Source organism: Lactuca serriola, chromosome 8 (assembly GCF_051521515.1).
Source record: "Lactuca serriola cultivar US96UC23 chromosome 8, Lser_US96UC23_V15, whole genome shotgun sequence".
Lineage (NCBI taxonomy): Eukaryota > Viridiplantae > Streptophyta > Magnoliopsida > Asterales > Asteraceae > Lactuca > Lactuca serriola.
In genome coordinates this window covers 174,668,268-174,740,356 of record NC_136415.1, presented here as the reverse complement: position 1 = coordinate 174,740,356, position 72,089 = coordinate 174,668,268, and positions in this window count along the sequence as shown.

Here is a 72,089-nt window from a genome sequence, read left to right as displayed (position 1 = left end):
CTATTGATCTCATGTTAATTTATTAATCACATAACAAAATAACAGATCAATTATTTATTTCCAATTAATATGTTAATCACATAATATATCAACAAATCATTTCTCTCTCTCTCTCTCTCTCTCTCTCTCTCTCTCTCTTTCTCTCTCTCTCTCTCTCATGGGTGCGCATAATATCAATTCCAGTTATTTATGGTTATAAGGGCAACCCAAAAAAGACTTTGCTTTTATCTGCAAGTTTATACCAATTTAGTTATGAGCTTAGATGCCTTAATCTAATAGTCTCCCACTTATATAAGTCTATAACAACAATTTCAAGTATAACCACACAGTAAAGAGTGCTTTCTAAAGCCACTGTCGAACTCTGATTCAAAGCAAACGTCGGCCCTAACACAAGTGATCAACTATTCCTTCATTATTCAAGATTTTGTATGAACAGATTCATGGATTAAATGATCAACCTCATGTTCATTTTTTCGGTTTCCTGTTTTCATGATTTGTGATCAAATTCAGACTACAAAGTTATACACATCAATTCAGTCCAAACCATGCCTGATTCTTATAGATCAACTCAAATGACCGAGGGGGGCCCAAAGATATCACATTTCCTTATTCGGGAAAAAGGAATAAATTACATTGACAACATAGTCATACCTTTTACTCACCAAATCGTACATGGAATAACCCTTCATAACATCCAGTTACAAGATGCGTTTGGGCAACGAACTGCCTAATAGATTCACAAACTATGAGTTACATATCTCTGCTTTAAGAATAGTAGATATTATCATCTTAGAATTACTTGTGATAAAATCCATGAAGTCATCTCTAAGCGTGATTTTATCTAATACTCAAAATCCTATTTTCTAAGTATTCATGAATATTGCAACAATCTTTATGTCTAGTCTCCATAGACAATCTACAAACAATTCATGACAATCATAATTTACTACTTACATGCAAAAGTATGAACAACTGTTGAAATTTGAACAATAAAATTATCCAGGAATAAACATGTAAAGTGAACTAACTAACTATGGTATCAATCCCTTTGAATATAATCAAATCTCTATTATTTAATCACCATAACAATTAGGAATTTATTCATTTTAGATTTTTTCGTGTAATATATTAACTACTTGAATTAAGTAACATCATTCATGCCATGTTCTAAACACATAAACAAACAACCGATTACAATTTTGATTTCTGTGTCCCCATTTCTACGCCGAAACTTTGAAAAACCATAACTTCCTCTTATGAACTCAGATTTGGACATTCTCTATATGCATGCTCTCGGTTTAACAACTACTATGAATTTGAATTAGATTAATTATCCTAAAATGATATTTATCAAAAACTCACTTTTTAGGATACACAGAACTGTGCCAGTTTAATCCCGATTCAAAGAAGCATAACTTCTTCATACGAAGTTGGATTTTAGCGTTCTTTATATGTACATAATTGTTGTCACATATACTATAACTATGGTTAAGATTATTTATCCTAAATAATCTTCTATCAAAAAGTCAGTTTTAACGCTTATTATATCTTAATTGACTAGCCCAAATTTGCGGGTGTCACAATTATCCCCCCTTAGGATGAGTATGTCCCAGAATCATCAACAAAATAGGGCTTGTATAATGACTATGTATGTTACCTTTCAATCCTAGGTAATAACAATCACTTTTATGTATTTTCTCTTAAGTTTCTAGCTCTTAGACTTCTTGACTATTGATGGTGCTCAATCTTTCACCTGCTATTCCTTCTAATTTTGATCATCATTGGACACTCCTACCCCTTATAGAATTAAAAGGTCTTTACTTTGACTATTGTAACAAACCGATGGTTTATGTCCTAATGACCTTCCTTTGCGTGATGTGATGACTAGAATCAGGTCTCTTTGAGTCATATTCTGTCACAAAAGATACCTTCCTTCATATTCTAATGTGATATAAACACATTCTAGCAATCAACACTTCTAGCTACAGGGTTCTTAATTTTTTTTTTCCAATCATGATACTGTTGGGTTTTGAGCAATCTAACACTTCCTAAGTGTGCATGCAACCCTAATAAACCTTGGATCTATGTTTGTCTAATACATGCAAAATAATAATTTTCCAAGGTTCATAACCTATCTAACATGGCATGGGGAACTTTTTAATCATAAAAGAGTAAGATGAGATTACATACCTTTTGATGAGATTGATTCCTTAGAGTTTGAGAGCCAAGCACCAATAGTGTGAATGCCTCAAATGGAAATCACAAATCACCACAAACACTTGGCAAACTTTAGAGAGTGTACACACACTTGTAATTTTCGGCCACACACAAGCACACACACTAGTGGCTATTTCATGCAACATAAGCATGCTTATATAGTGTACATGGTTAGGGTGAAACCCTAATAACCCATGACCTTTCCTTTTCCAAGGATCCATGGGTTAAAAGCTCCATGGATCATCCATGGACTTCCATCCAAGCCTAGCCCATTAACAAATGAGTGTTAGCCCACACCATATAAAATCAATAACCCATAATCTAATTAGTCTTCCTTTTAATCTCTAAATTAATTCATAATTAATTTAAGACTAAGACTAATTAAATAACATAACTTCATATTAATATATTATAACTTATAATATATTAATAAACATATGTGTATAACTCTCATAAAATTATCCATAAATAGTTCGGGTGAAGTGCAACCCAAATGGACCATGCCGGGTCGGGTCAAGTATATACCAAATAAGTTATGGACTTAGACACCTTATCCAACAGACTCCCTCTTGGATAAGTCTAATAACTGTATTTGCCTATATAACTTTAGGAACCAACCAGCAATCGTAGCTCTCGAAAACTCTGTTGAAATATGAAGCGCCATTTTAAGAGAAGTGATCATACAATCCTCTGTTCTCATGATATCAGCCGGACAAACACATGGAACTATATCTTGCTTATTGTCTGGCAGTTGTTTCTCGATTTCCGATTTGTTTGACAACAAAATTTACTGAACACATCAGTTTAGTTCTGACCGGGCCCGGTACATGGGTCAACACAAAATCATCGAGGGGCCCAGATATCGCTTCTATTTCTAGAAGGAACAGATAAACTTCGACTCATATGCTTGTTCTACTACTTGTTGAATTGTACACAAAGGCATGTTTTAGAACATCAAGTTACTGATGTGTTTACGTGCAATCAATGCACAACCAACTCATAGGTAACAACTCATATTTCTAGGTTTGAAGACGTATATGATATTATCGTCTCACGATCACTCGAGATAAATTCCATGAAGTGATACAAGTGAGCGTGGGTTTATACCAATACTCATAACTTATGATTACTCATGAACGTTGCAGCAACCATTGCCATGTATAAATACCTTTAGCCATCTACAATCCCAATTCATGACAATCTTGATTCATACCTACTTCCGACGTATGACCGATTGTGGAGGTTTGAATAAATTAATTATTCTGGAAGTCAAAACATGCAAAACTGAAACAATAGTAAATAATTGACAATGACAGTAACACTTTACTCATAAATAAATCACAAATTTTATTCATCATCAAATGTCGATTACATTTTACAAGTTTCAGGAAAACTATCTAATCTGTAAAACTAATATCTTCCCTCAGCCCGATGCGCCTCGCATGCTGAAAATGCTTAACCCTCGTCAGTCCCTTCGTAAGGGGATCTGCAGGATTCTCATCTGACGATACCCTCTTTGCCACGAGGAGTCCTTCTTCAATCTTGTGTCTTATGAAGTGATATTTTCAGTCAATGTGTCGGGATCTGCCATGATCTCTTGGTTCCTTGGCTAAGGCAACCGCAGTATTGCTGTCACAGAAAATCTCCATAGGTTCTTTAGTAGCTGGTACAACTCCAAGGTCTCTGATGAAGTTCTTCAGCCATATCGCCTCCTTCGCTGCTTCACTCGCTGCTATATACTCTGATTCACAAGTCGAATCAGCCACCGTCTCCTGCTTGGAACTCTTCCAAGAAATTGCCCCTCCATTTAAGGTAAAGACCCAGCCCGACTGAGAGCGGAAGTTATCCCTATCAGTCTGAAAACTAGCATCACTATACCCTAATACTCTCAAGTCATCACTCCTACCAAGGGTAAGGATCCAATCCTTAGTCCTCCGCAGGTACTTGAGAATGTTCTTTACCGCGGTCCAATGAGCCTGGCCAGGGTTCCCTTGATACCTGCTGACCATGCTCAAAGCAAAGGCCACATCAGGGCGGGTACAAGTCATAGCATACATGATCGAGCCAACAGCGGAAGCATACGATAATTGGCTCATCTCAGCTATCTCTGCCTCTGTACTCGGACTCTGAGTCTTACTCAGTTTGGCATTGCTTTGGATCGGTAAATCTCCTTTCTTAGAATTCTGCATGTTGAACCTTTTCAACACCTTATCCAAGTATGTACCCTGACTAAGTCCAATTAGTCTTTTACTCCTTTCTCTTAATATCCTTATCCCTAGGATATAGGCAGCCCCCCGTAGGTCCTTCATAGCAAAGCAGTTCCCAAGCCAGGAATTAACCTCCTGCAAGGTTGGGATGTCATTTCCTATAAGTAGTATGTCATCCACATACAGTACCAAGAAGCTAACTATACTCCCACTAGCTCTGACATACATGCAAGACTCATCTTCACTTCTCTAGAAGCCAAACTCTTTGACCTTCTCATCGAAACAAAGATTCCAGCTACGAGATGCTTGTTTTAATCCATAAATGGATTTCTCAAGCTTGCATACTCTATTAGGGTACTCCGCACTGACAAAACCCTCTGGCCGATTCATGTACACATCCTCAGCCAACTTTCTATTAAGAAAAGCGGTTTTGACATCCATTTGCCATATTTCATAATCATGAAATGCAGCAATGGCTAGCATAACCCTAATAGACTTAATCTTTGCTACCGGTGAGAAGGTTTCATCATGTTGAGTCTGAGTAAAACCCTTCGTAACCAGTCGAGCCTTATAAGTATGCACTTTTCCTTCCATGTCGGTCTTCTTTTTGAAGATCCATTTGCACCCGACTGTTTTACGGCCTGGTACATTATCAACTAAGTTCCAAACTTGATTGTCATACATGGACTGTATCTCGCTGTCCGTAGCCTCCTTCCATTTAGCAGACTCTGGGCTTGCCATGGCTTCCTTAACACTGCTAGGTTCATCCAAATTTACCAGTGTACTATCGTTGATAAACGTATCACCTTCCGTAGTAATATGAAAGCCATAATAAAACAAAGGTGTGTTCCTAACCCGTGTGGAACGCCTCGGAGGTACAGACTTGTCAGCTTGCTCAATAGGAGTTTCCTCCTCAGGATGATTGCTAGTGTTTGAGGTTCCTTCACCAATTGCTTCTTGAATTTCTTCAAGATCAATTTGCCTTCCACTGTCTCCTTGGCTTATAAATTCTCTCTCACGAAAGACCTCTCTTCTTGCTACAAAGACCACATTCTCACTGGGTCTGTAGAAGAGGTAACCGAAGGATTTCTGTGGGTAGCCGATGAAATTACACCTTTCACTTCGGGGTTCGAGCTTATCATGAGTCTCACGCCTCACGAAAGCTTCGCAACCCCAAATCTTGATGTGGTCTAAATTGGGAACCTTCCCAGTCCACATCTCATGAGGTGTTTTGGTAACCTTCTTTATAGGGACTAGATTAAGGATATGGGCGGCAGTCTCTAAGGCATACCCCCAAAAAGAGATTGGTAGCGAAGCTCGACTCATCATAGAGCGAACCATGTCTAACAAGGTTCGATTACGCCTCTCAGCTACACCATTTAGTTGTGGTGTCCTGGGAGGATTCAATTGTGAGACAATCCCACACTCCTTAAGATAGTCAAGGAACTCGGTGCTAAGATACTCACCACCTCGATCGGATTGAAGCATCTTAATGTTCCTGCCCAATTGATTTTCTACTTCCTGTTTGAATTCCTTAAAACTATCAAAGGTTTCTAACTTATGTTTGATTAAGTAGACATACCCATATCTACTAAAATCATCAATAAAAGTCACATAATACCGATTAGCATTGTGGCGGTTTTGAATGGCCCACATACATCAGTATGTATCAGATCCAACAAACCCTCACCCCTTTCACAAGTTCCAGTGAAGGGTGATTTTGTCATCTTTCCAAGTAGAAAAGATTCACAACTATCATCCGATTTAAGGTCGAATGACTCCAAGACTCCACTCTTTTGGAGTTGGCCTATGCGTTTCTTGTTTACATGTCCAAGACGACAATGCCACAATGATGCTTTATCTAGGCTAGTAGAAGAATCAATATACAACACATTATTTCCTATGTTGTCTACAATCGACAAAGTTTCATACACACCATCACAAGGTAATGCTTTAAAATAAAACACATTTTTAAAGAAAGCATTAATACCACCACATTCATTATCAAACGAAAAGGTAAAACCTTGTTTGTACAAAGCATGAAAAGAAATAATATTCCTCGCCATTTCAGACGAGTACACACATTTATTCAAATCTAATTTTAACCCATTATTAAGCAACAAAGTATAAACTCCAATCTTGGAAACAGGTGAAGCCTTCTTATTCCCCATGATCAAGTTTATTTTCCCGTGCTCCACATCCTCACTTCTTCTTAGGCCCTGTATATCAGAACATATGTGAATACCACATCCTGTATCAAGCACCCAAGAGTTAGAATATGGTGAGTAATTAGACAATATTATTTAAATAGCTGCATGGATGGGTTTCACTTTCCCATCCTTTAGATCCTGCAAGTACTTAGGGCAGTTTCGCTTCCAGTGCCCCTTATCCAGGCAATAGTAGCAATCAACATCCTTGGGAATGGCAGAAGGAGTGACAGAACCGCTCTTGGTCTTCGATGAGGAGCCTTCAAGAGACTTTCCCTTGGTACCCTTCGAAGGGTGCTTTCTCTTTTTCCCTTTGCCTTGCCCGATAGCCAAAACAGGGGTAGATGTTGGAGTAGGAGTAGTAGAGGTAACAACCGCCTAGCCCTTAAGACCAGTTTCAGCGGTCTTCAAGAGTCCTTGAAGCTTGCTGAGGGTAACTTCCTCCTTGTTCATATGATATGTCATACGAAAATGGTCATAACAAGAAGGTAAGGAGTGCAAAATGATGTCAATTGCCAACTCCTCAAGGAAGTTCACATTCAACTTCAGCAAACGGTCCACATACCATTGCATCTTTTGCATGTGGGCCGTGACGGATTCACCGTCCTTCATGCGGGTAGTTATTATGGAGGAGATTATTTCATACCGCTCCTGACGAGCACTCTGATGGTACCTTTCCATCAGGTTTTGGTGCATCTCAAAAGGGTAGAAGTCCTTATAGGACTTTTGGAGCTCGGCTGTCATCGTGGCCATCATGATGCATGCCACCTTAGTAGCATCTCTCTCATGTGTCCTGAATTCAGCGATCTCCTCAGGAGTAGCAGTAGACTCATCAAGCTCTTTTAACTCCTTATCGAGGACATATTCCCTGTCCTCACAACGAGTAACCATCCTGATGTTCCTAATCCAATCCATGAAGTTGGAACCATCAAAGATGACTCTCCCACAAAGATTCATGAGAGAGAAAGAACCAGCTGGGTTAGAGCCCGAAGCATTAGTGTTGGAAGACATCTGAAAGAAGAAAGCAAGTTTAGATTAGATATATAGAATCCTTAATAATACACCCAAATGTAATATTAAGGCTAGGATCCAATCACAATATATTATACTTAGAAGAGGGATGCCGTAATCTTAGTAATAATATATTTGAAAGGTAGGTGAATGACGATTCACCAATTTCCACCATGAAAAACAAAATGAATTATTAGGTTTTAATTGGATTTGAAATTCCTAGATTCTTTTGAGATTCATTGAACTTTTCAATGGCATGTTTCAATCTCGATTGTGCCCTTCAAGTTTTGTGACTGGGATGCCGAAGATCACAAAACAAGGTGTGAATAACCATGCTAATTCACTTGGTACCCTTAATATTATCACCTAATCAATGTGCCGGTTAACCACACACGCTCCATTGATCTATGACAAACATTAAGTCACCCTTCGTGATCCTTATTAGTCCAAGTTAGTGTGCCGGTTAACCACACACGCTCCACCAATGACTTGATAAGGTACAAAGTGTGAATTCCATGGACTAGCACCATGTTCACATTTTCCTAAAGTAACTAAGATTGGGAATTAAAAAATGTTTAGTTACTTTATATTAATCATTATACTTTTAATGAGGATTTAAAGTCATTGTCCTACCCGTTCGGCTAACGACCCTCCACCGATCAAGGAAGCGGTGGGTGAGAGTGGACACCCATTAAGCTGCCATTTTATAGGCAACAACCTTATACCCCCCTTATAGACCGACTTCGTGAATGAGGCCTACTAATGGTAGAACGACTTATTCTTATACATATATATATATATATATATATATATATATATATATATATATATATATATATATAATTAACCATTAATGTTATAAATAGTATAAGGGTTGAATTTTAACTATTAAAACTCTAAGGGTTGGAATTAAAGTTTATTAAAGTGTGTTTTACAAATTCCAAAACTTGAGGGCAAGTTTTGTAACTATCCAAAACTTTTCATTTCATAACTTATGAATTAAAGGTTCATAAAAATGAAAACTCTTCATTTTCATGTAACTTATGTGTTTAAATGTGTGTTAAAGAAAAGTGACCTTTGGATATCCATAACTCGAGGACAAATTATGGACTCCATTAAAACATATAAATGATCAAGAATTAATTCTAAACAATTCAGCAAATAATTCCTATCATCTTCTAAATTCATAAGAACATGAACATGATCATCAAAATTTCAAGAATTATATGAACACATAAAAATCATGGAATTTTGATATATGCTATTGTAAATGGATTAGAACAACCATTACACCAACTAAAACAAGTTTTAAAACACCAAAACAGTTTAGGGTAATGTTTCTAGTCCATTTCCAGCAGCAAAAGTCGAAATTCTACATTCTGATCATTCTAGTCGCCGAGTGCACGAACCTACTCAGCGAGTAGGATGAATTTTGCCTTCTACTCGGCGAGTCCCCCCATGGACTCGGCGAGTCCATCAGCCAGACAGCAACAATTTCAACTTTTTTCACTATTTTGCATAAGTATCAAACAAGCAAGCCTAGGCTCTAATACCACTGTTGGGTTTTGAGCAAGCTAACACTTCCTAAGTGTGCATGCAATCCTAATAAACCTTGGATGTATGTTTGTCTAATACATGCAAAATAATAATTTTCCAAGGTTCATAACCTATCTAACATGGCATGGGGAACTTTTTAATCATAAAAGAGTTAGATGAGATTACATACCTTTTGATGAGATTGATTCCTTGGAGTTTGAGAGCCAAGCACCAATAGTGTGAATGCCTCAAATGGAAATCACAAATCACCACAAACACTTGGAAAACTTTAGAGAGTGTACACACACTTGTAATTTTCGGCCACACACAAGCACACACACTAGTGGCTATTTCATGCAACATAAGCATGGTTATATAGTGTACATGGTTAGGGTGAAACCCTAATAACCCATGACCTTTCCTTTTCCAAGGATCCATGGGTTAAAAGCTCCATGGATCATCCATGGACTTCCATCCAAGCCCAACCCATTAACAAATGAGTGTTAGCCCACACCATATAAAATCAATAGCCCATAATCTAATTAGTCTTCGTTTTAATCTCTAAATTAATTCATAATTAATTTAAGACTAAGACTAATTAAATAACATAACTTCATATTAATATATTATAACTTATAATATATTAATAAACATATGTGTATAACTCTCATAAAATTATCCATAAATAGTTCGGGTGAAGTGCAACCCAAATGGACCATGCCGAGTCGGGTCAAATATATACCAAATAAGTTATGGACTTAGACACCTTATCCAACATATACTTCCATTGATCTCTTCTATTATCTTCTCCATCGATCTTTTGGACGCTATGTTGAACTTAATTCGTAGATTGGTCGGACTCGATTCGATATGATTACTAAGTTTACAATAATATTTATCTTCATGATAATTACTGAAACAAAGGTAATGTTGGAAATAAACAAGATAGCTCAATTACTAATATTTTAGCAACCTTGTGACTTTTCCTGATCCAAGTGCGAGTCATGTGTTTCTGGTAGTATAGGCCTCTACTACCTTTCACACCTACTCATACTCGTCCCATGTATTGTCTCGTAATTCACTAATGTAACATCCCGAAATATCAAGAGTAGAGTTGAAGGGCTAAAAGAGTAAATTGGGAAAGAGCGAATCGGTGAGTCCATGGGTGGACTCGGTGAGTAGAGTCGCGACTTGGTCGTGTGTTAAGTAGCCGACTCGGCGAGTCAGTAAGATGGACTCGGCGAGTAGGCGCTGAGTGGAGAAAACCCTAATTCTCGGGGTTGAGCCCTATATAAAGAGCATAACATCCATTCCCCCAGCCTCTTTACTCATCCTCAAGTCCAGAAACCCTAACCTTCGTATGTGAGTGGATCAAGTTGCATTTAGGAGCTTGGAGAAGCAATTGTTGAGGAAATCTTGAAGAAGAAGAGGCTTGGAGCAAGGGGCTTTGCTTGGATTCGAGTTCCATTGCAGTTGGGGCGTTATTTTGAGGTAATATCTCGTCCTTGGTCTGTTACTCTTATGGATTCATAATTTTGGGGTTTGTGGGGAGCTTATCTTGGTATGTTTTGGAGTTTGGAAGTTAGATCTAAGGTTGCTACCTCAGATCTGGAGTGGTGAAGGTCCTAATGTGCAAAATGCATAGATATCTTTGGATTCACGTAAAGTTTGCCACTTTATGTGATGGATGGGTTGTAGGAGGCTAGATCTATGTTTTGGATCAATTGCATGGCCTGGAATGCTTCTGTATGGATTCAGACCGGTGGTACTCGGCGAGTCACATGGGTGGACTCGACGAGTTGCTTGAAGATGAGCTGGAACTCGACGAGTTGGAAGAACAACTCGGCGAGTTGGATCAAGATGGCCTGGAACTCGGCGAGTTGTATGAACAACTCGGCGAGTAGGTTGAAGATAGCCTTAGACTCGGCGAGTCTGTTCTTGGACTCGGCGAGTCTTGTCGAAGAGTCCCAATATTTTCTGGTTGAGTCGAGAATCGGCGAGTCAAGAGATGACTCGGTGAGTAGAGTCAGTCAGGGGTTGACTTTGACGTTGTCCAAAGGTTGACCAGTTGTCTTTCAGGGGTATTTTGGTAATTAAGGGTATTTATTGAGTTGAGTGTGTTGGTGTTAAGTGGAGGAGTTCGTGTCGGAGCTTGGAGCAGCGGGATCTTATCCTTTCAGCCGGCAGTTTCGAGGTGAGTTATCCTCACTATATCAACAGGGTCTAAGGCACCAAGGCCGGCCCTTATCGGATTGAGATTCGGGTAGTTGTTGTTATGTTGTTGCTGTGATATGTTTGCATCCTGAGAGCTAGGATGGTATATGTTAGAGGCCTGATTGAGATCGGTATCCTGAGAGATAGGGAGATGCTATGCTAGTGACCTGTTAGGTCGGTATCCTGGTTAGGATGATGATATGTTATGTGATCTGTTTGATCTGCTTGTTGACTGTGAATTGCTATATGATTGTATGTATATCTGCACATGGTTGTTTGGACTGGAGTTGGGTTGAGGCGGGTCCTGCTTTGTGCTGTAGGCCAAGATACCTAGGGCGGACCGGTTGTTCTGAAGGCCCAGCGAGCATTCCGGATAGGCTGTAGGCCCCAAGAGGACGGACCAGACGTGCCGAGGCTCGGAGAGTGGACTAGGCTGACTGAAGGCCCGGTGTGGGCGGACCAGTCATACTGTAGACTTAGAGAGTGGACCAGGTGGATTGAAGGCCCGGTGCGGGCGGACCAATCACACTGCAGACTCGATGTATGTGGTTAGATTCGGAGAGTGGACTAGGTGGATTGAAGGCCCGGTGCAGGCGGACCAATCACACTGTAGACTCGAGGTTTATGGCTAGACTCAGAGGGTGGACCAGGTGGACTGTAGGCCGGTGCAGCGGACCAGTCACACAGTAGACCCGAAGTGCATGGTTGTTCTGTGATCAGATATGTTGTGGCATGTTATGCGTGTATGGTGTATGTGGTTGGTACTTTGGGGATATCTCACTAAGCTTTCGGGCTTACAATTGTGGTTTTATGTTTTTCAGGTTCTTCAGGAGACCGTGGCAAGGCGAAGGCGTGATCGTACCGCTCCTCACGATTTTGTAGTAATGTGATTCTGGGAATACGTTAAATGTTTTGTATTGAAAACCTTTTTGTAAAGTTTTAATGGGATCGAGCTGTTTTTGAAAAATTTAAAATTGGTTGTATTTTTCGGTCGTTACAATTAAGTTACCATAAAATAAAGTTATAGAACAACTTTACACATTGGATAATGTACGTAATTTGGGATTATATTACTTCTTGAAAACGGTTACACTATTATTCAAGTTCATCATACCTTTTACAATAGACTACATCCTACAAAACATTTTTATATGGGTTGATTAGTTTATATATTAGACATCCTGGATAAGAAACTTCCTCCTATTTTCCAAGTGAAGCTACTTCTATTTCCTCATTTACCGTCCAGAGAGTCATCCGAGAAGCTTGTGCAACTTCCTTCTTTCTTGGGTAGTCCTTTGCTACATTTCCTTCTTCTCTACATACCCTTCCAATGTAACTACATTCATTAGCATAATGACCAGTCTTCCAGTACTTGAAGCATGTCAATCCTTCAATGCATCCTACGAAGTGTTTACTTCTGCACTTGTCACAACACTTGGCTTTATTTTTATCCCCATACCTCTCATTGTTGGCGCCAGGTTTTGAAAACCTCATCTTTTTGTTGGATTCCGAGGATCCTTTATTAATCCTCTTCTCCCCAAAGCAGTCGTTTTTTATCCTCCATTTTTCTTTCTAGCATGGTTCACATCATTGCTTAAACGTCTGCCATTGTGATAGTTTCAAGTGCAAGTGCAACGGCTAGTGCATGACCTATCATAATGATGTTCTACCACCAAACTAGGTGTTCAGTGTATCGAGACGAGAATATAGATAGAAAAGGTTTAGACACGTAATTCTCTTTATCACTCTGAAAGGTTATATGCAAGTTCTAATACCGTAATTAAACGTTTAGAAACCTGGAAACATAAAATTTCCTAATCCTAGGTCGGCAACATACCTTAAACCTAATAATAGCAATTTAGATAGGCAACCTAAGGAACGCTATAATACAAACCATTTAGCACATAAAAGCAAATTAGGCTTCTTATCCTAAAGTGAGCTAGTGCTAGTGTTAATTCAAGTGTATTACCTAAATTATAATAGATGCTAATCTCACGGTCATCAGTTAACATTCTAATTTACGACCTTTTTAAATTTTTTTATTTATGCTTATTTTAAACTAATGCTCTGATACCAACCGTGACATCCCCAAATTTACAACCTTTTAAAAACTTTTTCTTTATGCTTATTTTAAATCAGAGTGGTCTTTTTAAATGCATAATTTTCCAGATAAAAGTATTTTCAATGAAATGTTTATCATTAATTATTAAAACTTGGGATGTCATAAATAATACAAAAACATAAGCATAAACATGCCTTACATCAATATTTTAACATCCTATGAGCTCCTTAAATCTCTCAACAGATAATTACATTATATATTAGTACCCGTCATATCTCTACCTGAGAAAAACCTAATCGAGCTATCTTCCATTGTGAGAGAGTGTGAAGCTAAGAGTGTGTGTTTTTGTGCATTATTTGAAGAACTTGAGGAGTAAAAGGCTTGGAACAAGAAGGAGTCTTTGGATCCGACATCCATTTAGTGTTAACGACCATTTGGAGGTAAAAATCCATTATCTTGATCACTTGTTTGTTAGATCTCTCAATTAGAGAGTTTATGGTCATTTTTAGTATTTTCTTGAGCCATTATTGGGTTTGAGCTTACTGTGAAGCTAAGACTTCAGATCTGGAGAATATTAGGCCCTTTAGGCCTAATGACTCAAGTATTATGAAGCTTTGGCCAGCTGACATGCCTTAAACCCTTTGTTGAGATTTGGTTTGGCAAAACTTAGCCCTAGATGTCATGCATGGACGTAAACCTTGCAGCTTTATGTGGTATTTCATCCTTAGAAGACTAGATCTAGAGTTTGGGGATTTATTCTAATGCGTCTGAATAAGAGAAAAGGCTAAAGGAACTCAACGAGTTAGTTAGCCAACTCGGCGAGTTGGTTAGGGTTTCCCAAATATTCTGAACGCTGTACAAACTCGACGAGTTAGTGAGACAACTCGGCGAGTTGAGTTCAATTTTCCCGATTTTTCTGAGAACAGAAGGAACTCAACAAGTCGCATAGATGCACTAGACGAGTTGGGTCAACATGGACTATTGACTTGAGCATTGACTTCTGCTGACTTTTAGGGTTTAGTCAAGTTGTGGATTTTGGAGACCATAGAGTGGTAAAATGGTCTTTCATCCTTTCTGAGAATTAATAAAGGAGTTAGCTTAACATCTTTGGAGTTGCTATTATAAATTGTTAACTAAGAATGATTATGATATATGTAGGCGGAGTCTACATCGACAGTTGAGTACGAGACATACTTGCTTTACCTACGGGGTGAGCCTTCTCAGTATACTTACCTGAGTGGTAATACTATGTGACCGAAGGGTCTCGCCTAAGTTAATGACCAGAGGGTCTTATGTGCTTATACTGAGTTATGTGATATAGTATGCATTCTTCCTTTGTGATTTATGTTGTATATTATTTTGTGCCTTAATGAGTTAGGACCAGAGGGTCCAAACTGAGCTGTGACACCGGAGGATCCTCACTGAGATACAGGACTGGAGGGTCCAAATCAAGATACAGGACTGGAGGGGCCAATCCATGTTGTGAGACCGGAGGGTCCTCACTGAGGCACATGACCGGAGGATCCTTATTGAGATATAGCCATGAGAGGCTAATTATTTGTGCATGGTATTTTGGGGAACTCACAAAACTTTGTGCTTACATTGTTGTGTGAAATGTGTTTCAAGTACATCTCAGGATCACGGGAAGGCACTATCATGATTCTACACACCAGCTTGTTGATTGTGTTTTTAAGGATTATGGGATATTTTCAAACAATTAATTCTTTTATGTTTGGAACAACTTATAAATTTGGGTTTGAGAAATGTTAAACTGTGTTTTTGTGTGGATTTAAAAATGAAAATTTGATTTCAAAATTTAGAGTGTTAAAAGTTGGTATCAGAGCCTTAGTTTGAGGGACTCGGATGTACCCTTGGGTATGTCTGGACTCAAACTGAGGATCTAAGGAATTTTTCTAAAAAGAAATGATTTTCTAAACATGTAAAAGTTTTTAAGAGGAAACTACATGAAGCAGTGTGTACAATCAGCCAAAACCCAAACGGTGATTTTCCTAAAATACCCTCACTTGGTTATATTATGAGATGAAATATTTATGAGATATTAGAGCTACATGCTAGATGATAGGCCAGATATTTCAGGAATTTAGAGCTAGAGTTTCCTGATTCATGATGACTTAGCCTAGGGGGATGTTATTGATTGACATTATCTGCTTTTTGCTGTATGTGTGTGCTGAGTAGGGGTGCATGGCATGAATCTTTTAGAGAGAGTTTTGAGTCAAGGAGTAATCTAGGAGAGACACCTAGATGTGAATTTGAGGAATCTACTGAGAGTGTAATTTGATATCCATGAGGGATAGAGTACTTGTGAATTAGGATCCTAAGAGGAGGACTCAGGGCGACTATGGGTTGGTGTGGAAGGTAGTATTTGGCCCGTACTACTGAAAGCACAGATTCTGTATGTGACCCAAGTAAGAACCTTAGGATACTAAGGATCATGTAGGGGTGGGTAATTGAGTGTGTGCTTTAGCCAGTCCTTGATAAATTTGTGTTGGTGTTTCAGAGAGACATTGGTGATTATCCGCAACAACCCCGGGGGTGGTGGTACTAGTGACAAGGAGATCTGCGTGATCATTTCTGAGGAGGTGGCCGCAATTATCAGGGAGGCCAATCCAGAGATGTTCGGGTCTATTCCGTCCACGTTGATTGAGACTTTTGACGAGAAATATGCTGCTGTCACAGAGGTCATTTCTGCTACAGCCATCACATCCCTTGCAGTTGCAAGGCCACATGGGATGATTCGTTGTTGTTTTGAGAGTTCAGCAACAAGAAGCCACTAGAGTTTGATGGGACCAAGGAGCCTATTTCTGATATGAGATGGATCTCTGACATTGAGGATGTTTCTATACTTGTTCATGCCTAGAGCACTTGAGAGTTCGGTTTGCACTGAACCAGCTTCGCTTAGGTGCAAAGAACTGGTGAAAGTTTGTGATGACTGATTTTACTCCTACATACCATGCTGCAGTGACTTGGGAGAGGTTTACCTAGTTATTCAGAGATGAGTACATTCCCCAGGTGGATAGGTAATGACTGGCCTAGGAGTTTCTGTCTCTCAAGCAGAAGACATAAATAGTGATAGAGATTACAAGGATGTTTCATGAAAGGGCGTTGTTTTGCCTAGAGCATGTGTCTACAAAGAAGGCACGTATGAGCTGATACTTCAACATTTTGAGGAGAGATATTCGGGAGTTCATGGAGAACTCATCATATTGGACATTGGCTAAGTTATAGATCAATTCCAGGAGGAGAGAGATTGAGTGTGAGATTCAGACCAGAGAGGAGGGATAGTCTCCGGAGAGAGATAGGAGACTAGTGCAGTTGCAGCCGGCGATGAAGCAGGCTAAGCCCGCTGATACGAAAGCAGGAGGCCAGAAGGGCCGCACTTGTGTCAAGTGCGGCAAGAGCCATGAGGGATCTGTTGGATTAATTTCTAATTCCATAACTATAATTAGTAAGACTTGACCTGGCCCGGCATGGTCCATTTGGGTTGCACGGCATCGTGACAATTGGATTGACAAGATGAGGAAAAAGGATACTAGTGATTTATATTAATATATTATAAGTTCTATTATATTAATATATAATCATATTATTTAATTAGTATTGATCAATAATTAATTTGTAATTAATTAAGTGATCAAAAGGAACTAATTAAATATGGACTCTTAGATATATGTGTGTGATAGGCCAAGTTCATTTAGGTTAGGCTAAGCTTTCATGGATATTCCATGGATTATTTAACCCATGGATCATATGAAATGAAAGGTCATGGGTATTAGGGTTTAACCCTAATCTCCACACTATATAAAGATGTCCTTGGTTGGTGAAATGATACTAGTGTGTGTACACAAAAACGGCAAGGCCGATTTCACTAGAGAGAACCAAAGTATGCTTATTCTCAAGGTTATTCCAAGTGTTCATGGTGTTGTGTGAACCATTTGAGGTGTCACACTTGCGGCACTAGGCACTCAAGTTTCATGAAAACAAGTTACAACAACAAGGTATGTATTCTAACTTTTTTTTATTACCTAAGTATCATAGATTGTATGCTAGATAGGGTGATACCTTGGAATATTCATGTTTGCATGTATAATAGAGAAAACATAGATCCAAGGTATTTACGGTTGCATGTACACTTAGGAGTGTTAGAATGCTCAAAACCCAACAGTGGTATCAGAGCCTAGGCTTGTTTTCTTGTTATACTTGCAAAATTGGCTGAAAAAATCGAAGTTTGCAAAAAGCATCCAACTCGTCGAGTTTGTTCATGAACTTGACGAGTTGAACCCCCAGACAGCATATCTTCGACTATTTTGGCTGGAATTAGACTAGGAACATTACCCTAATCTTTTTTTGACCTTATAAACTTGTTTTTGATGTGGTAATGTTCATGCAAATCCAATTTCAAAGATAATTGTCAATTGATTCATGTTTTGTATTAGTTTAAAAGTTATGCTAATTACATGAAAAAGTTTGATGTGAGTTATCTTTGTTCTTATGAGTTGCTTAAATTTATAGGAAAAGTTATATGAAATTGTTGTTTTCAATCCATTTAGTCTAAGAGTTGATTCTAAAATGTGTTTTTCTAATTTGTCCTCAAGTTACATGAAAAGTCACATTTAAGCTTCATAAAACTCATAAAGTCTTCCATAAGTTATGAATAAAGAAAAGTCATATTCTTATAATAGTTTAAAGTCTTCCATAACTTGTCCTCAAGTTATGGAACCTGAAGAGTTTTTTGAATTAAAACTACTTTAAACACATAAGTTATGGAACTGAAAAGTTTTTGAATAGTTCAAAACTTGCCCTCAAGTTTTGGAATTTGAAAATTTTTCACTTATGAATACTTTAATTCCAAGTTAAGCCCTTAGAATTTTAAAAGTTAAAATTCAACCCTTATACTTTAAAATATTATAAGTTAATTATATATATATATATATATATATATATATATATATATATATATATATATATATATATAAGAGTAAAGTCCTCTTACCATTAGTAGGCCTCATTCACGAAGCCGGTCTATAAGGGGGATATAAGGTTGTTGCCTATAAAATGGCAACTTAATAGGTGTCCACTCTCACCCACCGCTTCCTTGACTGGTGGAGGGTCGTTAGCCGAACGGGTTGGATAAGGACTATAATTCTCCCTTCATTAAAAGTATTAATGATAAATAGTAACTAACTAAACTCTTATTAATACCAATCTTAGTTACTTAGGAAAATGTGAATTTGGTGCTAACCCATGAAATTACACTTTGCACCTTGCTTAAGTCGGTTAGTGGAGCGTGTGTGGTTAACTAACACACCAGCTTGATTTAACAAAGTAAAGGGTAACTTAATGTTTATCATAGTATCGGTGGAGCGTGTGTGGTTAACCGACACATCGATTGAGGGGTAAATATTAAAGGTACCAAGTATATTTGCATGGTTATTCACACCTTGTTTTGTGATCCTTGGCATCCCAGTCACAAAACCTGAAGGGCACACTCGAGATTGAAACATGCCATTGAAAAGTTCAATGAATCTTAAAAGAATCTAGGAGTTTCAAAAACCAATTAAAACCTAATAATACATTTCGTTTATCTTGGTGGAAATCGGTGAATCGGCATTCACCTATCTTCAAATATTTTATTGCTTGGGTTACGACATCCCTCTTCCAAGTTATAAAATAGTTTGTTGGGTCCTAGCCTTAATATTTCATATTGGGTGTTATATTAAGGACTTTAGATCAACTATCTTGAACATCTCCCAAAATATGCTTGGTTCAGACATATATAATCCTCCCAAATCTCTTGGAACTTCACACTTCCTCCTCCACCTCTAATTATTCTCCGTAACCCACATGTTCAAAGTCACTCAAGCCCTATTGGCAAGACAAGGTCTAGGTGTGATCTCATCTAGGAGATGAAGTCACATATTGACAAGCCGAGAGAGTTGGGTGTCAAAGTCTTGATAAAGTTAATGGTGCAATCACTTTCTTAGTCACATAGTAAGTTCCTTTGGGACTACTATGAAACAGACTATGACAAGACCCTTAATGATCTTATCTATTTGCTTGGTGCTGTTGAATCAGAAATGATCTGAAACACTAGTAAAGCAAATTTGATTAGAAGACCAACTTCCCAAAACATTATGGACATTGACAATGATGACACTAGAAATCCAAAAAAAAAAAAGCATTCTCTACCTAATGGAAAGGGATCGGCCATTGTCAATTCGGTTGACCAAATGGTAAAGAGAAAGGCTAAGTCTGTGATAGTCCCATTACCAAAAAGTCCATATGTTTCTCTTGCCAAAGGAAGGGGCATTGATTGCGAAGCTGCTAAACTTACCTAAGGATGTTAAAGTCAATAAGTTTGACTCTACTTCAGGTAAAGTCCACCATCTAACTCTGTTATGTTTCTATTATGAGATTCTTGTTACATGATGTGACTGGGTCACATGTTGATGTTTTAAGAATCAAAGAAAAGTAAAGAAACTTGAAGGAAGAGTATGCTGAATCTGATTGCGAAGATGGATTTCTATCATTTGGTTGAAGATCGAATTATTGAGTTACTTCTTAGGAGTTATGATAGATTGCTAGGAAACATGTAATATCATAGTTTTCATTTCATGTCGCATTGTAAGGAAAAGTTTTTCCGTATTTTGATAAATAAATAAAAGTTTGTTTAACTTTATTTTATGTCTCCTTGCAATGGCAGTTATGAAAAACTTGATGTTTGTATGTTTCTAGCAACATTGGAAAATGGATTTGATTCTTTCATTTGTGGTAGTGTCTAAAAATTACAAAATAAGGAAAGTTTCTCATCACCCAAGTTTCAATTGGACCGAAACTTCGAATCATGCAAGTTGTATAGTATGATGAATGCGAACTTTCAAGCATTGGAAAATTAAGATTATTTACTTGTTCACATGGATGTGTGAGTCAAGTAAAGGACTAAGGGATCAAGTACGCAACCTTCTGCACTGGTCAGAGTCCACCACAAAATATGGGTAAGACTATTCGTCATGACTTACTAAGGTTTAGTAAATATGGTTATACTTACAAGCTTAAGTATAATTCCGAGACATTGGAAAAGTTCCAATGTATGGCAGAGCGAATAAGAAGAATCAAATTATGGCATAAAGATAAAAGTTTCTCAAATCTGAAAAGATGAGAGAGTACTTTAGTATCATGATATATGATCATCTTAATGATTAAGAGACCTTATCACAATTCATCCTCTAAGTGCATTCTGATAGTTAAGAAGAGGAGTTTTTAATTGTTGAAGCGGTTAAATCAAGAAGATGATTCATAGTTCATTCCAAAAACAATTCTTAGAGTTATACTCCAAGATTGTAATTTGAGTGACCCATCTTAAAGAAAGTTTATTAACACTAGTCAAATGTAAGACTAAAAGGTTTTCTACTCTTGTACATTTGAATTTGGTAAGTTGTGATGTTTTGGATAAAACAGAGACCAACTTAGGCCAATTGTGTGAAGTGTTAGTCATGATAAAGAATCTGCACTATCTCTTGAATGTTGGACAAGAGAGTCTTATATGTCAAGAGGACAGCGGGAGTCTTAAAGGTCTTGAAACTCTCAAGAACTAATCAAGAATAAAACCTGAAGTTCTTCACTAGCACACGACTTGAGGTTTATAACCTATCGTGTTGACATATTTTGTGCCCATTCGAGTTAGAGTTGGCTATACATTTAAAGTTCTGTATGTTCTCAATTGTTTGCATAACTACTTGGAAGCAATGGCAGGCCCTGTACTGCCAGGTGGCAAAAAGTTAAGATTGCATAAGTTCAGCCCATATGAGTTTGGATTTGTCACTAACCTAGTCTTTTGATTATGATTTTGACAAATTCATGTGGATAAGAACATATACACCATAAAATCTAAGGATTATAAGGTTTCTCTCCGATTTATGAAAATGATGGTGAGGAAACACTTCCAACAAGTAGATTTTAAGTAGATAGCAATCTTTGCATTCTTAAAGTCGTTAATAGAGCTTGTATGGTTAACCGGCACACTAACATGGACTTATGAGAAATAGCAAAGGTCTAAAAAGTCGAGACTATGATTACGACATCCGTTTTCATAGTTATGAAATTGTTTAGATACACTTGTGAGCTATCTAAGATAAGGTGTATGATTTTGATAAATATTATTAAAGCAATCTCGTATCAGAAATCTGAACTTTGGTAAGAAAGTCAATAAAGTATTGACTTCTAGAAGTCCAGTTGTATTATGGATACATGTCAAAGCTAGTGGGAGCATAAGTATTAAGCTAAGAATCATCATGTTAGTGGGAGCATGATAATTATGATAAGTATTGAAAGTTAGCAATGTTAATTATAGAAAAACAAAAGTTTCAATTCGTGAAGTTGCAGGGGTTGAAAAGTTATTTTGCTATAATTAAGAGAGAGGAGATTTTACTTCATTTCAATTCTAAAAGCTTATATTGAGGTTTTAATCATCTTAGTCAAGGATATATATATATATATATATATATATATATATATATATATATATATATATATATATATATATACGAATTTTGTGTTGAAATGGCTCAACATAAAGAAATTCTATATATAGGTCTATTATTTGCGTTCTAAAAATTCGATTATGATTACAGTATCCCTTTTCATAATCTGAATTATGAGAACTTGGCAAATAGAAATAGAAATAGAAATATTGTAGCAAAAGACTAATCTAGTATCATGTGTTTATGTGAGACATCATGAATCGTGTCCCATATGGTTCTGATATAGGATCGATTGCATATGCTATAATATTCATCTTTTCTAAGTTTTCCAAATGCTCAGGGCCTTAAGAGAGAAAAGTATAGAATTGGATATGACGAAAATGATTAAGCAATTGTCGAGGACAATCTAAGGGTTACCAAAGATTAGTTGCTCAGGGACAGTTGGAAGTGTAGTGTTAATTTTGGAAGGACCATATTGACATATTCTGAAATGAGGCAACTCTTGTTCAGGAGTGATAGTCAAAATGGGAATATGGAGTTGTCTCCATAGTTGGAAGTAATTCAATCTATGTAAGATTAGAAAACTTAATGCAAGAAGCATGTTCAAAGCGATGTACTTTGAATATGAGACTTTGTTTTCATGGAGTAGATCTTCATTGGAATACCCTGCAATGATTGTTGACAAGTCCTTGTGACTTTGTACACATTCATTACAAGAGGGTAGTGCATTTAAGTTTAAAATCTAACTGATTTCGATAAATGATAAGAATTTGGAATTCTTACATTTACGATAAGGATTTGGGAGTGTGAAATTAGAATCATTGAAATTATGTTCAATTGGTTTATTTTAGAAAGTAAGGATCATAGAAAAACATAGAGTGCATACTTGGTGTATGGAAAAACTACTGTTTAGAAAAAAAAAAACATTGTGTACATGCTTGGATCATGGGACAGCTAGGGTTTTTTTTTTTTTTTTTTTTTTTTTTTTAAATTCAAGAATAAAGTTGATAGCTAAAACAGTATACAATGAATAATGTGTAATCAATATAGTGATAACTAAAAGTTGTTTTATTTATATTCATAAGTTCTGAGACCATAGTTGATTCAGTTATTCTTGTGTTTCACTTTGCATGTTTTGACTTCCAGAATAACTAAGTCGCTCTTCTTGAATGACTAAGTTACTCAAACCATCCATAGTCGGTCATATGTTGGAAGTAGATATGAATCAAGACTGTCATGGTTTGATTGTAGAGGTCTAAGATATTGGACAAAGTGGTGCTACAACACTCATGAGTGCTCATAAGTTCTGAGTATTGGATTCAACCCACGCTCATTGGAATCACTTCATGAATTTTATCACGAGTGATCATGAGACGATAATATCCTATATACTTTAAACCTAAACATATGTAGTTGTTACTATGAGTTGTTTATACATTGATTGCACGAAAACGCATTAGTAACTCGATGTTATAAAACGTGCCTTTGTGTATGCTTCAATAAGTAGTAGAATAAGCCATATGAGTCGAAGTTTATCCATTCCTTTTACCTTCGGGATAAAAGTGATATCGGTTGGCCCCTCGTTGATTTAGTGATGACACATGTGAGTGCTTGGCCAAATCAGGACTGATTTGATTTGTTCAGTCAGTCAGTCATCATGAATCGGAAAATCGGGAAACAACAAATGGACTGAGAGAACGATTTATAATCCATGTCTCAGTCCATATAATATCTAGAATGGACGAATATATGATCCCTTATCTAATGGACAAGTTATTGACAAAGGTCAGAGTTCAACAAAAGCTTTTGAGAGATACGATTGCTAGTCGGGTTATGAAGTCATACTTGCAATAATAGTTTTAGACTTATCCAAGTGGGAGACTATTGGATTAATGTCTGAGTCCGTAACTATAATTGGTAAGACTTGACCCGACCCGGCATGGTCCATTTAGGTTGCATGGTATCAGGACAATTGGATTGACAAGATGAGGAAAAAGGATAGTAGTGATTTATATTAATATATTATAAGTTCTAATATATTAATAGATAATCCTATTATTTAATTAGTATTGATCAGGAATTAATTTGTAATTAATTAAGTGATCAAAAGGAACTAATTAAATATGGACTCTTAGATATATGTGTGTGATGGGCCAAGTTCATTTAGGTTGGGCTAAGCTTTCATGGATAGTCCATGGAGTATTTAACCCATGGATCATATGAAATGAAAGGTCATGGGTATTAGGGTTTAACCCCAATCTCCACACTATATAAAGATGTCCTTGGTTGGTGAAATGATACTAGTGTGTGTACACAAAAAGGGCAAGGCCGATTTCTCTAGAGAGAACCAAAGTATGCTTATTCTCAAGGTTATTCCAAGTGTTCATGGTGTTGTGTGAACCATTTGAGTTGTCACACTTGGGGCACTAGGCACTCAAGCTTCATGAAGACAAGTTACAACAACAAGGTATGTATTTTAACTTTTTTTATTACCCAAGTATCATAGATTGTATGCTAGATAGGGTAATCCATTGGAATATTCATATTTGCATGTATAATAGAGAAAACATAGATCCAAGGTATTTAGGGTTGCATGTACACTTAGGAGTTTTAGAATGCTCAAAACCCAATAGGATCTTGTCGAGCATGGATTTGCTAAAAATATGGCAAGGAGGGGCATATGGCGAAGGACTCCCTAAAGAATTTTCGGATTTCTTTCATTGCAACTAGACTGGCCACCGGAAGGTCGAGTGTCCTCAACATAGTCAAGGACTAGCCCAGGCTTCTGCTCTTGCTGCTCTGCGTATTACTAATGGCCGATCAGGGAAGGCTGAGGCTCCAAGAGCTCATGGGAGGGCATTCCGGCTGACTGCGGAGGAGGTCCGCATAGCACTTGACATTGTTGTCAGTACGTATCTCCTTATTCATGTTATTTTGAGATTTGTTTATGCTTATATTGTGTTTCATATAGGTACTTTTCTTGTGAATTTTGTGCCTGTCTTGGTGTTATTTGACTCGGGTGCGAGTCGATCTTTCGTGTCCTTATCTTTTAGTCATCACATTAGTGTTAGATGCGAGGAGTTCAGTCAATCGTTGAGGGTTTCAATAGCTGATGAGCATGCGGTTTTTGCCACTGATGTATTCCGGGGATGTGTTTTAGAGATTTTCGGTGTTGAGTTTCCGATAGATCTGGTGCCGATAGCGATGGGCGATGTTTGTGTCATTGTGGGCATGGATTGGTTAAGTCGGTTTGGAGCCATGATTAATTGTGAGCATCAGATTGTGACCATACAAGCACCTAGTGGGGGAGTACTTACTTTTTATGGCAAGGTAACTAGATTTGGATCAGCTTTCTGCTTTGCCGCCAGGGAAAGGCAGAGACTACAACAGGGATGCATGGGATTTTTAGCATATATGATGGATACGTGGGATGCCACTGAGAGGCCGATTTCTATTTTCGATGTTCCGGTAGTATGTGAGTTCCCGAATGTTTTCTCCGAGGAATTTTTGGGTGTCCCTCCTGAGAGACAGGTGGAGTTCCGGATCGATCTGCTTCCGGGGGCGGCGCCTATTGCCAAGACACCTTGTGCTACCCGAGATGTAGTAGTTATCCTCGTTAGTCCAGGAGCTGCTGGGGAAGCGTTTCATTAGACCGAGTAGCTCGCCGTGGCGAGAACTGATCCTTTTTGTCAAGAAAAAGGATGGTTCACACCAAATGTGCATCGACTATGAGGAGTTTAACAAGCTGACAGTCAAGAACCGTTATCCACTACCTAGGATCAACGATTTGTTTGATCAAATGCAGGGGGCGTCTTGGTTTTCGAAGATTGATTTGAGATATGGGTATCATAAAATGAGATTTTGCAAGGAGAAATCTAGAAGACAACCTTTCAAACTCGTTATAGGCATTACGAGTTTGGGGTGATGCCTTTCGGGCTCACCAATGCACCAATAGTATCCATGGACCTCATGAACCGGGTGTCCAGACCCATGTTGGATCGGTCGGTGATTATGTTCATTGATGACATTTTGGTGTACTCGAGGTCTAGGGAACAACACGAGGAGCATCTTCGGGAGATTCTTGGAGTGTTGAGAAGGGAGAGGCTTTATGCCAAATTCTCCAAGTATTATTTCTGGTCACGAGAGGTCTAGTTTTTGGGACACCTCGTTAACTGTGACAACCCTATATTTTCCAAAAGCATTGTAAACACTCGAAAGCTAAAAACAACGAAATTAACCTCGAAAATAAAGTGTTCAAGTATCTAAGTTGGGATGCATCAAATATTAGATATCATGCCAAGGTTTCCAAAAGCATAAAGAACGCTCAAAACCGGGTTATATTGAAGAAATTATAACCACTCGTATATTTACGACACGACGTTAAAACATTATTTGACGTAAAAAGTAAAATCTCAATAAAATGCATTTTAGCCTTAAGTATCTAAACAAAAGTCGTAGATCTCGTTGAAAGGTGAGCGTGCATAAAAAGATCGCCCAAATTGGACCTCGTATGAAGAAGTTACGAATTTTCAAAGTTTCGTAACAATAGTAGAGGGCTAAAAACTCGGATTGAAGATCGAGTGTTATTTAGCTATCGCCACCTAAACGGAAGTTGAAGATCTCCTCAGTGGTAATAAAACGATAAAAAGACAAACGAAAACCGACGTCGAATAAAGAACCTATGAATTTTTAACGAACTTTAGAAGGCCCGACCTATTGAAAATATATCATTAAAAATAAAGTCAAAACTAGCCGACGGAGTCTAAATGAAAGTTGTAGATCCTAATCTCACCTACGCGTGGATATAAAGAACACGAAAAACGGAGCTCGTACGCGAAAGTTACGGAATTTAGAAGAGGACAGGACGGATTACGCCCCGCGTTCTCTGGGAGTACGCCCCGCGTACTAGACCCAGAGTCGAGTCCCATCGGCCCGCCCAAGCTACGCTTAGCTAGCCAGGAGTCGTAAGCCATGACGCATTTTTACGCCCAGCGTAACGACGTACGCGCTGCGTATGTGAGTACGCCCCGCGTACTCACTCTCCCAGCACTATAAATAGAAGGCATCAGCAGCGACTTTAGGCACACATTCTCAAATCTCCACACACCCTTCCAAGCACCAGAGACCATTTCCTCACCTCGGTTTCCGCACTCGAGCCCCCAACGAAAGATTTACGCTGCAGAGATCCCCGAAGAGCCCGACGACGCAACCATCCGCGGTCGAAGTTCTGCTCAACCCTAGCCTCTCTCTTCAAACTTAACGAGTGAGTTCATACCCCTACTTTTCAATTCTTTTCACGTTTTAGGGGGGGAATACAAGTACATTACAAATCAAAGTATCATTTTTATAATATCGTTCTTATAGGGTTTTGATACAAAAATAACTTTATGTTTAAAGGGCTATTATATCACCAAGTTGTTATTACCAAATGGGAACATACTTTTGAGAAACTATAATGAGTGTAGTATTCAAGTGATTCATACATTTTACATATACATCTCGACAAATGAAATGCTTTCAAAAGAAGTAAAGTCTTTATTATCGTAAATCTGTTTATACCAACTAATGTGAGACATTTAAACTTCAACGTACTAGTATGTATGCATTTCAAGTCATGTATTATATACCATAATCTCTTGGAGAGAGAGCGTGATACTTGTGTATAGATCTATACGGGATTGACAATCCCGCACCTAAACTATTAGCTATAGTTAGACCGGCAGGTCTGGGGTGACAAATGTCATAACACTACAACACCTGAAGAATGTTGTTACAGGCCGTCAGTGTCAATAGTATGGTTATAAAACTCACATAAAAGTATAAAAACAAAGTTTGATTTATGAGATTCATATATGCATTTCAGTTTTCCATTTTATTGTTAACACAAATTTTATCACTATTATTCAAGCATGGAAAACACTAATGCACTCCAACACGGGAAACTTTTCAAATCATCTATAGAAAATATTGGATTTTCTGAAAACCTCGTTCATCGAGTTACTATCAAAAAGGACATACTTTTCAATGCAAAACACTTATGAACTCACCAACTTAATTGTTGACACTTTTTCAAAACCACTTGTATTTCTCAGGGAATCAGTAATACAGGTAACCACCAGCTTTTGGAGAAGGGAACACTAAGGATGTTTTATTATTGAACATTTATCATCTCATTGTAATATTCTTTTGCTAATATGTATAACGCAACAACATACGTTTTCATTATATATGTGATGGTTGTGTTACTTTCTTTACAATATTCAATGGTTGTGATACTACGTGAAGTCATCCACCCCCGAATGTTTCCGCCATTCTGGTTTGGGGGTGTGACAGATTGGTATCAGAGCATTGTTTATAGTGAGCTAAGTATATCGAACCACATACAATATACAAACTATAAATGCAAAGGGGACCAAAAACCCTCTGACAAAACATTTTCATGAACAAAATACTTTCTTTTAAAGATATACATTTTTACAAGCATGCATTAATCTCGTATCATAACAAGTTTTACTAAAAAGTATTAAGGCAAGTTATGACACTACGATTGAGCCCCGGGGTATGTAATCAGGTCGAGAATAAATATAGCCTGATCATCTATATTTATCCTGGATTTGACCAACGTACGTCGAGGAATGGTCGTAGTGGACAACAAGCCGAAAACTTACCAAATACAAAATTATTTTAGTTTCGCCAAATAGTATAGAAGTATTATTAAAAATAGTTGTACAATAAAAATTATAGTTAAAAATAATAAGTCGTTAAATAGAAATTTCTTTTCTTATAACGTTCTCATACATCTATCCTAGTACAGACAAATGGCCGGATTCCATTTACCAGGAGATCCCTACTACCCAAACCAAGGCAACGTCGGTTGGATAGAAGAAGACCCGGAGGAAATCGAAGAAGAGGTCGAGGAAGAACCCGAAGGGGTTATCGAGGAAGAATTTGAAGTCGAAGTCGGAGAGGAGTTCAAAGTCGACGAAGAGATCGTGGAGATTTCTAGCGGGACAGACTCCGAGCCAGAAGTGTACGACCCTCCCATCCCTCATCCTCCCGTAATCAGACCAGATCAACCGGGACCCATCCCCATCTGGGGAAGCCACCTCTACTACTGGAGCCGCCAGCAAGGTGTACGCCCTCCATTCGGCATGTGTCGGGATTTTTACAACGTCAGTGGGGGAGGCTCAGCTGATCGAGCACTTCCTATCGTCGTGAACGCTATAGCTAACCAGAACTACCAGGCGGACCAACAAGCAGCCAGAGTTCGCGAAATCAATGCTGCTACCCAAGGTAACGCCGCTGACATCCGCCGTTTGGAAGGACTACATGAGAATACCCAAATCTACACGGGGACACTTCAGAACCAAATGATAACGGCTCTGGCAGAAATAAGAGAGATGAAGGAACAACAAGCAGATCTCGAGAGGCGACTGATGGGAGTCAAACGGTCGGATGCCGAGTCTAGCTCCAAACGCCGCAAGTAGAGCTTGTTCGATGCCCAACAATTTTGTTATAGATTAGGATTTCGGATAAAAGTTTTTCCCTTATTTCCCTTTTGTATCTGCAATCGGAGACCTCTAGGAGGGTCAAATTTTCCTGAACAAGATATGCAATGTAACACACCTCAGGTGTGACCTATATGTATGAATATGAAGTATTTCTTATTATATACCTCTCAAAAATTACGAGTTTTAAATTTCCGTGCCTACCTTGAAACCATAAACTAAAGTCAAAACAAATTACAAGATACAACTAACACACGATTGTCAAAACATTAGAAACTTATAGTATTCATTCTTATTTTCTTTTTCTTCCAGAACATGCCTCCTCGTAGATCAACACGCAGAAACTCAACTTCAACACCACCTCCACCACCTCCTCCAATTATGGACACCGTTATGTTCCAGACTGCTGTAACCGTTGCTGTAACTGCAGCAATGGCACAAATGAGCAACAACGGATCGGGGGGAGGAACAAATAGTTTTACAAATGGCCAAGGTCAAAGCCGTTCAGGGGTATGCACTTACAAAGACTTCACCAACGGAAAACCTATTCCCTTTTACGGGACTGGGGGAGTATTGGCTCTATCTCAATGGATAGAGAAAACGGAAGCTGTATTCGAAATCTGTGCATGTCCTGAAGAAAGCAAAGTAAAGTTCGCCGCTTTTACTTTCTCTGAACGCGCCATGACATAGTGGAACGGCCACGTCCAAACACTAACCCTGGTGGTGGCAAACTCCATGGGTTGGGAAAACCTGAAAAGAATGCTCCTTCGAGAATACTGCCCAAGAAGCGAGATTCAGAAGCTTGAACAGGAACTGTGGAACCTTTCGATGGTAGGTTCAGACATAGCAGGTTACACCAACAGGTTCAGTGACTTAATAACACTTTGCCCAGGAATGTTAACTCTGGAGAGCCAAAAGGTCGAGAGATACATCTGGGGACTATCACCCCAACTTTGAGGAAGTGTATTAGCCTCCAAACCCTTGACTTTCGCCAGCGCCAAGGAACTAGCGTAATCTCTTGTTGATCATGGTGTCTGTCAAGGAGTCGCGGCTATTATGGCTGAACCAACCAAAGGGAACAGCAACAATGAAATCAATGCCAACAACAACAAGAAGAAGAAATTTTGGAACAAAAGGAAGGGGCAAACTTCGCAAGAACCCTCAAAGAAGCAAATGGTTGCAGTTCATGCTGCTACTACCCCCACCAGAACTCCTGCTACCTCTACACCAACAAAACCATATGCGGGGAATCTGCCCAAGTGCAGAAAGTGCAACTACCATCACCATGGTATTTGTCGCAAGATGCACTGCAAGAACTGTGACCGGAAAGGGCACACAGCCCGTTTCTGTAAAGCACCGGCACGACCAATCACTCAAGTTTCTGGCACTGGAGTAAGTCGGGCGTGTTATGGGTGCGGAGAGACTGGACACTTCAGGAGGGATTGTCCCAAGGAAAGGAATATTGGCGGTGTAGGGAGAGTGTTGGCAGTAGGACAGAATGAGGCAATAGCAGACCCGACGGTGGTTACGGGTACGTTCCTACTCAACAACACTTATGCATGCATACTTTTTGACTGCGGTGCGGAGAGAAGTTTTGTGAGTCATAAATTTAAACACCTACTTAATCAAAAACCCCAACCACTCAATAAAATATTCACTGTAGAAATGGCAAACAGTAAAACAGAACACGCAAACGATTTGTACGTAGGGTGCACACTAAATTTAAACGAGCGTTTGTTTCGAGTCGATCTTATGCCCATTTCCATAAGAAGTTTCGATGTCATCATCGGTATGGACTGGTTGAGCCTTCACCATGCCGATATCCTTTGCCACGAAAGGGTTGTTCTCCTAAATCTGCCAAACGGGGAAACTCTTGTTATTTATGGTGACAAACCTAGTTCAAGTTTACAAATCATTTCCTGTATTAAAGCACAAAAGTATCTTCGTAAGGAATATCATGCCTTTCTAGCTCACGTAGTAGATAAGAAGCGAGAATCGAAAAACATTAAAGACATTCTGGAAGTCTGCAAATTCCCAGATATTTTCCCAGAAGATCTTCCAGGAATCCCACCGGAACGTCAAGTCGAGTTCAGAATCGACTTAATCCCCGGAGCTACCCCTGTAGCAAAGTCACTGTACCGTTTAGCCCCAGCCGAGATGCAGGAACTATCCAGTCAATTAAACGAACTACTGAGCAAGGGGTTCATCAGACCGAGCTTCTCACCATGGGGAGCGCCAGTCCTATTCGTGAAAAAGAAGGACGGATCCTTTCGCATGTGCATCGATTATCGGGAACTGAACAAACTCACGATCAAGAACTGATATCCCTTATCGCGCATAGACGATCTATTCGACCAACTGCAGGGAGCAAGCTACTTCTGAAAGATCGATCTAAGATCTGGTTATCACCAACTGCGAGTACTAGAGGGAGACATCCCCAAAACGGCTTTCCGAACACGTTATGGTCACTACAAATTTGTAGTGATGCTCTTCGGATAGACGAATGCTCCAGCAGTGTTCATGGACTTGATGAACCGAGTATGTCGTCCCTTCCTGAATAAGTTCGTGATCGTGTTCATAGATGATATACTCATCTATTCAAGAAGCCAGGAAGAACACATCCAACATCTCCACCAAGTACTGGAAACACTAAGGGCAGAGAAACTTTACGCAAAATTTTCCAAATGTGAATTTTGGATTCGAGAAGTGGATTTCCTAGGACATGTTGTAAGCAAAGAAGGAATACATGTGGACCCTTCCAAGATAAAGGCAATAGATAATTGGACTACTCCAAGAACCCCTACAGAAATCCGACAATTTTTAGGACTCGCCGGGTATTACCGAAGATTCATACCGAACTTTTCAAAGATTGCCAAGCCACTTACCACCCTAACCCAGAAGAATGTGACCTTCGACTGGGGGGAAAAACAAGACAGCGCATTTCAGACACTAAAGCGAGCCTTATTTAGTGCGCCCATCCTAACCTTGCCAGAGGGAACGGAGGACTTCGTGGTCTATTGTGATGCATCAAACCAAGGACTTGGGTGTGTCTTAATGCAAAGAGGGAAGGTCATCGCCTACGCCTCAAGGCAACTAAAGACGCACGAAGTAAACTACACAACCCATGATCTTGAGCTAGGAGCAGTCGTCTTCGCTCTGAAGATATGGAGACACTATCTCTACGGCACAAAATGTTCCATCTTCACTGATCATAAAAGCCTCCAACATATCCTCAATCAGAAGGAACTCAACATGAGACAGAGACGATGGGTAGAACTACTAAGTGATTACGAGTGCGAAATTCGATGCCACCCTGGAAAGGCTAATGTAGTGGCTGATGCACTCAGTCGGAAGGAGTACTCAGGTCGCCGAGTGAAGTCCCTAACTTTGACGATCCATTCACACCTGTTCACGCAAATCAAGGAAGCCCAAATAGAAGCCTTGAAATCCGAAAATGTGACAGGAGAAGCCCTAAGGGGAATGGATAAGAACCTTGAGACCAAGAACAACGGAATTCGTTATTTCATGGATCGAATGTGGATACCGAGGTTTGGTGGATTTAGAGAAATCGTTATGGACGAAGCCCATAAAACACGATACTCCATCCATCCTGGCTCCGATAAGATGTATCTCGATCTCAAGAAGTTGTACTGGTGGCAAAACATGAAAGCCGAAATTGCTACCTACGTGAGCAAATACCTGACATGTGCCAAAGTCAAGGTGGAATACCAGAAGCCCTCGGGTTTATTACAACAACCAGAAATACCCGAATGGAAGTGGGAGCGGATAACCATGGATTTCATAACAAAATTACCCAAAACAGCAAGCGGACTCAACACCATTTGGGTAGTTGTCGACAGGTTAACTAAGGCAGCGCATTTCCTACCAATCAAAGAGACGGATAAATTGGAGAAGTTAACAAGGACATACCTCAGAGAAATTGTACGACTGCATGGTGTGCCCATATCCATTATCTCAGACCGAGATAGTAGATTCACCTCAAGGTTCTGGCAGTCGTTACAAAAAGCTTTGGAGACAAGACTAGACATGAGTACTGCTTATCACCCACAAACCGATGGCCAGAGCGAGAGAACTATACAAACCCTAGAAGACATGCTGAGAGCTTGCGTAATCGATTTTGGAAAAGCATGGGACACACATCTACCCTTGGTCGAGTTCTCGTACAACAATAGCTACCACACCAGTATCAAAGCTGCCCCGTTCGAAGCCCTCTATGGCCTCAAATGCAGGTCACCCTTGTGCTGGGCCGAAGTGGGGGACACACAACTAGCAAAAGGACAAGCAACTGACAACGCGCTCACTGGACCACAAATCATAAGGGAGACTACGGAGAAGATTGTTCAAATCCGAGAACGTCTAAAAGCATCAAGGGATAGACAAAAGAGTTACACAGATAAGAGACGCAAACCCTTGGAATTCCAAGTTGGAGACCATGTCCTACTCAAAGTCTCGCCTTGGAAAGGTTTAATACGCTTCGGAAAACATGGAAAACTGAACCCTAGATACATCAGACCATTCGAGATCCTTGCCAGGATCGGTCCAGTGGCTTACAAACTTAGACTACCTTAGGAGCTCCACAACGTACACCCTACCTTTCACGTATCGAATCTGAAGAAGTGCTTATCCGACGAGACCCTTGTCGTCCCTCTATACGAAATTGCAATAAATGAAAACCTCTAATTTATGGAGGAACTAGTAGAGATCATGGATCGGGAAATCAAAAGGACTAAACAAAGCCGCATACGCATTGTAAAGGTCCGCTGGAACGCCAAGCGAGGACCTGAATACACCTGGGAACGCGAGGATCAGATGAAACAAAAGTACCCGCATCCTTTTCCTAAAACTGTAAACTCTATCTTAGATTAAATTTCGGGACGAAATTCCCTTAACAGGGGGATGATGTGACAACCCTATATTTTCCAAAAGCATTGTAAGCACTCGAAAGCTAAAAACAACGAAATTAACCACGAAAATAAAGTGTTCAAGTATCTAAGTTGGGATGCATCAAATATTAGATATCATGCCAAGGTTTCCAAAAACATAAAGAACGCTCAAAACCGGGTTATATTGAAGAAATTATAACCACTCGTATATTTACGACACGACGTTAAAACATTATTTGACGTAAAAAGTAAAATCTCAATAAAATGCATTTTAGCCTTAAGTATCTAAACAAAAGTCGTAGATCTCGTTGAAAGGTGAGTGTGCATAAAAAGATCGCCCCGCGTTCTCTGGGAGTACGCCCCGCGTACTAGACCCAGAGTCGAGTCCCATCGGCCCGCCCAAGCTACACTTAGCTAGCCAGGAGTTGTAAGCCATGACGCATTTTTACGCCCAGCGTAACGACGTACGCGCTGCGTATGTGAGTACGCCCCGCGTACTCCAAAATTACGCCCCGCGTACTCACTCTCCCAGCACTATAAATAGAAGGCATCAGCTGCGACTTTAGGCACACATTCTCAAATCTCCAGATACTCTCACACCCTTCCAAGCACCAGAGACCATTCCCTCACCTCGGTTTCCGCACTCGAGCCCCCGACGAAAGATTTACGCTGCAGAGATCCCCGAAGAGCCCGACGACGCAACCATCCGCGGTCGAAGTTTTGCTCAACCCTAGCCTCTCTCTTCAAACTTAACGAGTGAGTTCATACCCCTACTTTTCAATTCTTTTCACGTTTTAGGGGGGGAATACAAGTACATTACAAATCAAAGTATCATTTTTATAATATCGTTCTTATAGGGTTTTGATACAAAAATAACTTTATGTTTAAAGGGCTATTATATCACCAAGTTGTTATTACCAAATGGGAACATACTTTTGAGAAACTATAATGAGTGTAGTATTCAAGTGATTCATACATTTTACATATACATCTCGACAAATGAAATGCTTTCAAAAGAAGTAGAGTCTTTATTATCGTAAATCTGTTTATACCAAGTAATGTGAGACATTTAAACTTCAACGTACTCGTATGTATGCATTTCAAGTCCTGTATTATATACCATAATCTCTTGGAGAGAGAGCGTGATACTTGTGTATAGATCTATACGGGATTGACAATCCCGCACCTAAACTATTAGCTATAGTTAGACCGGCAGGTCTGGAGTGACAAATGTCATAACACTACAACACCTGAAGAATGTTGTTACAGGCCGTCAGTGTCAATAGTATGGTTATAAAACTCACATAAAAGTATAAAAACAAAGTTTGATTTACGAGATTCATATATGCATTTCAGTTTTCCATTTTATTGTTAACACAAATTTTATCACTATTATTCAAGCTTGGAAAACACTAATGCACTCCAACACGGGAAACTTTTCAAATCATCTATAGAAAATATTGGATTTTCTGAAAACCTTGTTCATCGAGTTACTATAAAAAAGGACATACCTTTCAATGCAAAACACTTATGAACTCACCAACTTAATTGTTGACACTTTTTCGAAACCACTTGTATTTCTCAGGGAATCAGTAATACAGGTAACCACCAGCTTTTGGAGAAGGGAACACTAAGGATGTTTTATTATTGAACATTTATCATCTCATTGTAATATTCTTTTGCTAATATGTATAACGCAACAACATATGTTTTCATTATATATGTGATGGTTGTGTTACTTTCTTTACAATATTCAATGGTTGTGATACTACGTGAAGTCATCCACCCCCGAATGTTTCCGCCATTCTGGTTTGGGGGTGTGACATTAACTAGAATGAGATTTTGGTCATCTTGGATATGATTGAGGCAGTTATGCGATGGGAGGTGTCGAGATCCCCATCCGAGATCAGAAGTTTTCTGGGTCTAGCAGGCCACTATCAGAGGTTTATCAGAGATTTCTCCAAGATTGTTGTTCCTCTCATCAGATTGACCAGGAAGGGTATTATCTTTTCTTGGGGGCCTGAACAGCAGACATCATTCGAGACTCTTTGCTAGATATTGTGCGAAGCTCCAGTTTTAGCCCTTCCAGAAGGACTAGACGACTTCGTAGTCTACTACGATGCATCCATATCGGGTATGGGTGTCGTGTTGATGTAGAGGGGGCACGTGATTACATATATGTCTAGGAAGCTGAAGCCTCATGAGCCGAGATGTGTCACCCATGATTTGGAGTTGGGGGTGGTGGTATTCGCCCTCAAGACTTGGCGCCACTATCTTTTATGGTGTCCTATGTACCATATACATGGACCATAAGAGCCTGAAGTACCTTATAAATCAATCCAACCTAAATATAAGACAGAGGAGGTGGTTAGATGTATTGAAAGACTATAAGTATGAGATTTTGTATCACCCAGGCAAGGCTAATGTGGTAGCCAATGCCCTGAGTCATAGAGTAGTAAGTGCACCCATCCGAGACGTGTGTATGAGGATTACCATGATGACTCCAGTCTTAGATACCATCCTAGAGGCCCAAGCGGTGGCCATGAGGCCATAGAACCGTAAGAGAGAGCAGGTGATCCGGTAGATTTCTAAGTTTGAGACTGATAATCGGGGGCTTATGACCTTCCATCGGTAGATATGGGTGCCATATATGGGTGGGGCCTAACGAATTTTGATGGAAGAGGCCCATAGGTTAAGATTCTCGATCCATCCTGGGGCCACCAAGATGTATTTGGACTTAAAAAGGATTTTGTATGGCCCTATATGAAGAGAGATATGGCATGGGTAGTCCCTATGGTCAGTTACAGCCTTTGGAGATTCCCCTGTAGAAATGGGAAAATATATCCATGGATTTTATTACCAAGTTACCGAGAACTGCGAGGGGTGTCGATGGGATATGGGTGATTGTAGATCGGTTGAAGACGAGTTCTCACTTCCTGGCTACAAGCAAGAGCTCTTATGCCGAGAAATTAGCCGAGGTCTACGTTCTAGAGGTGGTGGCACGACATAGGGTGCCAACATCGATAGTGTCAGACCGTGACGTGCGCTTCACTTCTAGGTTCTAGAAGAAATTTCATGAGGATTTGGGTACCCTGCTACATTTCAGCATCGCATACCACCCACAGATAGACAGGCAGAGCGAGAGGACGATTCAGACGCTCAAGGATATGCTACATGCATTTATTATGGACTTCGGTGGAAGTTGGGAAACTAACCTACCGTTGGATGAATTTTCATACAACAGTAACCATCACTCCAGTATTGGGATGCCTCCTTTCGAGCTTTTGTATGGGAGGATTTGCCGGACTTCCATCTGTTGGGGAGAGGTCGGGCAGAAAGTCATGGGGAGCACTGAGATATTGCTCAATATGATAGAGCAATATAGCAGGTTAGAAAGAGATTGCTGACGGCCCAGAGTTGTCAGAAGAGTTACGCAGACCAAAGACGTTCCGACTTAGAGTTCCAGGTCGGTGATTTTGTCCTCCTGAAGGCATCCATATGGAAAGGGTTATTCGGTTTAGGAAGTGAGGCATGTTAGGCCCTAGATACATTGGTCCTTTCAGAGTGATTGCTCGAGTAGGTAAGGTAGCTTATCAGTTGTAGTTGTCTGCATAGTTGAGCCAGATTCATAACACTTTTCGTGTATCCCTACTAAGTAAGTGTGTAGCCGATGAGACGGAAGTGGTACCTTCATAGGACATTCAGGTTGATGATCGCCTGAACTACATGGAGAAGCTGGTGGCAATTTTGGATAAGAAGGTGAAGGTCTTGAGGAATAAGGAGATGCCCTTGGTTAAGGTTCAGTGGCAACATCAAGAGGGGATCCGAGTGGACTTAGAAGCTGGAGTCCAAGATGCATGAGCAGTACCTAGAGTTGTTTCCAGAGAATGACTTCAAAGGCGAAGTCTGATTCTAGTGAGGGAGAATTGTAACATCCCGACTGCCTGGTATAAATTTAAATTGTTTTATATTCATTTTGATAGGGAAACTCGATGGGTTGGAGGCCCCAACTCGTTGAGTATAGATTGAGATGGTCTATTTTAGAATCAACTCGACGAGTTGGAGGACCCAAACTGGACGAGTTGGAGCTGAGTGTGAAAACCTTAATTTTCAAGGTCAGCACCTTATTTAAAGGACCTTAAGTCCTTTATCCCGCCTCCCTCATCACCTTCTCACCCTAAGACAAACCCTAATCGAGCTATCTTCCATTGTGAGAGAGTGTTAGGCTAAGAGTGTGTGTTTTGGTGCACTCTTAAGGAACTTGAGGAGTAAAAGGCCTAGAACAAGAAGGACTGTTTGGATCTGGCATCAATTCAGTGTTAATGGCCGTTTAGAGGTAAAAAGCCGTTATTTTGATCACTTGTTTGTTAGATCTCTCCGTTAGAGAGTTCGTGGCCATTTTTAGCATTTTCTTGAGTCATTATTGGTTTTGAGCTTACCATGAAGCTAAGACTTCAGATCTGGTCATTATTAGGCCCCTTAGGCCTAAAGACTCAAGCTTTATCAATCTTTTGCCAACTTCCATGCGTTAAACCCTTTGTTGAGATTTGTTTTGGAAAATGTAGCCCTAGATGCCATGCATAGATGTAAAGCTTCGAGTTTTATGTCGTATTTTAGCCTTAGAATACTAGATCTAGAGTTTGGGGATTTAGTCTTGCTTGAAAGTGTCTGAATGAGAGAAAAGGCTAAAGAAACTCAACGAGTTGGTTAGCCAATTCGATGAGTTGGTTAGGGTTTCCAAGATATTTTGAACGATGTACAAACTCGATCAGTTGGTAAGACAACTCGGAGAGTTGAGTTGAATTTTCCCGATTTTTCTAAGAACAGAAGGAACTCAACAAGTCGCATAAACGCACTCGACGAGTTGGGTCAACATAGACTATTGACTTGAGCGTCGACTCCTGTTGAATTTTAGGATATAATCAAGTTGTGGACTCTGAAGACCATGGAGGGGTAAAATGGTCTTTCACCCTTTCTAAGAATTAGTAAAGGAGTTAGTTTAACATCTTTGAAGTTGTTATTATAAATTGTTAATTAGAGAGAATTATGATATATGTAGGCGGAGTCTAGACCGACCGTTGAGTACGAGACATACTTGCTTTACCTAAGAGGTGAGTCTTCTCACTATACTTACCTGAGTGGTAATACTGTGTGACCGGAGGGTCTTGCCTGAGTTATTGAACGGAGGGTCTTATGTGCTTATACTGAGTTATGCGATATAGTATGCATTCTTCCTTTGTGGTTTATGTTGTATATTATTTTGTGCCTTATTGAGTTAGGACTAGAGGGTCCAAACCGAGCTATGATACCGTAGGGTCCTCATTGAGATATTGAACTGGAGGATCCAAACCGAGATGTGAGACCAGAGGTTCTTTATTGAGATATAGGACTGGAGGTTCAACCCAAGTTGTGAGACTGGAGGGTCCTCACTGAGACACTTGACCAGAAGGACCTTATTGCGATATAGCCATGAGAGGATAATTATTTGTGTGTGGTATTTAAGGATACGTACTAAGTTTTGTGCTTACAATTTTGAGCGAAAATGTGTTTCAGGTACATCTCGGGATTGGGGGAAGGCACCGACATGATTGTACACACCAGCTAGTTGATTGGGTTTGAGAAATGTTAAACTGTGTTTTTGTGCGGATTTAAAAATAAAAATTCTATTTGAAAATTTAGAGTGTTAAAGCCTAGCTAAAATAATTATGGAAACTAGAAAAATTAGAATCAATAACTTGGTAGGTTTTCAGTGAGAAATGGATGGTTTTCTGTGAAGAAATGAGAGTTTTCGAGGGGGTATATACAGCCTCAGCAGGCGCACATGGTGCATGTCTGGTGTGTTGGCCCCTCTGGTTGTTTGAAACATGTCGCATGGAGATTTGGCCACCTCTTACCTTCTAGAAGACTGCTAAGTGTTTGATTGTTGTGGTGCCACTTGTCACGTCTACAACGTGTCATGTCGCCTTAACTCTTGGAGGAGTGGGCGACCAACTTTCCACGTGGCGCACTCTGGTGTTGCCGCCTCATTAGCGCAAGCGTTTTCATTCAGATCTTCGGGTGGTCATAATTTTTGCATATGAGCTCCGTTTTCTATGTTATTTATATCCCTTGAATAGTCTCGATTAGCTCTACAACTTTCATTAAGTTCTCAACATATAATTCTTACTCTAACAAAAACTCGTAATTAGACCGATTTAAACTATTAAAGTCCGTGCAAAATTCATAACTTATTCACATGAACTCCATTCTTGACCGTATTTATGTTCACGTGGTCATATTCATGAGATATTTAATTCTCGTTTGGATTGTTTCGGCTAACAATCAACAGATTACAATTTCGATTTCTGTTTCCGCACTACTACGCTGAAACTTAGAAAAATCATAACTTCTTCTTACAAAGTCAGATTTAGATGTTCTATATGTGCTCGCTCTTGGTTAAATGACTACTATGACTTTCATTTAGATTACATAGGCTAAAAAGAAATTTATCAAAAATTCACTTTTTATGATACATAAAGTCATGTCGATTTAATTGTGAAACCTTGAAGAAGCATAACTTCTTCATACAAAGTTAGATTTCAGAGTTCTTTATATGTGCATAATCCTTGTGACATATACTATAACATTGGTTAAGATTATTTATCCTAAATAATCTTCTATAAAAAGTCACTTTTAACGCTTATTAAATCTTATTGACTAGCCCGAATCTGTGGGGGTTACACCTTGGCCGATCCCTTTCCAATAGGAAGAGAATCTTTTTCTTGATTACCATTGTCAACTTTCAATGAATTCTTGGGATTAGATCCTTCAATTATTTCTACTTTAGTTGTACTCTTAAGCATTTCTGCTTCTATAGTTATCAACATCTCGATCTGATCAGTTAGTGTCACATCGAGATTCCTCATATAAATGTTTTCAACAAATTGACCATAATGATATAGGAAGCGAGATACGAAGCAAATCATTGGCTTTCTACTTCGGAAATTCGATACCAATTATTCCTAGTTTCTCAATGTACGATTTCATTTTCAGAACATGCGCACACAAAAAATTTCCATCTTTGTGTTTACGTGAAAATAGGGCTTGATTAGTTTCATATCTTTCAATTTGAGGAAAACATGATGTTTGGAGAGTCATAGGAGGAGGAGGTGGAAAATTTGAAGAGGGATGATGTCTAGTTCCACCAATACCTAAAGAAAGCAAGATAAGTTCACCTTTACTTGAATGTGAAACACCACCTTTAGAAGATTGAGGAAATCTATTTCCATAAGAACGAGGAAGACCATTTCTATCTTCATAAGACATCTAAAAGTGGGAAAAGAAAGAATTCAAGTTATTTGATTTTAATCCTTAATTATTAGCACAAAATTTGAATTAAGTCAAGGATCCATATTTTTGATTCGAACTTTGAAGAGGGATGTCGTAATCAAATTGCAAATCGATTTTAGGTAGGTAAGACTTTTACCAATTTCAATTTTATGAAACTCCTAGATCCTTTGAAATTAATTGAATCTTATCATTGACATTTTTAATCTCAGATTATGCTCTCACTTTTGTGACTGGGATGCCGAGGATCACAAATTAGATGTGAATAACCTTTCAAACCCGCTTGACAACCTAAAGGTAATTTATCATCTCACATTGATGTGTCGCTTAACCATGCATGCTCCATCAACAACAATAATTTCTTATTTGTGCCATCATTTCATATTTATAGTCCTACATTAGTGTATTGGTTAACCACACACGCTCCACTAACAAATCATAAAGAAACGGTGCGTGTTTTTTTGGATTAGCATATAATCTCACATTTTTCGTAAAGTAACTAGAGTTGGATTTTAAAAGAATGTTATATTAATTTATAGATTATACTTTAAATCTGATTATGTCCTATCAAACCCGTTAACTAACAACCCTCCACTACAAATGAGAGCGGTGGGTGTAAATGACACTCATTCAACAATCATCATATAGGTCGTTTCCTTATACCTTCTTTATAACATGGCTTCTTGAATGAGGTTTACCATTTGTTCAATTGAGTTTTCTTATACATATAGTATTAATGATATATATATATATATATATATATATATATATATATATATATAAGGTGTATTTTAAAACATTTCAAAATACAAGGTTTAAATATTAATTGTCTAAATTAAACTTTTAATTAATTAAATTTAAACTAATTATGATTTAATACTTATCTTTGAATTAAACAATTAATTAAAATAATTTAAATCATTTACGGATTAAATTATTATTTTCAATCAAACAATTAATAAAATAATTCAAAATTAATCTTAATCCAAAATCCTTCCAATTTTCAAAATTAGGGTTTAGGGTTATCAGGATTTAATTATTTAAATTTTAAGGTAGTTAAAATAATAATTAAGGGGCTAGGGATTCTAGAAACCCTATCAAAGTCGAAATCCTCAATGCAAAGGGTTTATTTTCGATAAACCCTAATTGATTTATTCATTTTATGCACGAACAATAAAAAAACAATTACTCTGATACCACTGAAGGGTTTTGTTTGTTATAGAAAACATGTAAAATGGAAAATCTTAACCCTTAAGTTCACATGCAACCTACTTTGGATCTATGTTTTCTTTAGTTGATAGCAATAAACAATGAACATCAAGAACCCTAACAAACCCTAGGTACTTTGAAAATACAAGAAGGATTAGGGTTTACGTACCTTATTTTTTATAGTAACTAAATCTTATTCCTTTCCTTGTTGGTCTTCATAAAGAAAGCACCAAAATTATGGATACCTCTAATGGCTCACACCTAAAACCCTAGAAACCCTAGAATGAAGATGAGAGAGGTTAGAGTGATAGAAATTATTTTCCTAAGTTTCTAGGTCAAGTTATGAACGGAATTTGTTGGTCTTGGGGTTTATTTATAGTTTACGTAACTTGCTGGTAAAAGTCAGATTTGAATTCATTAAATAATAGATGTAATCTTAATTCAAATTCTTTCCTGATCTGCATCCAGAAGGGTTCCAGAACCCTAGGAATCAAGTCAAAACTGTCCATACCATGGATGATTCTAGAATTTATTCTTTTATTTAACTACTAAACAATTATAATTCACCCATTGCACCTTTAATTAAGTCCAATTAATCCCAAATTAATTTTGGATTAATTCTGATTAATAGTTAATTAATTCTTATCGAGTTCTCATTAATTTATCAATCAATAAATTAATTATTTAACTATTGATCTCAAGTTAATTTATTCATCACATAACAAATTAACAGATCAATTATCTATTTTTGTTTAATATATTAATCACATAATATATCAACAACTCATCTCTCTCTCTCTCTCTCTCTCTCTCTCTCTCTCTCTCTCTCTCTCTCTCTCTCTCTCTCTCCTATTATCATTTCTAGCTATTTCTGATTATAAGGACAACTCAAAAAGAACTTTGCTTTTATTTGCAAGTTTATACCAATTTAGTTATGGGCTTAGCCATCTTAATCCAATAAATAAAAGATGTGATATCGAACCCAAGAGTCCTGTTTATCGTGGTCATCGGATCACCATTCCTAATATCATGTGTTAACTCTTTAAGAAATTGTTGCGTTTCAATTTTATGTTTTTTTTCGTTGAATCAACATCCGAAAAAATAGTCATTCAATGAGTAAAACAACCACAAGTTGATGTGCCGGCTCTATAAAATGCCATCATAATCGAGATGTTTGAATGGACGACCACCAAGAACAATCATCATGATTCCTTATTGATTGCCATAGGTCTTAAGTGATTTAAAATATAATTTTGCTAATAAATTTTCCTATGAATTTCCAATATATTTTAAAAATTACAAACGAAATTTACATTGCATGGGAAAAAATTAAATGACACAAAGTTCTCACAAAATAAATATTACATAACCCAAAATATCATAAACACGAGTCTAATGTAGGCAATGTGTACTCAGATACATGCTTAATAAAATTTCACTTTATACAAAGTGTTGCATTAGATAAACAACAGTTAATTAAAAGTGTTTTATCATATATGTGCATCCTTTGTGTGAAGGTTGCATTAGGTGTGCCAGAAAGGTTACATGTGTCAATTTTAATCATCTAATCAATGCAACCTTTTAAAAACCTTTTTGAAAAGGATGTGTTAGTTGTGCTAGAGAGTTAGCATTTAATTTATATTATCTTTTCGAAATATTGTGATTAAGATTTGTAAACATACAACAAACAAAACCAATTCATGATAATATGTTATTAGGTTAAATAAATCCAGTGGAATAAATATACAAACAACTACATAAAATACCAGTATGATTTTCATGCCAAAATCGTCAAAGTAAATTAATTAGGGAAAAACATTAAACAAATTCAAACTCGTTGAATATTTATAAAATCAACTTTGTCCCTTTGTTTTTACTTATTTATTAAAATCTAAGTATTAGTCTACATATCACATATACAATATCCATTTTTTGTGTACAAAATATGGATGAGAATAATGTTATGATTGATAAGTCAATGACCCTTTATACGAAGTTTGTTAAATCTTTATTGGGGTTGCTCGATTTTCTTGGTTAAAGGATCAAGAAAAAATTTGATTTGCTTGACGAGTGCATGAAGGACTAAAATATGAGATAGATTTTTTTTAGATTTTTGCAATGTTTTTTTATATGTTAATGTGTTTCAAATTCAGAAGTATAAACTTAAATAATTGTGTTCAAAAAAAATATTCACACCGAACATATTATATTACTACTTAACATATTTTTTGTTTTTTTTGTTTTTTTTGTTTTTTTTTTTTTTTTTTGCATGATCTTCTCAAGTAATGATATATTAAAACTAAATCAACGTTCAAGCACAATCAAAACCTTCTCCAAAGTTGTTTGCAGATGTATGTCTCTCTTCATTACTTCAACAAGGTATAGTCGTGGCATACCTTGCTTACATAATTAGAGGAAGTAGAGACATGTGAGAGTATTACTATTTTCTATCGTAAACTACATTTATGACGTCTCATGTATCTTGTACCTTTTTCATACTTTCACGATGAATCTCCAAAGCATGATGAATTTGTAACATCCGGATTTCCAGTAGCATATTTAAATTGTTTATTCTGAGTTATGAGGAGGGACTCGACGAGTTGACGCCAGGACTCGTCGAGTAGGATCGCGATTTGCAGACTGGATTAATGAACGGACTCGACGAGTCGATGGGTGGACTCGACGAGTCCGCGTTGTGGACAGAAATCCTAAATCCTCGGGCATGTGCCCTATTTAAAGGACTTTATGGTCCTCATTTGTGGCCACCTTCACCCTTGAGAGCACCAGAGCACCTGAGAGTGTTGTGAGAGAGAGAAGAAGCCATTTTCATCATTCTAAGTGTGATTTAGCAAGAAATAAGGAAGGAGGGAAAGCTAGGAGGCTTGAGGAGCTCAAATCTACCACCATTTAGTCAGAAGAGGCTGCTAGAGATATGAATATGTGCTCAATCTCATGCATTTGGTGATTTACTTGAATCTAGGGTTTTTTTATGCCATCTCTAGCTTGGATTCGAAGTATATGAGGTCCCAAGGTGGAGTTCTTCTTAGATCTGGACCTTAAGAGGTCCAGAGAGTCCTATCTACCCTGCTTTATGATATCCCATTAGAGATATGAACCTAGGTTGCCATTTTAGAGGCTATTTTACCAAAAGAAGCATTATGGACGTTGCATGAGTGTAAAGGTCGGACCTTTATGTGATTATTGAGTATGGTAAGGTTAGATCTATAGGTTAGAGAAACAGATTTGACCTCAGAAGGTCATTTGAGTGTTGCCATGGAAGGAACTCGTCGAGTCCATAAGGGGACTCGACGAGTCGAGTCGGGTTGCCCCGTGATTCGTGACCAGTGGTAACCCATAGAGTGAAATGTTAACTCGATGAGTCGAGTGAGGATTTGTGAGGATTAAAAGGACACCCATGGACTCGCCGAGTCACACGAGTGCACTCGATGAGTCTGGTCAAAGTTTGATAGTTGACTTTCGTTGACTTTTAGAGTTCGGTCAACACCTGGACTTTTGGACCATTAGATGGGTAAAATGGTATTTTAGCATATTGAGAGAACATTGGAAGGGACTAGTCTAGCCTGGAGAGCCGTTATTGATTTTAGATGAGTGCTTATGTGCTTAGGCGGGGCTAGGTCATTGTTACGAGGTTCAGGGATACCGAGCAAGTGAGTTACTAGACAGCATACGAGGTGAGTCTTCTCACTATACCTTACCTAAAGTGGTAATTATGTGTGAACGGAAGGTCTTATGTGCTATAAGGAGTATATGATATATGTTTCTATGTGATATGTATGTGTTATGATATGTTATGAGTAATTTGGTATGGACCGGAAGGTCATCATGATATGGAACGGAAGGTAAACAGTGTATAGACCAGATGGTCAAAAGGGTATGGACCGGAAGGTCATTATGTGGAGGACCGGAAGGTCTACCGGGGTTGGGATGGAAGTCCCCTGAGATACATGGACCGGAAGGTCCCATAGAGCTATGGCCTTGAGTGGCGTATGTGTTATATGTGGTATTGTGGGGTACTCACTAAGCATTCATGCTTGCCGTGTTGTGTGATATCTGTTTCAGGTACCAGTGATGATCGTGGGAAGGCACTGGCATGATCTGTACACATTGGCAGATGATTTATTTTATGATATTGGGATATGTTTTTATCATGATGACATTTGTGAACATGAGATTTGAGAATATTGAATGAGTTTTATGTTGTTTGAAAAAATGAAAAATTGTTTTAATTTTTACGTTGTTACAAATTGGTATCAGAGCCTTGGTTTGAGGGATTCGGATACACCTTTGAGTGTATTTGAACTCAAACTGAGGATATGAGAATGCTTTTCATAAAAGAAACAATTTTATTAAAAAGTAAAGGAATTTGAGGAAAACGGAAAGAAGCTGTGTGTACAATCAGCCAGCGCCCGAACGATGATTTCCTAAAATACCCTCACATTATGTGCTATGAGATATGATATGATTTAATATGCATGCTATAGTAGTCTAGGTATTCATATTAGGACTAGAGTGACATGATTTGTGATTCCTTAGCCTAGTAGATTACTGCTGCTATGAGATGCTTCGAGAGTGAGTAAGTAGCAGTCAGGAGCTTATGAGAAGTCTACCAAAGGGTAGCCTATGTCTAGCGAGATGTAGAGTACTTGTGATCTAGGATCCTAGGAGGCGGACTTGGAATGAATGCTGATGCGGTGTGGAAGGTAGTATAGGGCCCGTACTACTGAAAACACCGGATCAGTGCGCAGTCCAAGTAAGAATCCTTATGGTACTAGGGAGCTAGTATGGTTGAGTTATCGAGTGTGAGTATGCTCGAGCGAGTCTCTGATATTTTTATGTTTTATTTTAGAGACATCATGGTTGTGACATGCCACATACTAGAGACCAGTGGCGTGAGTGACGAGGAGCTTCGTCAGATGATCCACGATGAGGTGGCTGCGGCTATCCACGCAGAGATACCGAAGATGATTGGGTCTATCAATACCACTTTGATTCAGACGTTTGACGATAGAAACACATCAGTTATTAAGGCTGTGGCTGCTGCTAGACCTTAGCGGGGGTGACTCGTTGCTGTTCCGGGAGTTCAGCAACATGAAGCCACCGGAGTTTGATGGGACGCAGGATCCGATTGCTGCAATGAGATGGATTTCTGATATCGAGGGATTCTTCTACAACTGTTCGTGTTCGGAGCATCTGAGGGTACGGTTCGCGCTGGACCAGCTTTGCTTGGGAGCAAAGGATTGGTGGAAGTTTGTGAAGGAAAACTTCATTCTTATATAAATCTCGTAGGTGACCTAGGAGAGGTTCACTACCATGTTTAGAGACGAGTATGTTCCCCTGGTGGAGAGGGAATGGTTGGCATAAGAGTTTTTGTCCCTCAAGCAGGGAACCAAGTCTGTGACGGCGATCACGCGGATGTTCCACAAGAGTGCGTTGTTTTGTCGTGAGCACGTGTCGTCTGAGCAGGCACGCATGAGCCGGTATTTGAGCATTCTGAAGAGGGACATTCGGGAGTTCATGGCGAACTCGACTTACCAGATATTTTCTGAGCTCCAGGAAAATGTCCGGAAAAGGGAGATTGAGCTGGAGACTCAGGCAGGGAGCAGGCCGAGTCTCAGGGGAAGGATAGGCGGCCGGGTACAGTCTCAGCCGGCAGCCAAGCGGGCTAAGCCCACCGATTCGAGATCCGAAGGCAAGAAGGGTCACATTTGTGGGAAGTGCGGCAAGTGACATGATGGAATCAGTCGGTCAGGTGCTTGCTACAAATGTGGCAAGGAGGGGCATAGAGCCAAGGACTGCCCCAAGGGATTTATGGTTTGCTTTCATTGCAACCAGAAGGGCCATCGGAAGGCCGAGTGCGCGCATCTGTTACAGGGATTAGTGCAGGGATCTGCCCCTGCTATTGCACGAGCTACCGAGGGTCGGCCAATGAAGGCCGAGGCACCAAAGGCTCGCGGGAGAGCCTTCCAGTTGACAGCGGAGGAGGTCCACGCAGCGCCCGATGTCGTGGCTGGTATGTATTCTTTCATTTGTTTATGCTGAGTTGAGATATTGTGCTTATTTTATGATAAGTGTAGGCACTTTTCTTGTGAATTTTGTACCTGCTTTGGTCTTATTTGACCCGGGTGCGAGTTGATCATTTGTGTGTTAGTGTTTAGTCAGCACATCAGTATTCGACTTGAGGCGTTGAGTCGACCTCTAGAGGTTTCCATAGCCAACAAGCGAGTGGTGCATGCTACTGATGTTATTCGAGGATGTATGCTTGAGATCTTCGGCGTTGAGTTCCCGATAGATCTGGTCCCGATTGCGATGGGGGACGTTTGCGTTATAGTGGGCATGGATTGGTTGAGCCGATTTGGGGCGGTTATAGACTGCGAGCAGCATATAGTGACGATACGAGACCCTAGTGGGGGAGTGCTGACTGTGTATGGCGAGGGTACCCGATATGGGTCAGCATTTTGTTCGGCTGCTAGAGCGAGACAGAGTTTACAGCAGGGTTGTAGCGGGTTTGTAGCGGGTTTGTAGCGTATGTGATGGATACACGAGTGGCTGTGGAGAGGCCGAGTTCGATTGATGATGTTCCGATACTGCATGAGTTCCCGGATGTTTTCCCTGAGGAGTTTCGAGTGTGCCTCTCGAGAGGCAGGTGGAGTTCCGCATTGATTTGGTTCTGGGGGCAGTGCCTATCGCCTAGGCGCCTTATCGCCTTGCGCCGCCACAGATGCAGGAGTTATCCTCGCAGCTTCAGAAGCTGGTGTGGAAGGGTTTATTAGACCGAGTAGCTCGCCGTGGGGAGCGCTGATCTTTTTTGTCAAGAAAAAGGATGGTTCACACCGGATGTGCATTGATTACCGGGAGTTGAACAAGTTGACGGTCAAGAACCGTTACCCCTTACCGAGGATCGATGACCTGTTTGATCAGTTGCAGGGAGCGTCTTGGTTCTCCAAGATAGATTTGAGGTCTGGGTACCATCATATGAGAGTGCGGAATGAAGATATCCGGAAGACGACATTTAGGACTCCTTATGGGCATTACGAGTTCTTGGTGATGCTTTTCGGGCTCACCAATGCACCGGCAGCGTTCATGGATCTCATGAACAGGGTGTGCAGGCCGATGTTGGATCGGTCGATAATTGTGTTCATCGACGATATTCTGGTGTATTCGAGATCCCGAGAGCAGCATGAGGAGAATTTGAGGGAGGTTCTCGGAGTATTGAGGTTAGAAAGGCTTTACGCCAAATTCTCCAAGTGCGATTTCTGGTTACGAGAGGTCCAGTTCTTAGGGCACCTCGTCAACCAGAATGGGATATTGGTCGATCCGACAATGATTGAGGCAGTGATGAGATGGGAGGTGCCGAGATCCCCCACCGAGATCAGGAGTTTTTAGAGATTGGCCGGCTACTATCGTAGATTTATCAAGGATTTCTCCAAGATTACCATTCCTCTCACTAGTTGTCCCGGAAGGGCATGACTTTTAGTTGGGGTCCAGAGCAGCAGGCCTCCTTTGCGATGCTTCGCCATAGATTATGCGAAGCCCCGATATTAGCCCTCCCAAAAGAGATGGAGGATTTTTTGGTGTATTGTGACGCATCGATATCGGGGTTGGGTGCAATGCTTATGCAGAGAGGGAACGTGATAGCGTACGCATCGAGGCAGCTAAAGCCTCACGAGGTGAGGTATCCCACCCACAATTTGGAGTTGGGGGCTATGGTGTTTGCCCTCAAGATATGGTGTAATTATTTGTATGGGGTTCGGTGTATCATATATACGGACCACAAGAGTTTGAAGTACTTGATGGATCAGCCCAACCTGAATATGCACCAGAGGAGGTGGTTGGATGTGGTAAAGGATTATGATTGCAAGATCCTGTACCACCCGGGCAAGGCTAACGTTGTAGCCCATGCCCTGAGCTTTAGGGCGGAGAGTGCCCTAATACGAGATATTTGTATGAGGATGACGGTGATGACTCTGGTTTAGATACCATCCGAGGGGCCCAGGCAGAGGCCGTGAGACCGGAGAACCGCAAGAGAGAGTGGGTGATTGGGTAGGTATCGGAGTTTGTTACCGATAGCCGAGGGCTTATGAACTTTCAAGGTCGGATTTAGGTGCCATTTACGGGCGAGGAACGTGCCATACTAATGGAGGAGGCGCACAAATCGAGTTTCTTGATCCATCCCAGGGCCACTAAGATGTATTTGGACCAGAAGAGAAAGTATTGGTGGCCCTGTATGAAGAGGGATGTTGCATGGTTTGTTGAAAGGTGCTTGACCTGTCGCAAGGTTAAGGCCAAGCACCAGCATCTGCATGGCAAGTTGCAGCCACTTGAGGTTCCCCAGTGGAAGTGGGAACAGATATCTATGGATTTCATCACCAAAAACTACTAGAAAAATAACCTTTTATGACGCTCATTGTGCGTCGTAAAACGCTCAAACGACGCGCAAATGCGCGTCAAGGAAGGCCCTGTCATAAAGAGAGACGACGCGCATTTATGACGCGCATGTACGATGCGCGGTTATGACACACAATGCGTATCAAGGAAGACCCTGTAATAAAGGAAGACGACACGCATTTGCGTGTCGTAATCTTACGAGGCGCGTGTTTATGACACGCAATGCGTATCAAGGAAGCCCATGTCAAGAGAGGCCATGTCATAAATAAAGACGACACACATTTTTGCGTATCGTAATTTTAATTTTTTTTTTTTAAAAATTATTTATAGATATACTAATTTTCAAATTAAATTTGCCTTTTCATAATAAAAAAATAAAATAGCATATACAAAAAATACAATACATTGCACAAAATTTAATGTCATACAAATAATCATTCCAATAGTAGACAAATGTAACATTTCAACATTTTTTATATAATTAACTAAATTATTAGCCAAATTTCCTAAAATACCAACATACTTTTCTATGAAGAGCATTAACACTATTCTTTTCCATCAAAAACTTCAAAACCTGCATAATTAAATGAATGTGTAATCAGCTACAAAAATTTATGTGAGCATATGGCAATAGAAAGAGAAGACGATAATCAGAAACGGAAATTTTTGGCATTGCAAACCATCAAAATTATTGGAAGTATATGTATACTTCACGTTGGAGGGGTTGACTTTCTGTCATTTTATAGCAATTTGTCTACTTAATATATAAAGACTCCAACAATAAATAGATATGTTATGTTACCTTGACGCATCTCTGCTGTCCAAAAGTATCCTCAAGTAAGAGCTTTCTTCATATTTGGAAGCCTCTCTGTTCCCCAAATCAATCAATCCACACACAACACAAGTGAAGTGGAGAAAGAACTACATTAAAACTTAACAGTTTCAATCTCTTCAAGATTCAAAATTCAAGAAACTCTGAAGTGTGATTGCACTCATTACATAAGATCCAAACCTGTAATTTTCACATTTATCCATTCACTTCTACTGTTTCAATCTCTTCAAGATTCAAAATTTAAGAAACTCATAATATAATACCTTCTTTTGTCTGTAATTTTCAGGCATCACAGTAGCTTCAATCTGAGAATTACAAAACAAACCAACTTATAGAAACGAAAGATGATCAAGAATTTGTTGTTTAAAATTAAATTTTCATAGTCACAGATTCAATAGTTGCACCTCTTCATCTAGTCTCTCCACATCATAGACATATCCATTACTGATTTTGAGCATATGGGACAAGAGTATCTGTAATAATATCCATTGAAATTTAGCTAAAATTTCACAAGATTTGGAAATGAACTAATCCAAGACAAGTTTAGATTGACTTACTTATTACGCTTAATCATCTCGTGATAGCATTCTGAGTGCATTGTGTGCCCAAATTTCATCACAGTTGTGTCTTTTAGCAAGTAAAATAAGAAAATGTATTACATCATCATCATACCAGTTGATGTAATTAGAAGATTTGATGGTCGACTAGTTGAGAGCATCGTGCCTGTATCAGGGGAAATTGTGGAACATAACGTAAGACTATTTGGTTGGTTAAACCCATCAAACCATGAACCCTAAAATCCATTCCAATAAGCTTTCCATTTAGCTCTGGCAACACCTTTCCCACAGCCTATTTTTTTTATAAAATATAAAAAGATTTATAAAAAATAATATAAAAATTTATAATTTCATTTTATATAAGAGTAATTTATACCTTGGCAGCAAATGACAAGAAAAAAGATTTATAAAAAAAGATTTATAAATAATTTTTTATAAAAAGAGTTATAAAAAAAAGACATAAATGCCCTCCTTATCCTTATCATCAAATGCTAACACAAACAATCTTCCAGAAATTGGGGACACATTTGCTACATCCCAATTTGAAGTTATATAATATTGAAAAAAATAAAAATAATAATTTAAGATGCTAAACTCACCAACAACTACCTTTGTCAAACCAGGAAGATCGACCAGGGTTAAGTTCACAACTGTCAACATCATACATTATTAAGTGAGTTAACTGTTAATAAGTAAAGAACTTAAAGTTAATAATACTATCTTTAAGTAAAAGGTTAAATATCTCATGATTAGGAGAATAGATACTGAGATATATATGAACTGATGAAATCTGTTTGCTTCGTCCTGTCTCACGATCAGTCTCATCAGAGATTTCCTTCCTCACAGTAGTTGCACAAGAAAAACGATGAAGATATGTTTATTGATTATACGAATCTTCAAACTATGAAATTTGGTGGTTCCTGAAAGAATACAGAAAGATAAGATGTATAAAATGAAAATGAAAGAATAATTCATATTTGGGGGTGGGGGAGGGGGGCTGGCTTACATCATGATAATGTTGAGATAATACTAAAAGAAGCAGCATTATTCATCCATAATCAGAAAGTCTACATTTTTCATGTTTTACTTTTCTTGTATGTTAGACCAAAACCCCCCAATGTCTCTGATACAAGATGCTATAACTTACAGGATGTTTAGAGTTACTTTGAATTAATTCATTGGGGCTTAGTTTCAAAAAGACAAAAGATGTAACGAAATTAGTTTTTGTTGTATGTAAGATAGATTGTGTGATTTTGGTTGTTTGTTATGATTGGTCTGCAAGTATGAATGCTTGAAGGAGGCTCTGAGCAGATTGGGTTTCATTGGGAGTACCCGAAATAACCACAATGTGATCACTTGTTCCTGAACGCGGCTCATGCACAACCACTTTTGCACCCAAAATCTGCTTTTACAGAAAACCAAAATGCTTATTTATTTATAGCAATCAACAAAACAATTCTCAATGCTATAATAGAAAAGTATATTGAAGTAGAATTCCAATTCTAATTACCTGTCTTAAACGAGTGAGGTTGCTTCCGTTCTCCCCATAAACCAAAGCAATGACAGTTTAGGGTACTAGAATTTCCACACTCATGTTACTCACTATAGCAGCAGATCTATCTACAGAAGTTGACCCTGTGCTAATATCCTATCCCATCTGCAATAAATAAAGAAACAATTCAATTCTCAAACATCAAAAATAGAAGAAGAAAAAAGAAAAAAGAATAATACCGGAATGTGCCAGTTTCCAGGTGTCATAGGACGATCTATGCTACTACTTGAGAGTTTGAGATTATCCATAGCTTGAGTTAAATTAGTATTATGCTGATTAGGATAATGTGACATGGCAACAGAAGATTGATGGTGTGTATATGTACCCTTTTTGTTCCAGTTCCAGTTTCATGGCTATTTGACATTTTATTTGAGAATAAGTTGTTTCTTAGTCTTCCAGTAACACTGTATAAAGCATCTCTTACATTTATCATCTCTCCTATCACATTTTTTTAAAAATAAAAATAAAATTATAACAGATAATTTGTATGTACAGTAAGTTGGTTAAATGCAAGAAATGGTGCTCACCAACACTACTTGATCAGTTTCAGGTGCACACTTAGGAACTTGATGATCACCAACTATCTTTATAAAAGCACCAGTCATCTTTCTCATATCTTCAACTATGGACCCACCTTTACCCAACAGACAACCCATTTGGTTTTGTGAAATCACAAGTCTGGCAGAAACCTGGGCCCCACTTGATGACGCCATATCCATCCCCTTTTGAAACCCAGACTCCACAGGCCTATTGAATATAAGAATCGCTACATTTTGTGAAGCCGGATTTCGTGACTCTACTGCACTCTTCTTACAGTTAAAAAAAGGAAACAACACCTTGATCTTACCTACAATTGTAGCTGCTTCAGAAAACCAAGATTGTCTTTGAAGAACTCAACACTTTGATCATAGGAAGCAAGCATGCCTATGTTCAATGCCATTGCCCTAACCACAGTGGGACGAACACCTTTCCAGAGAGCTAAAACTCCTTCATCTGCAGTGATTCTGTAGAGGGTATGGAATGGGTTTGTGTAGTTACTACGTTGGGCTGGCATCAGCTTGCATACGGATGAGTGCCAGCTCAGCAGGGCTTCCTACACAGGCTCTGATAGCACCAGCTGTTAGCCCGCAGAAAGATTTTTGATATAAAGGTAATGGCTTTCCATCGTTGGCTTCAAGTGCCTTGTTTCTCAGAATCCTATCAAGTAATTAAAGAGTCACATAAACAACCAAAAAACAATAAATCTTTTTTTTTTGTTAACGAACCATTAATGGTGTACCTGAATGTACCAATTCTGGTTGTTGTGTATGTAGCTTCTCTAAGTAATCCATCAGAAAGAACCTGTTCAAAACAAATTGCTTCACAGATCAGTAGAAGAACAATGATGAATGTAGTACTAAGGTATGATAAAGAAATCAGAACTAGGGAAGGGGTTATGAAGAATCAGAGTAAGATCAACCTTACAAATCTATAGAGATGCACATTTTAGTACCCTACAAAACATATTCTTTTCCAGTCACTCAAAACTCAGACAACTAATTTAGTTGAGAGCTGACCAAAGTCGGTGGGGCATACAACAAAAATCGCTGAGAAGAGTTAAGGACTGAGGAACAAGGGAAAAACCCTACGTAACCTCAAATTAATCGGTTTTTACTGAAAAAAGGCAGAAATCAAGAGAGAGTTGGAGTTTACTTGTATAGGCGCTTGGTATGGTACCGCTGATCCACCTTCTTCTTCTACCACCAGTGTTAGTAACCAGAACGTCGAGAAAGCATCGATACAGTAGAGCTGTAGCCGATGGGGAAGAAAAATTATGAATTGATTAAGGAGGTGTAATAGGTATTTGATATAAGAGACGGTGAGGGCAACATAATTTTTGATGGGAACTATGTATGGTCGCGAAGGGGCTGAAATCAATTAGACACAAGAACACCACCACATCTTCCCCTTCGTTGCTTTATTTTTCAGGGTCCAAGTAGATCACTCTCACTGCTGACGATGGAGGCGAGAATAGTGGTGGTTCAAGGCCGGATTTACGGATGAAGAAATTTATTCCGAAAACCCTCGCAGAAGAAGAAAAAGAGAAGGTGATGAAGAAGAACAGTTATTGAAAGAGGGGAGGAGGTGGAAACAAAATAATAACCAGAGATTGGAGTGGTGGGAAGAATCGAAAGACACGGTCAACGATATATATGAAATTAATAGGTGATAAAGGTGTTTGCTAACCCCGGTAAAGGATTAAGCTAAACCCATGAACAACACTGCGTAAGGAAAGTCTGAAGAAGCAGCAATGGAGAATTCGGAGCACCTAAGAAGCGAAGGAATCCGATGACGATGTGTTTGTGGAGACGAGGGAGAAGAAGGTGGGGGTTCAAAAAATTGATCCATAATTTTAGTGTGAGGGTCGATTTGGAAGAAATCTCAAACCCTTAACCTAAAACATGATGTGAAGCAATTGATCCTTAATTTGAGGCTAGAAGAGGAAAAGAGGGGTGGAGAAGAGGGAGAAGAAGGTGGGGTTTAAAAAATTTGGGGATTTCATTTTCCCTTTGAGACGCGTGTTTCTTAAAAAAAATATAAAATGACATTCACAGACGACGCACAAGTGCCTTCTGTGTTTTTAATATTTTTACATGAGACACTAATTTAAGGGCACTCAGTAATGCGCGACCTAAGTCCTTAAATTTTTTGAAGAGATAACACTTTTTTAATGTCGCTCTCTAATGCGTAACATAAATCAAAGAGCGTTGTGTTTTTCGTGTCGTAAAAGGGTCTTTTTCTTGTAGTGAAATTGCTGAGGACCACGAGGGGCTTTGATGCAATTTGGGTGATCGTTGATCTGTTAATGAAGAGCGCACATTTCCTTGCTATCAGTGAGAGCTCTTCTGCTGAGAGGCTAACGGAGCTATATGTGAGGGAGGTGGTATCGCGGCATGGAGTACCAATCTCGATTGTGTCAGATCGAGATGTACGCTTCACTTCCAGATTCTGGAAGAAATTCAATGAGGAGTTGGGTACGAGGTTGCATTTCAGCACCGCATACCACCCACAGACGGACGGACAAAGTGAGCAGACAATTCAGACGCTCGAGGACATGCTTCGAGCATGTGTGTTGGAATTCGGAGGAAGTTGGGACACGTAACTACCATTGGCTGAGTTTTCGTATAACAATAGCCACCATTCGATTATTGGTATGCCTCCCTGACCCCCATCTGCCGGGGAGAGGTAGGGTTGCGAGTAATGGGAAGCACTGAGATAGTACTTCAGAAGACTGAGTAGATACAACAAGTCAGGCAGAGATTGCTGACAGCTCAGAGTCGCCAAAAGAGTTTTGCGGATAAGCGACGATCCAAGCTTGAGTTTCAGGTTAGAGACTTCGTACTCCTGAAGGTATCTCCTTGGAAAGGTGTGATCTGATTCAGGAAGAGGGGCAAGCTGGGGCCCCAGTACATCGGTCCTTTAAAAGTAACTACGAGGGTGGGCATGGTAGCGTAACGTTTAGAGCTACCTGTGGAGTTGAGCCAGATACATAATACCTTCCACGTGTCTCAGTTGAGGAAGTGTATAGCCGACGAGTCGGCGGTAGTGTCACTAGAGGATATTCAAGTGGATGCGAGCCTGAATTATGTTTAGAAGCCGATCGCGATCCTAGATCGGAGGATCAAGGTTCTGAGGAAGAAGGAGGTGTCCCTGGTTCAGGTTCAGTGGCAACATCGGAGAAGGTCCGAGCTGACTTGGGAACCGAAGTTGGAGACGCGGGAGCAGCATCCAGAGTTGTTTGCAGAGCAAGACTTCAAGGGCAAAGTCTGATTCTAGTGGGGGAGAATTTTAACATCCAGATTTCCAGGTACCATATTTAAATTGTTTATTTTGAGTTATTAGGAGGGACTCGACGAGTTGATGCCTGAACTCATCGAGTAGGATCGTGATTTGTTGACTGGATTAATAAACGGACTCAACGAGTCGACGGGTGGACTCGACAAGTCCTCGTTGTGGACAGCAACCCTAAATCCTCGGGCATGTGCCCTATTTAAAGGACCTTATGGCTCTCATTTGCGGCCACCTTCACCCTTGAGAGCGCCAGAGGACCTGAGAGCGTTGTGAGAGAGAGACAGAAGAAGCAATTTTCGTCATTCTAAGTGTGATTTAGCAAGAAAGAAGGAAGGAAGGCAAGCTATGAGGGTTGAGGAGCTCAGATCTACCACCATTTGGTCAGAAGAGGCTGCTAGAGGTATGAATATGTGCTTAATCTCGTGCATTTGGTGATTTACTTGAATCTAGGGTTTTCTTATGCCTTTTTTAGCTTGGATTCGAAGTATATGAGGTCCCAAGGTGGAGTTGTTCTTATATCTGGATCTTAAGAGGTCCAGAGAGTCCTATCTACCCTGATTTATGATATCCCATTAGAGGTATGAACCTAGGTTGCCATTTTAGAGGCTATTTCACCAAAAGAAGCATTATGGACGTTGCATGAGTGTAAAGGTTAGACCTTTACGTGATTATTGAGTATGGCAAGGTCAGATCTATAGGTTAGAGAAACATATCTGACCTCCGAAGATCATTTGAGTGTTGCCATGGAAGGAACTCGTCGAGTCCATAAGGGGACTCGACGAGTCGAGTCGGGTTGCACCGTGATTCGTGACCAGTAGTAACCCATCGAGTGAAAGGCTAACTCGACGAGTCGAGTGAAGATTTATGAGAATTAAAAGGACACGCATGGACTTGCCGAGTCACACGAGTGCAATCGACGAGTCTGGTCAAAGTTTGACAGTTGACTTTCATTGATTTTTAGAGTTTGGTCAACACCTGGGCTTTTGGACCCTTAGAAGGGTAAAATGGTCTTTTAGCCTTTTGAGAGAACATTGGAAGGGACTAGTCTAGCCTAGAGAGTCGTTATTGATTTGAGATGATTGCTTATGTGATTAGGCGGGGCTAGGTCATTGTTACGAGGTTCAGGGATACCGAGCACGTGAGTTACTAGACAACATACGAGGCGAGTCTTCTCACTATACCTTACCTAGAGTGGTAATTATGTATGACCAGAAGGTCTTATGTGCTGTGAGGTGTATATGATATATGTTTCTATGTGATATGTATGTGTAATGATATGTTATGAGTAATTTGGTATGGACCGGAAGGTCATCATGATATGGACCGGAAGGTCAACAGTGTATGGACCGGAAAGTCAAAAGGGTATGGACCGGAAGGTCATTACGTGGAGGACTGAAAGGTATACCAGGGTTGCAACGGAAGTCCCCTAAGACACATGGACCGGAAGGTCCCATAGAGCTATGGCCTTGAGTGGCGTACGTGTTATATGTGGTATTTTGGGGAACTTACTAAGCATTTATGCTTACTGTGTTGTGTGATATGTGTTTCAAGTACCAGTGATGATCGTGCGAAGGCGCCGGCATGATCCGTACACACTGGCAGAGGATTTATTTTATGATCTTGGGATATGTTTTTATCATGATGACATTTGTTGAACATGAGATTTGAGAATATTGAACGAGTTTTATGTTGTTTGAAAAATGAAAAATTGTTTTAATTTTTACGTTGTTACAAAATGTCTCTCTCAGGTTCAGTGCTAATACAAAGGGTTGAAATTTTCATTGATGGATATGCTATTGTTAACTAGATTTTTGGCAGTGTAATTTTAAGGGTAAGTTATAGTGTATGCAGATCGTAACTTTTTATAAGAAAAGATATATGGAATCCACCTCCATAAATTTTAGTTTTAATGAGACATTTTAGTGTCTCCATGCTTCAAGAGTGTAAAGACGTTGATTGAATGTAATTATTAAAAGCATTAACTACTATTTATGGGAAACACTTACTTAATACGTGACATGTGGGTTGCTTTAAGGACTATCTCTTATTTGAATTGATTTTTCGTACCCCTTTTAAATCCATTCCTTCTACCTCTTCCTCTACTATTCTTATCTTTATTTTGTCTCCCTCTCGCTTTTTCTCTATGTATTTTTGGCCCTCTTTCACCATGTCAACTAAAACAATCCTCGAGAAATATTACAAACACAATGTAGCTTTTTTCCAGAGTCTTGTAATGAGAATTGATGCATCAAACTAGGTTGACGATGGATAGCAGAACTTTACTTCAATCCGGCCAAAAGAGCAAATAGAATCAGCGTGATGTAATGAAGGATGAATCACATCCTGAGTTCATGAGATTGACAATAACAACCTATTCTAAACAAAACTTGTAACACCTATTCCAGGTATCATTGAATAGTTCTTAAGTTTTTGGGTTTTGTGCTGGAACTCAAAGAGTTGGGGAGTTCCAACTCATCGAGTAAATATCATTTATGAGGACGCGGGATTTAGATCCTACTTGATGAGTCGGAAGGCCCCGACTTGACGAGTAGGCGCTGTAAAGGAAAACCCTAATTTTTAGGGTTTTCACCCTATATAAAGGACTTAATCTTCCTCTTGCAGCCTCCCTTACCACTTCATTACCTAGAGAAGAAACCGTAGTCGCTCTTTGTTGCTTCCTTGTGCTTGTGAGACTAAAAGAGCGCTTTGGGTGCATTTTATTGAAGAATTTTGAAGGTCTAGAAGCTTGGAATGGGAAGGAGCTTGTAGATCCAGCATCAACAATGTTTGGGCATCTATTTGAAGGTAATAAGTTGTTACCATGATCATTCTAGCATTATATACCCTTTTTGTTAGGTTTAAGGTCATTTTAGTACATTTGTAGAGCATTTTGGATATTAGGCATGATCTGAAGTTGTAACTTCAGATCTGGACTCCTCTAAGTCTGTAGAGTTATAAAGTCATTGAATTTATCAAGCATTAGCCCTTCTCTTTGGCTAAAACTCCTCCCTTAGCTTGGTTTTGGAATTTAAAAGCTTGCAAGCACGTAAAGTTTAAAACTTTACGTGGAAACTGATGAGATTAAAAACAACCTTTAATCTACGAAGATCGATTAGATCTTGAACAAGTATGTAAATATAAAACTGTATGAACGCAATGATAAGAACAAGACAAGATAGAATCAAACGTGTCGAATGATTAAACAAAATCCTCAGAAGAGCTCGATTACGAACATCAACTGTAGAGGATTGATAGGTTACAAGAACGATTAAAGAAACCTGTTATGCTCTAGATGAATTGCTATTTCGTTAATCTCTAAATCGTTAACCTAATATGCATGCAAGCGTAAACTTATATACAAAACATAAAAGGCTCTCGGTTGGACAGGCCCAAACCGGATTACAAAATAACTTATACTATCGAGCCCAATAGACGCACTCTTCAAAATAATCTTCAGCCCAACAATCTCCCCCTTTGCGTCAATTTGGAGCGAGACCTTCACTTGTTACTTGGGCCAGCAGCTGAAGCAGGTACCTTCTTCTTCACGGTGCTAAACAGACATTTGGTGATGGAGATAATGGTCTGTCTAAACCAGATGTACCAATTGATCATATCGTTGAAGTACTTGATGTCATCAGCTGAGTTCTCTTTACACCGCTTGATAATCGATAACACATGCTCCAAACAAGCTGTGGTGTAAAGGTGTTTGTCAGCTAAAGCGAAGAGACATTTCTGTCCTTCCGCTCTAGTGAACATAACCGAGTTGCGTCTCGGGTCGATCCTGCCCATTTGCATTTGGTTGAGATCACTGGCCGATCCCACAGGAGCAATCTTCGGTTTCTTCTTGAAGACTGTGGCGACCTCCTGATCCATTAGGGCAACCTCCATGATGTAGCATGCTAACATCCTTTGGACATGGTCTATAATGGGACCATATTCGGCTTCATTAGTCAAAAGGATATTATACAGGACAATCCAATCATGAGGATTTAGATTCGGTAGATCTGCCAGGGAGATAATATGAGCAGTTCTTGCAGATCCCCGAATGACCTTGAACCGAACGTTTATAAAACGACCTTCGGTGTAAGGTTTCAGCACCCGAACGTTTACAATCTTCTGGGCGCTCCAAGTGAGGTACTGAGGACGAGCAGCCGCCAGATAGATGTCAATGAGCTCCCTGTCAAGCTCAGCATTCGGGTGAGGGACTTCAAATATGTTAGAGACGGCGTGGAAGATGAACGCCTTTCGAGTCAGCGGCATATCGAACTGCGAATCGATAGTGTTGTTGCAGTCGAACGAGATAACTGGCTCGAGCCATAATATGCTGGGAGTTTCTATGGCCTCTTTTATCATACACTCCCTGGTCCAGGCAGGGAAGAGAGTCTTCCGGCTCTCAAGGAGATCGTGGGCTTCCTTTTGCTTGCGTTCGGCTTCTTCAGCCTCTCGCGCCACACGACTGGCATCATCGTCAGCATTGCGACTGTTCTTCCATTTTAACATGTCGGCAATGGTCTCCTTATCTTCATCGTCACCTTCTTCCTCAGCCAAGTTTTTGCCTTTGTTCTTCACACCCGAGCCCGAAGCATGATCAGTTGGAGGTGGTTCGGTTGTGTGAGTAGCTTTGGAGGAAGGAGGTGGTTTCGATCCTGTCTTCTCATCTCCCCCTTGTTTCGGAATGGACACGAAACTCGGTAGGCCTTCGATTTTGCTGAGAAGGTCCATGGCCGGGGAGAGCTTTTCAGCGAGGGTACGCCTCACCGAATGGTTAAGAATGGGATCGTGTGCTTCCAGGATGTTGGATAATGCTGCGTGGACATCCGAAACACACGTTCTGATCACCTCCCTTTCGGATCGAAGAGCTTCCAGTTGTTGTTGGAAATTGGAAAGTTGCGTGCTCTTGACCTTGAGGGCGGTTGTTTTGCTCGCCAAAACGTCCATCAGAGAATTCTCAGCTGCAAGATCCTCTTGTAGCTTTGCGAGGCGGGCATCGATGGAGGCACGAAGTGCCGAGTTGTCGTTGCTTATGTTTTGGCGTAGGGTAGCGAACGAAGTCAACTCCGTTGAGACAAACTTGGCCAATTGCTGAACAATTGGTTCCAAAGTCGTCTTAGTGGCGTCGGCGCTTTCCTGCAAGGACTTCAGCAGGATGAAAGCGTTGGAGAATAGTTTATCGACTTTCTCGGTCGCAGCCTCACAGGCTCTGGTGGAGGCATCAATCGCAGCAGTTGCTGAGGCCACTGAATCATGTTGAGCCCTGGAGAAGGCGTCAACAATTTTCTGAAGGGCAGCTTCAGAAAGAGAGGACTGCTGGTTGGAAGAGGAGGCGAGAAGTAGGTCAACCTTCTCGTTAAGCTCTTTGAGATGCTTCTTCGTCACTGGAGCATCATCCTCCTCGTCACTCTGAACTTGAAACGGACTATAGTAGACCAAATCAAAGTTCATGTGTTCGCCACCAAGGTAAGGGTTTTCGCAATCAGAGGCATTTTTAGGAGATGGAGGGGGTGGAGAAGTTGGGGGTGTTGTGGGTTTGGTTGGTTCTGGTTGAGTGGGTGTTGGGTTAAATTTGGGTGGTGGTTGAGTATGGGTGGTTTCGGTTGTATGGGTTTTGGTTTGTGGTGGTTCGGTTACGGGAGGGGTTTCGGTCACTGGTGGTGTTTCGGTTACAGTGGTAAAGATTGGTGGAGGTATAGGGAAAGAGGTTGGGGGAATAGTGGGGTTTATGGTCGGAATGGAAGTAGGAAGGGTTGGTGATGGTGAAGGAACTGGGGAATTATGAAGTTCCATCTCTGGGGTAGGGGAACGAGGTGGTGTGTTGCCTCGTTGAGGAGATTCGTCTCCTTGAGAGCCGTCAGAGCCCGAACTCTCACCCTCAGAGTCACTGGAAGAGGAGGGAATTACAAGCTTTCGCTTCTGTTGAGTCTTCCTCCTCTTCGGCTGTGGGGATTGTGCCGCCTTCGGTTGTTTCCTCTTTTTGGGAGAAGGTCCCTTTGGAGCTTTGGACGCTTGCTTCCCTTTTTCTGCCTTTTTGCCCCTGCCCACCGGCTTGTCTGCATCGTGAATTGACCTGAGCATATCCGGTGTCAGTTCCCTGGGACCAGTTGGCCTAAACTCCTTGATCGTTCAAATCAATCTGCTGTCAGATGGCACGTCGCCATACATTGTCTCCGGGGTGGAGCCAATGAAGGAAAATTTCGATGCATCTGAGACGATGATCTTCTTGGTATGGAACGTACCAACAGAAGACATCGATGCACCGTCAGCAGTGGGAACATCAAAATTGTCCATGGCCCATCTTGTAATCAAGATCCAGAACCGGGCCAACGACACCTCAGAGTGTCGGGATGATGAAGAGAGGCTCTGGATGAGCTGTTTCCATAGGACAACTCATAGTCTAGGTTAATCCAGTTGTAGACCCCGTACATAATGGACAGGAAGAGACGACTTGCACCGTCGGATCCTGAGCTCCTTTCCGACAAGCCCTTAAAAAGGACTGTAAATAGTCCATTCCATTGTGGCGGCAGGCAAGACTTCTTAAACTTAGCGACAGAGGTGAGAACCTCTGTGTATCCCATGTTGTAAAACATGTTATACAAATGGCCGATCGGAATCGTCTCCGGATGGACTCTTGAAGGGTCAACGGCAAACCCCAACATAGTGCAGAAACGTTGGCGAGAGACGGAGGTCTTGTGTTCTGCAAGCTCGAAAAACACCCTGTCGACAGCCTTGTCGTAGTAAGCAGTCGCGTAAACTTGCGATAGGGCCACCATTGGCACAGTTTCAATTCTTGATAGTGCCGGAGCAAGTTGGGAGTACTTCAAACATTCTATGACCGGCGACATGTAGGAGTCGTACGCCAGTGGGTTAAGATCAATAACCAGACATTGTTGCGGGCGGATGGGGAGGATCTGTGAAGTAGCATGAACAGATGAGGATTCAGCCATTTTTGCAAGATGAAGAAGATGATGAACAGGAAACTGTTTGGGAGTATTTGCTCTTTGGAAATTTTGGAGGTAGTAAAGAGGTAAAAGGTGGTGTAGACGGCTTTTTATAGTGGGTGATAGGAGAGAGAAAAATCGGTTCAAATCTCTTATGAAAATACGAAACGGGTTTTTGAGTGACAGATGGATGACAGTTGAGGCGTGCGATGATCACGTAGGAGAGAGAGTGTCAGGTTCCTAGGATCACGCCGCCCAACAAGCGCCGTTTCAGAGAGAAAACCGTTTCCATTTCCACACGCGCCTTTAATGCCAGAATGATGACGCTTGGATTTTGCACACGCGTCCACCAGTGTCAGTAAAAGCACGGCCGTTTCAAATTCACACGCGCCCACTTTTACCGTCGTTTGAATTTCGATCCTTTTAACTCCCGCCCTGTCAGCAACTTTTCGTCTTATCCTTTTAAACTGCATCGTTGTAATTAATTACCCACGTGGATTGTTTTTTACCACAACTTTATAATTAACCACCAAGGTAATAATACAGCCTGTAAATAATTAGCAATGGAATTTGGGAAAATCAAAGATTTTCGTGCAAAGAGTGTAGAAGAAAAAGAAATAAAGCAACTCTTTTAAGGATATTATGTGATGTCAATAAAGACACGAAACTGATGATCCCGGGCACGAATCTCTTCCTTCAAAGTCAAGAGAGACCTTAAAGTGTTAGTATGGATTCCCGTTAGATTACGATCAAACACTTATTAATAAATATTGAAAGGCTTCTTTTAATTACGCTAATAGGGGTGGCTTTCGCTTTGATTCATCAGTTCTAGTCTTGAAATAAGAAAGAAAGTGAACAAAGTACTTGTGAGACCGGTGTAGCCTGTTGAACAAGTAGGTAGGAATATATTTTAAATTGGCTTGGAAAAATATAAAATCTCAGAAAAAAAAAATTAAAACCTGGATCCCAAGGGAAGAAATGTTATGGTGTTTAACAATTTCATAGGAATCACACAAAATAAAATTTGAGATTTCATTAGGGTACATTCGTCAATCCTTTAGTGAAAACTTGAGCAATTTAATTGTTCACCGTCAATTCATTAGGTGTTGAATTTTGGGTTTCACTCAGCTCGTAGTGACACGAAACTAAGATCATAAACACAGATGTTGTGTAACCATAAACCTCAGCGGTAATTTCTGAGAGTCTCAAGGGTTACTATGATGGAACGAATGTAGTGGAGAAGTAAAATGGAGATGTTGTAAGAGAACGTAGTACCTCTTCTGCGAAAAGAAGGACCAAGCAGGAAACTCTTAACTCATGTAAGGAAAGAGTGAGGTAGCTCACGATTAGAATAAACATGGTAGCCTTATTGGGAAGACAAGGTTTGTGTATACCAGGTCATGAAGGCTATTATTCAAAATCTTATGAGGCTTGAGACACATACAGCAGCATGCTTCTAGGGACACTTAAGTAATTCATCAAATTTATCCCCATGAATGAACGAACACACAAGAAATTAAAACTAAAATAAAAAAAATATTTTTGTAGTTTTTGAGATTCCAAAAAAAATAAAAGAAAAATAAAAAAAATAAGTAAGAAGAAAAGAAAAACAATAAGACTAAAAAAAAAAAAAAAAAAAACTTTGGAAAGTATATGAAAAACCGAACCCGAACGTTCGGTTGGGAAAAAGTTGAAAAACCGAACCCGAGCGTTCGGTTGGTTTCAGTTCTAGAAAATTTTGAAAAACCGAACCCGAACCTTCGGTTGGTTTCGGTTCCACAAAATTTTGAAAAACCGAACCCGAGCGTTCGGTTGGTTTCGGTTTTAACACAAAATTGTACAAGAAATATACAACAGAAAAAAACTACCTTTGAAGTAATGAGCGAGTCAGATGGTTGAGCCGAACCCGAACGTTCGGTTGGTTTCGCTTCTTACGTTTGAGGTTGAGAGGTAGTGTGAGGTACTGACTCAGATTCCATCATACCTAGCCCTTGCAATATTTTATTGAATGATGCTTCAGGAAGAGCTTTGGTAAAGACGTCAGCCAGTTGATCAGTGATTCTTACGAAGTGAACTTCGACATTTCCATCTTCCACGTGATCTTTGATGAAGTGATACATCAGTGCTATGTGTTTGCTTTTAGAGTGTTGCACTGGGTTATGACAGATCCTAATTGCACTTTCAGAGTCACAATATAGTGGGATCTTCTTCATATTGAGTCCATAGTCTCGAAGTTGACTCTGGATCCAAATCACTTGTGATGTGCAGGATGCAGCGGCAATGTATTCCGCTTCGGCAGTAGACAACGACACACACGTTTGTTTCTTGGATTGCCAGCTGACCAACTTCCCATCAAGGAATTGACAGCCACCAGTTGTGCTTTTACGGTCGAGTCCACATCCTCCAAGGTCAGCATCAGAATAAGCTTGAACGAAGAAGCCTGAGTTGGATGGATACCATAGACCTAAGGAGGTGGTTCGCTTGAGATAGCGTAAGATGTTCTTCACTGCAAGCATGTGAGGTTCGTGTGGGTTTGCCTGAAATCGAGCACAATAACACACAGAAAACATGATATCAGGCCTGCTAGCAGTTAGATACATTAGTGAGCCTATCATTTGACGATAGAGCGTGATATCGACAGCCGGTTTGTCTAGAGATGGGGTAAGCTTGGTGCCGAATGCCATTGGGACTTTGACTTTTGAGTCTCCCATCATGCCAAACTTTGCTAGGAGAGTCTTCGTGTAAGCTTCCTGATTAATAATAATGCCTTCGGGTCCCTGTATTATGTTTAAACCAAGGAAAAAGTTAATAGGACCCATTGAGCTCATTTCAAACTTAGTCTCCATCAGCTTTCTGAATTCAGCTGTTAAGCTGGGATTCGTGGAGCCAAAGATGATGGCATCGACATAAATTTGAACTATCATAAGGTGGTTACCTTCCTTTTTGCGAAAGAAGGTTGGGTCAACCGAACGTTGTTTAAATTTAGACATCTTTAAAAATTTTGTAAGTGTTTCATACCAGGCTCTCGGAGCTTGTTTGAGGCCGTACACAGCTTTATCCAGAATATAGCAATGATTTGGATACTTTTCGTTCACGAACCCAGGAGGTTGCTCCACATACACAGTTTCTTCGAGTTCTCCATTGAGAAATGCACACTTGACGTCCATTTGGAAAACCTCAAAGTTTTTGTGAGTAGCATAAACCAGAAATATTCTAACAGATTCTAGCCTAGCCACTGGAGCGAAAGTCTCTTCATAGTCTATCCCTTCCTCCTGACAGTATCCCTTTACCACCAGACGAGCCTTGTTCCTTATAACATTACCTTCCTTGTCCATTTTGTTCCTAAAAACCCATTTGAGACCAACAACCGAAGCATCTGGAGGAGTTGGAATGAGGCGCCAGACTTTGTTCCATTCAAATTCGTTCAGTTCGTCTTGCATCGCTTGAACCCAATCAGAGTGATCGAGGGCAGTGTTAACTGTCTTCGGTTCAACTTTTGATACGAATGAGGTAAACATACAAAACTCAACCTTTGAAAATAAAGATGTTTGTTTTGCCTTCAGTTGTGATCGGGTCAGAACCTTTTCAGATACATCACTAACTACTTGAGAGATAGGATGATCTCTAGTCCATTTGGTAAGAGGAGGGTAATTCGGGTCAAAGGTTGGGTCTAGTTCAACATTGACCATTTGGTAAGAGGAGGGTAATCAAGTGTCATATCATCATGCTCCCCCTCGATTGATGAGCTTTGAGAAACTTGAGGTTCAGGGGTTTCTTGTGGTGCTGAGCTTTCAGGCGTTGAAGCCCCTTCGGTTGGAGAGGCATCTTCGGTTGGAGAAGTACCTTCGGTTGGTGAACGACCTTCGGTTGAAGTTGTAGATGGAGATTCATCAGTGGGTGATCCTCCTTCATGCATTCTTCTTGCAGCATCTTCGACAATTCGCTTCATATGATCAACTTTGTTGTCTGCTGCACCTGCTTCTGAAAGAGAAGCTTTTTCCGGTTCGTCAAAGAGTTCCAGAAATTTCTCGTATAAATTAGCGATCGAGACTGTGACTTGGCCAGATTGAGGAAAGATTTCCCCAGCGGTGTCTTCTTTGGCCTGTAGCTTCTTGACATAGCTATCGTCAAAGGTCACATAGTATGTCTCTTCAATCCTTCTTGAACGCTTGTTTAGGACTCTGTACGCCTTGGATGTGAGCGAGTAACCCAGAAAAATTCCCTCGTCGGCTTTGACATCAAACTTGTTGCGGTGTTCTTTAGAGTTAAAGATGAAACACCTTGAGCCGAACACATGGAAAAATTTTACATTGGGCTTTCTGTTGTTTATTATCTCATATGGTGTGAGCGTGAATCGCTTGTTGAGATAGGACCTGTTCTGTGTAAAACAGGCAGCAAAAATAGCGTCAGCCCAAAAATAAAGAGGTAAGGAAGCGAAACTTAGCATAGTTCGGGCAGCTTCACATAAAGATCGGTTTCGTCTTTCGACTATTCCGTTCTGTTGTGGTGTATAAGGAGCTGAGAAATTGTGACTAATTCCCTTTTCTGCAAGAAACTCTTCAAACTCCCTGTTCTTGAATTCAAGACCATTGTCGCTCCTGATGTTGCGAACAACCTTCTTGAGCTGTACTTCAATTTGCTTGATAAACACTTTCAGCTTCTGAGTCGCTTCAGATTTGAGCTTTAGAAAGAACACCCATGTAAATCGTAAAAAGTCATCAACAGTAACAAGAATATACTTGCTACCACCGATGCTTTCGATAGATGAAGGACCACACAAATCGATATGAAGTAATTCGAGTGGTTCAACAATTTTTGTGTTGATTATAGATGGGTGACTTTGACGACTCTGCTTCCCCATTTCGCATGCAGCACACAAATGATCTCTGTCGTACTTGAACAATGGAAGACCCCTAACATGACCTCCAGTGACAAGTCGGTTGATGTCTTTAAAATTGAGATGAGAGAGTCTTCGGTGCCACAACCAGCTTTCGTCGGATTGAGCTTTTAATAACAGGCATATGGCTGGGTTTCCTTTGATGGGTTTCATGTTTAGAGGAAACATTTCACCCTTTCGCTCTGACTTGAGAATCACTTTCTTTGTCTTTTTCTCTATGATTTCAGAACCTTCATCATCGAATGAGACTTTGAGACCTGTACCTCCAACAAGCTGAGATACACTGATGAGGTTGTGTTGGAGTCCTTCCACATAAGCCACCTTCCTTATAGTGAAGTCCCCATTTGTTATCATCCCGTATCCCTTTATGGTGCCGAAAGAATTATTTCCAAACTTGACGTTGCCACCATTTGCAAGAGATCTGTATTCCCTGAGCTCCTCTTTCCTCCCTGTCATGTGACGTGAGCAGCCACTATCGATATACCATTCTTCGTCGAACTGCTCGTCACTTATAACCTGCAAAAATTAAGCAGATTTAGGAACCCAAAGTTTCTTGGGTCCACGTGAGCTTTTCATGGGAACGGGAACAGTAAGAGAGATGTTAACTAGATATGTTCGTTTTATGAGAGTTGTTTCATCTTTCTTTTTAATGGTAAAAACTTTTATTTTGTTAGGATTGGGTGTGTTCGGTTTGGACTCTAGTTTGGATTCATTTACCTTCTGCTTTCCCTTTTGTTCAGCTGACGAATGAGATTTTTGAGAACAAGAGGAATTAGCTTTAGAGCAAGATGGAGATGAATCGGTGGAAGTAGAAAAATTAGAAGAACGAGAAGAATTAGAATGAGAGGGTTTGGAATGAGAGGACTTCCTGGCTGGAGACTCTATGTGACCCTTTTGCTTTTGATCATTGGAGGGACTGACCTTAGAGTCTTGTTCTCTTTTGACTTCAGAATCGAACCTTTGCGTTCGGTTGGAGCTGTTCTTGGAACCGAACCTTTGGTTTCGGTTGAAGTCTTTTTCAGAACCGAACCTTTGCTTTCGGTTGTTGTGACTTTCAGGCTTTCCTACAGGATTGTTTTCATACTTCAGATTCTTGTCTTGGTGTGAGAAGTATGCATTCTGGGATTGCCAGAATTGTTTGCTTTCAGAAAGGTTCTTTTTGTATCTTTGGTTCCTTTCTCTCTTCCTATTCCTCATCTGTTTAGGTTGATGATCAACGTTCGCTTTCGTTTTCGGTGTTTCCTTGGCTGGTTCCTTTTGAACTTCAGGAGTTTTACTTTGAGCCGAGGGAGCAGAGGGAATGTCTGTAGAAGTTCCACTTTGAGCTGAGGAAGTAGAGGTAGCGTCTTCTTTTGCCGAACGATCATCCTCCTGAGGAATATCTTTCGTACCACTGGTGCTTGGCTCATCGAAATTGTCCGTCTGATTCAAGGGTTCAGGTATGTATCTTCCTTTACTCATCCAGGAGGTTCTTTCAGATAAGCCAACAGTTTCGTTTGCATTATCTATTGGAGCTTCCCAGAAGTATTCATCGCAGCCATCAGCATTGTCTTTGTTTACAATAGCTGTGAGTTCAGCTGTTTGATGTTCGGTTACTCCAGTCACCTTGTATACTTGATTTGGAGTGGTCCTGACCTTTTGATACACAACTGCTTTCTCAACCAATATCGGGGACTTTTGTTGGGACAATCGAGCAAACTCCACTGAATTTTCAGAAATAAGATTCTTGTGGTTGTCAGGTTCGCTTTTAATAAATTCTGAGCAGTCAACCGTGTCCTCTACAGAAATTTCACTCATGTTTTCGTCCTCGTTAAGCTCAGATGAATTTTCAACATCAATTTTGTTTTCTGAGCTTACGTTGGCGTTTAAAGAGTCAAATTTCTGCATGGTTTCGGTTCTCAGTTTAAGTCTGTCATTTTCATCCAAAAGATTTTTAAGCATGTCCTTGTGGTCCTTGGATTTAATGAAGGACTCAATTTTGTCCAGTCCATACATGTAGGTCGGATTGACATCATCAGAAGATATCACACTCTCACAATTGTAGGCTTCGGCATCGATTTCGTCCTCCTTAAACTCTAGGAAGGGCAAAATCATACGATGGATCTTTTGGCCTATTTCACAATCTAAGTGAAGCTGAGTAATATTAGAATATAAACGTTTAGCAATTAAACAAAAAACAT